The sequence below is a fragment of the Mauremys mutica genome, chromosome 13 (assembly GCF_020497125.1).
Source record: "Mauremys mutica isolate MM-2020 ecotype Southern chromosome 13, ASM2049712v1, whole genome shotgun sequence".
NCBI classification, from domain to species: domain Eukaryota; kingdom Metazoa; phylum Chordata; order Testudines; family Geoemydidae; genus Mauremys; species Mauremys mutica.
This window is the reverse complement of record NC_059084.1, coordinates 53,078,817-53,150,205: the sequence shown is the minus strand read 5'-3', so window position 1 is coordinate 53,150,205 and position 71,389 is coordinate 53,078,817. Positions and strand designations below refer to the sequence as shown.

At 48.7% G+C, this 71,389-nt stretch overlaps 7 gene segments (V, D, J or C); all 7 read left to right on the top strand.

The window, feature by feature from the left end:
• Positions 1–14,029: 14,029 nt before the first annotated feature.
• LOC123348545 lies at positions 14,030–15,788 on the top strand. The segment is given in 2 exon segments: positions 14,030–14,236; positions 14,540–15,788. Coding segments are annotated over 2 exon segments (336 nt in total).
• A 1,340-nt stretch (positions 15,789–17,128) lies between these two features.
• On the top strand, positions 17,129–18,316 carry LOC123348582. The segment is given in 2 exon segments: positions 17,129–17,243; positions 17,741–18,316. Coding segments are annotated over 2 exon segments (354 nt in total).
• A 17,424-nt stretch (positions 18,317–35,740) lies between these two features.
• LOC123347739 lies at positions 35,741–36,302 on the top strand. The segment is given in 2 exon segments: positions 35,741–35,792; positions 36,007–36,302. Coding segments are annotated over 2 exon segments (348 nt in total).
• Positions 36,303–37,262: 960 nt separating this feature from the next.
• LOC123347738 lies at positions 37,263–37,824 on the top strand. The segment is given in 2 exon segments: positions 37,263–37,314; positions 37,529–37,824. Coding segments are annotated over 2 exon segments (348 nt in total).
• Positions 37,825–47,176: 9,352 nt separating this feature from the next.
• Positions 47,177–47,964, top strand: LOC123347737. The segment is given in 2 exon segments: positions 47,177–47,251; positions 47,672–47,964. Coding segments are annotated over 2 exon segments (333 nt in total).
• Positions 47,965–48,418: 454 nt separating this feature from the next.
• LOC123348662 lies at positions 48,419–49,849 on the top strand. The segment is given in 2 exon segments: positions 48,419–48,683; positions 49,326–49,849. Coding segments are annotated over 2 exon segments (351 nt in total).
• A 729-nt stretch (positions 49,850–50,578) lies between these two features.
• Positions 50,579–51,124, top strand: LOC123347736. The segment is given in 2 exon segments: positions 50,579–50,624; positions 50,781–51,124. Coding segments are annotated over 2 exon segments (390 nt in total).
• The last annotated feature ends 20,265 nt before the right edge of the window (positions 51,125–71,389 follow it).

Below are 71,389 nucleotides of genomic sequence, written 5' to 3'. Positions count from 1 at the left end.
CTCCTCACGGTCTTCTCTTCTCTTGACTAAAGAAACCCATTTTTTTTCAATCTTGCCTCACACGTCATGTTTTTCTAGCCCTTTAAACGTTTTTGTTGTTCTTCTCTGGACTTTCTTCAAATCGTCCACATCCTTCCTGAAGTGTGGTGCCCAGCACTGGACACGACACTCCAGTTGAGGCCCTGCAGTAGAGTGGAATAATTAATTCTCCTGTCTTGCTTACAACACACCTACTGATACATCCCAGACTGATGTGGGTGTGGGTTTTTTTTTGCAACAGTATAGCGCTGTCGACTCATTGCTTTAGCCTGTGATCCATTACGACCCATAGGTCCCTTTCTGCAGTACTCCTTTGTCAAGGCTGATTCCCCACTCTGGACATTGAGTGCAGAAGGTGGGGGCCCACAAATATCTTAAAAAATAACGACCACTCCAGGCTTGTATTAAACTCCCAAGGTTCCAGATCCCCTGGCCTTGGGTCCAATCGCTGCCACCACCATCCAAATGCAAACCCCCAGTGAGAGCCCAGGAAGGCACACTTGGGAATTCCTTCCTGTGGGGTAACCTCAAGCTCTTTCAACCCTCCTCCGGGGAAGATCCCGCAGAGAAAAGGAAACCAGCTGTTGCCCCCAGCTGAAGCTAGAACCCTTTGTTCCTCTTAGCAGCTAACTGAATAACATGCACAGGGACCTCTTTACCTTCTAAGACACAGGAATCCAATCATGTTCATAAAAAGATAATTTTTATTTTTTTTAAAAAGGAAGAAAATGTGGAAAATCAGGCTGTTGCTAGATATTAGAAGAGCAACTGAAAAGGATTAAACACCAGGAATGGCTTCTCTGGGGTCCAGCTTAAAGGTTATAAAAGAAAACAAAAGTATCTCTGTTTAGTACAGGGGAATCCACAATCCCAAAATAAAGAGACAAACCTGATCATGTCTAACTAAACATTTCCCATCCTACTTATTTCCAAATGAGTAATTCTAGGTATGAATTCTGAGGAATTTTCATACCTGGCCCAAGCTTCTTACAGTATTCCTGATGGCTCTGGCTCTCCAGCGGAAAGAACAAAACAAACATACCACAGAGAGGATTATTTTTTCAAATATGAAAGTTTCTAGTCTTCCCGTTGGCTTTTTTTGGCCAGGTGCCAACTCACTTCCTCTTACCAAAGCATTTCAGTGAGACGTCTTAACCGTTGAAAGGTAAGGCAAGTAGAATATCACTACTAAGAATGACATTTATAGCTAACTGAGTAGCTAGGTGTCCATAAAAGGGTGCTCCCCCCATCCCTCATTTACCACATCCTTCCCCAGTAGTCATTTCCCAGTCTGTATGTGTGCAACTGATTGTTCCTTCCTAAGTGGAGTACTTTGCATTTCTCCTTATTGAATTTCACCCTATTTACTTCTGACCATTTCTCCAGTTTGATCAGATCATTTTGAATTTGAATCTTATTCTCTAAAGCACTCGCAACCGCTCCCAGATTGGTGTAATCCACAAACTTTATAAGTGTGCTCTCTGTGTCAGTGTTCTTCCTTGCAAGGCCCTCAAGCCAGCAGTGGCTACCGTCTACCCTCAGTGCGGCTCCATAACTTCCTTCTAGGAGAGAGGGCCTCTCTCCCCCCGAACTCCCTGCTGCCTGCCAGCAGGGAAAGAGAGAGACCCTTTCACCGGAGCTGTCTGCAGCTGGCAGGGAGAGGGCTGGGGGGAGTCCTCTGGCCCCAGGCCCAGGGCAGACTGCCTGCAACCCAAACTCTTAATCCCTGGCCCCAGCACAAATCATGCACCCTCAACCAGAGCCCTCACCACCCCATCCCAATTGGCTGCCCCAGCCCTGAGCCCCTCTGCACCCGAACCTCTCATCCCCAGTCCCACGCCACAGCCCTCACGCACATCCCACACATTGGCTCTCATACTGAAGGGTTTTTTGTTTTTTGCCAAAGTGCCCCCAACTTCAAAAATAGTGACGAGCACTGACCTATTCTATTATCTAAATCATTGATGAAGATATTGAAAAGAAGGGGACACAGAACTGATCCCTGCAGGACCCCACTTGTTATGCCCTTCCAGCAGGGCTGGCTTTAGCAAGTGAGGGCCCAATTCGAACAGTTTCAATGGGGTCCCAGCAGGGATGACTGAAAAAAAAACATAAAAAACACGTGGGGCTTGTACTCACCGGGCAGCGCTCCTAGTCTTCGGAGGCGGATCCTTCACTCGCTCCCGGTCTTTGAGGTCACTGAAGGACCTGCCGCTGAAGTGCTGCTGAAGACCTGGAGTGAGTGAAGGACCCGGAACGCCTCCGTGTGAGTAAAAATTAAAAAGGAGTCTCTAGCCAGGGAAGGGATTCTCGGCCACTTCTCCCCCCCCCCCCCCCCGTGGCTCTGCCACTGGGCGCTGGGCCCTCTTAGGCACGAGGCCTGATTCACGGGAATTGGTGGAATTGGCCTAAAGCCGGCCCTGCCTTCCAGCATGACTGTCAAACACTGATAACTACTCTCTGGACAGGGTTTTCCAACCAGTTACCTACTTACCTTATAGTATCTCCATCTATGCTCTATTGCTCTCCTTCGTTAACCAGAAGGTCTTGCAAGACAGTAGCCAAAGCCTTATGAAAGTCAAGATATCTTGATACATCTACCAGTTCCCCTCATCCACAATACTTGTATTCCCACTAAAGAAAGCTATTGGGCTATAAAATAAATCAGTTTAAATCAGCTTAAATCAGCTTCCAAAGGCCATATAGGGGTTTGATGAGTTAAAACAGACAGACAAATTTTGTACTAAAAAGTGACGAAAATGTTATATCAATGTATACAGATTTAAATATTATAAATTACCAATTTATGGGAATGCCGTTTAATATTAAGAAAAAATGCCATTCTGTATTGAGGCTATCGGATTTGGACAGCCAGATCCCATTAATTTTAAAACATCTGCATTTCGTGGGCAGCTTTGAAAATCTCCTCTTGAGTCTTTCTAAAAATGATTGAGAAAAAATACAGCGATAGAGCGAGAAATAATTATACATTGCAGAGCGGCCCTTTGAGAGCCTCAGTGGACAGCAGACACAGCTGTGCTAATTTTAATAGTCAATTCTACTGTTTTTGCAGGACTAAGTACCGAGAAGAACAGTGTCACCCAAAGACAAGGACAGCTGACAGGGGTACAAAGTGACTCTGTCACACTGGGCTGTACTTTCTCGACTGAAGATGCAGGTTATGACATATACTGTTACAAACAGGACAGCAGCGGCCAGACGAAGTACCTCTTCCGAAGGTCTGCTGGAACCGAGCACAACGGGGCTGGGAGCCGGTTCTCACTGGATTTCAGACGAGCTGAGAAATACGTGGGTCTGAGAATGGCGGAGTTAGAACTGAGCGATTCGGCGATGTGTTTCTGTGCTATAGCTGAGAGGGCCTTAGGTTACCACTGCGGGTGGGTTAATAGAGGGGCTTTTACAAAATCCAGTGCTCAGTTTTCTCTTGACTCGGAGACAAAACTCGTGCAGATAGAAATCAGTGTAAAGAGACACCACAAGCCACAAGCAGGGGTTTGAATCAAACGGTGCAGGTGTGACGGAAACCACATGGGCACTAACTGTGTGGAAATGTTACCCTTTTCCAGGAACAGTCCCCCACCTCCCCCAAATACCCAGAACCTCATGAGCCAGATGTCAGTACCTGTCACACCGCAATTCCCATGAATAGCTCCGTCTGCTTTTGGGCCAGACCCCAGCAGGTAGGAATCAGACCTCGCTCCAGTAGTGTAAACGGGGCAAAGTATCAGCTGGTGTAAATCAAGGTTGCTCCTTTAGATTCAATGGGCCAGACCCCAACTGGCATAAATCAGCTGTCTCGCCATTGGAGTCAATGGCCCAGATCCCCAGGTCGTGAGTCAACGGGCTTAATTTTGCTTCACTCTGGAGAAAGATCCCGGCGCACAATGTTTCTCTGGGGTGTCAGCAGGGGGATCCTGACCAGATCTGTGGAAATGGGATCCATGTACAGTTCCTTTTTTGTTTTTTTGTTTTTGGTGTTAGCTTTTTTAAAAAGTAAAACCCTGCTGGACCTTGTGATTCTTGCTGAGCTCTGGTCTCCGAAGATGAGACACAAAGTTGCTCCTACTGAGCTGCAAAAGAGATCTGGAGGCCAGAAATGTGTCACGTGACAGGAACAAGCCAACGCCACAGCGGGTAGGGTAAACGCTACCGGAAACAGCCTTCAACTGGGGTCTGTACGAGAGGACGAAATGGCCTTGCCACAAATTTAATTTCTCTGATTTGCTTCTGTGAGAGAAACTTCACCATAAGATTCTATCCAGGTTCCTGTATTCGTGCATCATTGTGGTGGCTTGAGCCCCTGAAGATCTAGAAACAATATATTTAACCATGAAGGCTCCAGAAATCCTGCTTTGGACAGCAACAGCATTTCTATCTTTGAGTAAGTGTCCACTAAAAGGAGAAACGAATGTCAGACCTTCTATTACCTAATGGGTTTGAACAGGGGGGAACTGGAAGCCAGGATTCCTGGGTTCTGTTCACAGCCCAGGGAGGAGAGCAGAGGTTTAGTGGGTTAAAAGAGGGCGTCTGAGCTTCTCGCTTCTAATCCCACTTCTGGGAGAGGAGTAGAGTCTAGCGGCTGAGAGCAGTTAGACTGAGCATCAGGACTCCGGGGTCTTATACCGAGCTCTGAGTGGGGATCAAAGTCTCGTGGTTAGAGCATAGACGATTAGGGCTCAAGACTCCTGGGTTCTCTTCCCAACTTCATTGCTCCCTTGCTAGAAGCAGGGTAAAACAATCCTGTTTTCTCGGCCTGAGTTGGTCTCTTTGTACGAGATGCGCATAAAGAACCTTTCCATTTCTGGGAGGCCCTGAGTCCTAAAGGGTCTCTGTTCTCCTCACACAAGACTGGCTGTCGATGTGCAATAGTTTTACATGCTTAATTAGGGTGAACTTTTTCTCTTTCCTTCCCTGCAGGTTTCAGCCAGGGACAAGGCAGTGTCACGCAAACACAAGGGCAGCTGGAAAAGTTGGGGGGCCAGACTGTCACCCTGGAGTGTACTTTCTCCACTGGGTACCAGTATTATTACTTATTTTGGTACAGACAGCAACAATCAGGGACAGTGGATTTCCTCTTCCGAATAGATTATAGCAACGATGAAAAGAATGGAGCCGGGAGAAGGTTTTCTGCACAATTCAGGAAATCCTCAAAATTCTTCAGTTTAACCATTAAAGAGCTAGAGCCAATGGACTCGGCGATGTATTTCTGTGCTCTGTGGGAAGACACTGTGAGACGTTTAATAGGGAGCCCTGTACAAAAACCCACCTCCTGGGCTTTCTCACCATGAGAAACACAACTGCAGAGTAGCATCCCCAGGCCCAGACAGATGGTTAAACCTGATGATGGGGCTGGTATAAACCACATGACCTGACACCTTTGAAGCCCTCTGGGCCTAATTCACCGTTGTGTTACGCCAGATTAATGTCAGTTTACCCACAGTGAGTCTGCTCCTCAGCTGCGGTGAATCACTGTGGAGGAGATGGAGTCAACTGGACCAGGTTCACCGTTGGTCTCAATCAGCTGTACTTCCATTGGGGCTGGATTCCCCTCGCTGGAGTAAACCAGCATGGGGCCAATGGGACAGATACACAAAGGCAGAACACACAGAAGCATGCAGACACACACATGCAAACACAGAGACAGACACACACAAAAAATCCACACCCACAAAACCAGCACTCAGCACACAGAACTTGTCTTCCCACGATGTCTTTAGGTTCGCCTCTCACCGAGTAGCAACAAGAAGCACAATAAACATGAAAATAAAAGAATTCGATCTTCCAGGAAGTGCAGTAGAAGGAATTTCTCACACGAGTTCTCACCTGCGCTTCAGTTGCAGAACTCAGCCCGTTTCCTGTATCTGTTACGCATTTCCCGAACCCCTCCCTCTTCTGCTAGGCCGGTCTCGCAATAACCTCTCCTTTAAATTCTTCTCACAGCGACCTCTCAGCTTGTCCGGCTCCCGCTGTCTGAGCACCATGGAGACGCGTTTCATTCTCAGCCTTTGGGTCTTTAGCCAACTAGGTAACCGGGCTCTGGGTTTTTGGAAAACGTGTCATGGAATTCGGCTCCCAGCTCCCATCCTACCCAGAACCCGAACTCTGATCCTAACCCTGACCCAGATCCAAACGCCCCTGATATCTTTAACCTTATTTTTTTGCGGCTAACTTTAATTTGCTTGAAATTGGGCGGATAAACCCCTTGGGCTCTTTTCAAATTCCCAGCCAGACGTGCCAATGCACCTGGATGTCCTTGAATGTGAGTATCTTGTTGTAGGTGCGGTGCTGGGTGACTGGATCCGGTCCACGGAACCCGAGGTGTCCAGGTCAGAAGGAGAAACCGTGACCATCAGCTGTTCTTATGAAACCAGCTACACTTCCGGTGTCTATCTCTACTGGTACCGTCAGTACCCGAACCGAGCCCCGCAGTACATCCTCCAGAGAGGAGCAAAAGGAAGCACGTTCAGTGATTCCGCAAGTTTCGCCCAGGAGAGGTTTTCTTCCCAGGCTGGTGACACCTCCACAGTTCTGAACATCACAGCCCTGGAGCTGGCAGACACAGCGGTGTATCTCTGCGCCCTGCGTCTGGCACAGTGACAGAGCCTCACAGCAGAGCTGTACAAAAACTCCCAGCCCTGCTGCAGGGGATGATACAGGCATTAAAACGGGCAGCAGCGCCTTGAAACAGTCTGAGTACTGACGCTGCTTAAAGATACATCTCCCCATAACAGTTACATGTTATTTAAAGAGCTGATTTAAACATCGCCCTTGGATAAGATAATGGGCCTGATATTTAATTAGGAAGCTATAAATACCGTTTTACTTAGTTTAGGAAATGATCTATATCGGTGTGGTGTGTGTGTGTGGGAATCATTTGTAGTAAAACAAGGGCTAAAGGTGAGTACAAATGTAGACGAAGTGACCTATTGTTGAAAATACAAATTGAGATTAAATGAGAATGAAAACATCCCTTTACACATGGACAATATACCTTTAAATTGCTCATTTATGGTGAAATGGGGGTAAAATACGCGAGTTAAAATACGGGTGAAATAGAAATACCTGGTTTTGAGTGGTGGGGTTAAGCTGCAGTTATCAGCTATCCCGGAGTCAAATCGATGCTCCTGTTGTAGAGACATTTGCATTTTGGGTAGATTTGAGCTAAGACCACTGCATTTCCTGAAACTCCTCCCTCTTCCTCTCCAACGGTTTCTAATGAATTTTCCACAGTTGTAGCTGCCCTTACAGACGTGAAATTTACACACCTCTAAGGCAGTAGCAGTATCTGAGTGTTTGAAATTTGGTAACTAGAGAAGATACTATGGGGACGTGTTGTATTCTCAACATTTGGATATTCAATCTCCAAGAAGCAGCAAAGAATCCTGTGGCACCTTATAGACTAACAGATGTTTTGCAGCATGAGCTTTCGTGGGTGAATACCCACTTCTTCGGATGCAAGCAGTGGAAATTTCCAGGGGCAGGTGTGTATATATAAGCAAGCAAGAAGCAAGCTAGAGATAATGAGGTTAGATCAATCAGGGAGGATGGGGCCCTGTTCCAGCAGCTGAGGTGTGAAAACCAAGGGAGGAGAAACTGGTTCTGTAATTGGCAAGCCATTCACAGTCTTTGTTTAGTCCTAAACTGATGGTGTTAAATTTGCAGATGAACTGGAGCTCAGCAGTTTCTCTTTGGAGTCTGGTCCTAAAGTTTTTTTCCTGTAGGATGGCCACCTTAAAATCTGCTATTGTGTGGCCAGGGAGGTTGAAGTGTTCTACAGGTTTTTGTATATTGCCATTCCTAATGTCTGATTTGTGTCCATTTATCCTTTTCCTTAGAGACTGTCCAGTTTGGCCGATGTACATAGCAGAGGGGCATTGCTGGCATATGATGGCATATATTACATTGGTGGACGTGCAGGTGAATGAACCGGTGATGGTGTGGCTGATCTGGTTAGGTCCTGTGATGGTGTTGCTGGTGTAGATATGTGGGCAGAGTTGGCATCGAGGTTTGTTGCATGGATTGGTTTCTGAGCTAGAGTTACTATGGTGCGGTGTGCAGTTGCTGGTGAGAATATGCTTCAGGTTGGCAGGTTGTCTGTGGGCGAGGACTGGCCTGCCACCCAAGGCCTGTGAAAGTGTGGGATCATTGTCCAGGATGGGTTGTAGATCCCTGATGATGCATTGGAGGGGTTTGAGCTGGGGACTGTATGTGATGGCCAGTGGAGTCCTGTTGGTTTCTTTCTTGGGCTTGTCTTGCAGTAGGAGGCTTCTGGGTACACAATCTCCAAGGTAAATGGACTGGGATTTCAAATAAGCCTAAGGGAGCTAGATGCTTAATTCCCATTGCACCATAAACCTAACCCTATAATTTACCCTTTCTCTTGACTGTAACTAAAACGCGAATGCTACAGCCTGACCCTCACCATAACCCTGAACCTTTATTCACACCCTTGCCTTAATCCTAACGTTAAACCCTCACGTTAAACCTTCCCCTGCTCATAACAGTAATTCCTATGGAGTCAGGCACCTAAAATCTCTTTGAAATTCACCGAAAGTGCAATGCGGTTGGAATCATTTCCATATGTCAACTGCAGGTGAAATGTTGCCCTTGAATGTGTTTGTCTTGTTGCAGGTGATGCGCTGGGAGACTCGGTTCAGCCCAAGGAATCCGAAGTGTCTGGATCAGTTGGCGAATCTGTGACACTCAGCTGTTCTTATGCCACCAGGATAACTATATCTATCTCCATTGGTACCGACAGTAGCGGAATCAAGCCCCGCAGTACATTCTCCAGCGAGGCGCGAAGTCCTACAGCGGCCGCAGCCTCACTGCGGGTTTCGCCCAGGAGAGGTTTTCTTCCCAAGCTACTGACAGCTCCGCGGTTCTGAACATCACAGCCCCGGAGCCGGCGGACAGAGCCCTGTATCACTGCGCCCTGCACTGGGCACAGTGACAGAGCCACATCGGGGAGCAGAACAAAACCCCTCCCAGCCGGGCTGCAGCTGATGTTAGGCACACCATAGGCATTTCTTTTCAGGAATGCACAGGATTCAAACCATGCCTTCCATGCCTCCGAGGAATATGGTAAAAAGGACTGTGAACGCAGCTGCATGTGCTGTAGAGGATGAAAATTTATTGTCATTTGGAATTCTTGTAGGTTCTCTTCCTTTTAATTTCCAGCGGGGGGTGAGGAAATGGCTGTAGAAGAACAGGCCAAACAAAGGAAAATAATTTCAAGAACGTTGTCCGAAACATTCAGAGGAGACTAAGGCAGTTAGATGACTAGCTCCCCTTGCTCCTTGGAAAAATCTCAGCTTTCATTAAACTAAACAACAAAAAAAGCGATGCAGTCATATGACCCCTTCCCAGTAACTACAGAGCACCACAAGATTTTATCCTCATAATCACCCCTGGGAAATGGAAAAATATTTGTGATGAAGTGGGGGGTTTTCTTGGGGTTTTCTGTGTTTTCTAGTGGTTTGCATGCACAGGGGATGGGACTCAGTGTCCCTGGGTGTTACTGGTTTAACAAGGTGAGGAGAGAGGGAGTTTGTTGTTACAGAGGACCGGAGAGGGACTCAGGACCCCGGCCGATGGCCTGGAGGATGGAGATCCCAGCAACTGGTGACCTGGTGACCCGGAGACCCGGCTCAGGAGACACAACCGGTTCTGGCCAGTGGGAGAACAATGGGATGCAGAGAGAGGACCCCGGTGACCCGACCAGCCGGTTCCAGCCAGAGGAGAGCTGAGAGGAGAGGAGACCCAGGCCTTCCTGTTTACGACCCTGTTTACCTTGAGAGAAGACAATGGACAGAGGTGGAGCTTGGGGCCGGGGATATCAGAGGCCCAGCTGGGAAGCAGCGGGGCTCGGGGCTGGCGAGGGGAAGCAGGCAGAGCCCACCTGGCTGCAGGGGAGACTGGGATGTGCTGTGTTCAACTCTCAATAAACCCTCCTGTTTTACGCTGGCTGAGAGTCGCTCTGGGCTAGAGAACAGGGGGCATCAACCCCTTCAGGGATGAGGAGGTCCCGGGGGGTCCAGAGCGAGTGGACTCCCTGAGGGGGCCACGGCAGAGACAGACGTGCTAAGGCTCAGAGAGGTGCGGCTCCAGGAGGTGGAGGGGCCTGACCCCGAGAGAGAGCAGCCCCCCAAGAAGGGCTGTTGCACTTAAAGGGGCACCCTCCATGGACCGCATGGGGCCATCAATGGGCACCATCTGTGAGTCCGTGACAATATTACAATCTCCATTTTACATGGAGGTAAACTGAGGCCCAGAGACATTCAGTATCTTGTCCCAGGGCAAACTGGGAGTCGGTGGCAGAGGTAGGAACCAAAGACAGGTGTCTTCAGTCCCAGACCAGAAACTGATTCACAAACACTCCTTCCCTGAACCACCCGGCAATTTCAATTGCAGACAAACCTGAACACAGCTTGTTTCCATGTCTGTTACGAGCCCCCCCAAACTCCTCCCTCTTCCACTCGGTTGGTTTCTGATTAACCTTCCCCAGGGCCAGTGCAAGGATGTTTCCTGCCCTAGGCAAAACTTCCACCTTGCACCCTCCTTCGAGCCCCCACCCTGAGGCACACACACCCCTGCAGCAGCTCCCCCCCTCTGCCCTGAGGCACCACCCCGGCCCCAGCTCACCCCTGCTCCGCCTCCACTCCAAGCAGGCCTTCGCTGCTTCACTTCTCCCGCCTCCCAGGCTTGCGGTGCCTAACCGGGTTGGCGCCGCAAGCCTGGGAGGCGGGAGAAGTGAAGCAGCCATGGTGTGCTGGGGAGGAGGTGGGGCAGGGGTGAGCTGGGGCGGAGAGTTCCGCTGCATGCTGCCCCCCCACCCTTACTTGCTGCAGACGGCCCTCCCCACACACCCCTGCCCCAGCTCCCTCCACCTAAATGCCAGTGGTGACCGAGGCGGCCAAATATCTGGCCACTGCGGTCGCTGCTGAAGAAAATGCCACCCCCCAAATCCTAGAGCCCCAGGCAACCGCCTAGGTCACCTGAATGGTTGCGCCGGCCCTGACCTTCCCCAGTCAGAGCTGCCTTCAGGGGACGTGAAGATTAGATTCATTTTGTCGCAGCAGGAATATCTGGGAGGTAGAAATTTGGTGGCTGTACAGAAGAAGACACCATGGAGATGCGGGTTAGTCTCCGGTTTTGGATAGTGAATCTCCTAGGTAACCGGACTCGAATTTTCGGAGGATTCTTCGGGAATTAGACACTCATTGCGCATTAAACCAGAATCATAATCTTAAATGTCCTAGCATAGATTTCCCTAACCTTAGCCTTTCCCCTAAATCCTAAGGCTTTTCTTCATTCTCTTCCCTAACCCTACCCTTAATTTCTTTGGAATTAGGTGCATAATTCCCTTACATTTTTTTGAAATTCACTCCTTAAACTGCAATGGGTTTCCATGGGGCAAGTGCAATTGAAAGTGTGTCCCTGAGCTTGATTGTCTTGTTGCGGGTGCTGCGCTGGGCGACTTGGTCTGATCCAAGGTACTCGAAGTGTCTGGGTCTGTAGGAGAGACTGTGACACTCAGCTGTTCCTACAATACCAGTGACACTGCTGGTGTCTCTCTCTTTTGGTACCGCCGGTTTCCTAACCGAGCCCCTAAGTACATTCTCAAAGAGCTAATTTAAACATCACCCTTGGATAATATAATGGGCAAGATGTTTAATTAGGAAACTATTGACAGGTGTTTGCCTAGCTTAGGAGATGGCCTGTTTCCATGGGGGGGGGGGGGGGCGTCGGGAATCATCTGTAGCAAAATAGGGGTTAAAATGTTGGGTAAAAATAGAGACAAACCGAATTACTATTTTAAATACAAATTGAGATAAAATGTGAACTGAAAATTTCATTGACAAACGGACAATGGACAGTTAAAATTCTCTTTACGTTAACAGTCTACTGTCCGTTTGGTGAAATGGGGGTAAAATATTCAAGTTAAAATATGGGGAAATAGTTAGAAATACCCACTTATGAGTGGCGGGGTCCAGCTGCAGTTACCAATTCGCCAGGGGTCACATCAATACTCCTGTTGTAGAGCCATTTGCATTTTGGGTAGATTTGTTTGGAAACTATTTAATTGCAAAACACTTTCCCCAAGAATATATGTGAGAACCGTGAACTCTAAAATCATGTGGTACGTGGTAAAGTCATGACAAAGCACCGCCATCTGCTGGTTGGAAATATAAACACAGGTTGTCATTGGAAACCCTTCCACGCGCTGTGTCTTCGGTTTCACTCAGGCTGCCGGCAAAGGCAGCAGAGGAAAGACGAAAATGATTTTAAATAATTCTTTCAGGAGTTCTGGCTGGGCATTTCAAAGGAGGTTAATGGAGTTGGGCGCCTCATTCCATTACATTTGTTGTGATAATCCCAGACGTTATTGCCTGTAAACATATTCATGCCGCATCCCACTGATACCTGGGTGCATCTGAAGAAGTGAGGTTTTTTACCCAGGAAAGCTTATGCCCAAATAAATCTGTTAGTCTTTAAGGTGCCACCGGACTCCTTGTTGTTTTTGTGGGTGCATCAAGAAATCTTAACAGTCTCTATATGAGTTAGAAAAAAACCCTCCCTTTTTTACAGCTAGGGAAACTGAGGCTTGGAGGAGGAGGATTACACATCGTCACACACACAGAGTCTGTGGCAGAGCTGGTCTCTGAATCCCAGAGCAGATCCTTGTCCACAAGTCCATCCCTCTCCCCTTAAGAACACCAATATCTTAGCTGCAGGCTGACCTGAACCCACTGTGTTTTTTGGATCTGTGCTGAGTTTCCCCAAACTCCCTCCTTTCTTCGCCGGTTTCTAATGAATTTTACACAGTTGTAGCTGCCCTTACAGACGTGAATTTTATATTTATCTGAGGCAGTGGCAGTAGCTGGGAGTTTGAAACTTGGTCGGTATAGATAGAAGATACTATGGAGACGTATTTTATTCTCAGCATTTGGATAGTTCTCCTAGGGAACTGGGCTGGGATTTCAAAGAGGCCTAAGGAAACTAGACACTCAATTCCCATTGAACCGTAAACCTAACCCCACACTTAACCCTTACCCAAGACTGTAACCAAAATGCGAATGGTACAATCACCACAACGCTAAACCCTCACCCTGCCCTAGGGGGTGTAGAAGTACAGCCCCCCCCAGCCCAGTCTCTTCCCTACAGAACCTACAGTCTAAGGGTGACTGCCCCTCTCTGCCACTGAGCTGCTATATGAACTTGGGCAAGTCCTTTCTACTCTCTGTGCATGTTTCCCTCCCATCCGCTTGTCTGCCTTTCCCTGCTGCACAGGCAATGTCTTAGGGGCAGGGAGCCTCTGTGGCGATCTGTTTTTAAAGCACCTGTCACGCTGCCTAGGGAGGCCCCTGCTGGAGTAATCACAGTGCGGCACCAGCCTGTTCTGGAGATGGGACGCCAGGGCCAATGGATCGGCCAAGCCATTCTCGGCTGGGATACACCTGAGGGTAAAACCAGGCCTCGCCCCATATTCCTCACCCGCTGCTGCCCCCTAGCGGCCATTCCACTCCAACCACCTTCAGCTGCATCAATCCGCGATTCATTGAAATCCTGTTTTCATTCGCTTCCCCTCATCTTTTTATTTTTTTAAATCCCTGATACATTTCTGTGCCTGCTAGTGAGACAGGCTGGCGCATCGCCGTGTTACCCACTTCGGCCAGTGGCTTATAACCATCTTTTTTTGCTTCCTTGATGTCGGTGTGCGCCCGCTACATAAATATTGCTTAACCCAGGAGAGCAAAGCATAGAGGGAAACCCATGAATTATAGGGATAGAGCCTTAATTGGTAGAAACCGGACCAGCTGCCCCGGATTTAAATGCTGCTCCGCTGATTTACATCAGCTACGGATCTGCCCATGGTCTCCAGTGGAACTGTGGCCAGTTTGCTCCGGCTGGGGAACCGGCCCAATGACTCTGATGGAACCCAATTAATCTGCACCGGTGGAGGACCAGGCCCAGTGCTCTCAGAAGGAAAACCCTTTCCCTCCCCCACCCACTTGAACAGGGTAAATGTACCGAGTTGCTTCCAGCCTGAAGGCCACCCCTGGAGGCTGAGCGGTGTCACAGCTTCACCTCATCCAGGTTCAGCTGCAGCCACTTCATTCTGCGGCTGAGTCCCTGACAATGAGCCTGGGCGCTTTGCTGCTGGTGCTGGCTCCAGGTATTCGAGGCTCTGCTCTGAGCAGGGCGTCACGGGTTGGGATTTCCAGGCAGTTGGGGAATGGCTTTTCTGAAAGAAAGGCGCTCCGATACCACGGGGATGGGCGCCCGTGGGTAGACAGATGGACAGTGCGGAGGGGAGGATGGGCAGAGGGAAGGGTGGATGGATGGACAGGCAGACATTACAGAGGGAAAGGTGGGTTTTCGTTCGCTTGTTTTCTCCTTTGTCTGCACAGAGGTGCATGTATTTTCCTGTCACTGCTGAGCAAGAAAACCTGGACTAAAACCAACCTCCTCCCCCCAGGTGCGTTGGCCCAATACACGGTGACCCAGGAGCCGTCCCAGGTCGCTGCCAATGAAGGAGAACCCATCCAGCTCAACTGCTCCTACACGGGCACCGAGGACAGCGTGCATTGGTACCGCCAGCCCCATGGGGGCCATCCGCGGTTCCTGGCGCTCCTGTCCTCTAGCGGCAGAGACACCCGAGAGAATTTCACCATGAGCCTGGACACCAAAACCAAAAGCAGCTTCTTGTACCTGAACAGCAGCCGCCTGGCAGACTCTGCTGTGTATCTGTGCGCGCTGGAGCACAGTGCCAGGTGAGCACAGGCAGCCCGTCACAAAACCCTGGGTGGGGGCAGGGCACACGGACCCGAGAGAGGAGACAAGCAGAAGTTAGAATAGAGCAGAGGATATGAGCACAGAAGAGAAGAAAGGAAAGTAGAACAGAGTCGGCGAGAGGCTATAAGTATAGAATGGAACTGAAGAGAACACACGGGAACGGACCGGAACAGGAGCGATGTGAACAGAATAAAGGGGAGAGAAGAGAACAGGGGTCAGTAATTTAAGGAAGAAACTTGAAGAATCATCTGAAAAATTATAGACATTTTCACCTTTTCGCCTTCCCCAATTGCCTGGATCTGGTGGTTTTATATAAAAAAAATAGCTTCCTTGCCCCACAACACTAGCAGATGGGGAAGCATTCCCTGGGGAGACAACATGGGAACTCAGTCATTCCAATGCGATTTTCTCTGTTGTTCGGGTCAGACACTGTCAGACTGGTAACATGCACACAGACATTCTCACATACAGCCACACACAGGACACACTCGCACAAGTACTCTCTCTCTCTCTCTCTCTCTCTCTCACACACACACACATTCTCACATACAACCACTCTCTAGATTCTAACACAAAGCCAGAAACCTACTCACTGAAATCACACACACACGCATAGTCTCTGACATATATCCCCCCTTCATACACACTCAGAAATATAGATAGCTATGCATACACACCATGACACACACACACTTAATCTCAGAGGTAAACAGCTCCATTCACACTCGAGATGATAATATCCTCGATTGGACCATCTTCTGTTGGGGACACAAGTTTTCCAGCTACAGAGAGCTCTTCCTCCGCTGGGAATCGTCTCTCTCTCACCAACAGAAGTTGGTCCATTAAAAGATATGACCTCACCCACCTTGGCACCAACACAGCTACAACAACGCGGCACGCTCCTAGATAAACAGCCTGGCCCCCAGAGTGAATCCCACACTCAGAGAATGTCCTGTGTCAGACTTAGATCTCTCGGCAAAGGGACCCAGTCCTGCCTTTCATTGCAGGGTCTGACAGACCCCACAGCACCCATGGACTTGCTTCTGCTCACTGCACTGCTGCGAGGTATCGCACCCTTTAGTTCTCTGAGCTTTGCTGTTCTCTCTCGCACACTGACACACCTTCCCTCTCACCCTCAGGCAGGATTTAAGAGCTTGGCGTCCCTTGGTATTTTACAAGCAAAGAACTGAGTTTACCCCAGTCCCATCTCTTCGTGTCAGCTCTACTGAGCACAACAGACACGTGCTGTTTGTAAAACTCCATCCGTTTCCTGCTGGCTCATCTCCAGCCCTCCACTGTAAGGGGACTTCCAGCCAAACGCCCGCCCCTCCCTGGGCGTGACCTCCGCTGGCCTCCCTCGCCCTGTTTCCCCCACACCAGGTCCCAGGCGGTTCCCCGCAGCTCATGATGTTAAGGATCACGGGTGGCTGGGAACAGGGAGATTCCTTCACCGGGTCCTTGGAAACCACCCAGCGGTGCAGCTCGCTCAGCTTCCCCAGCAGCCAGCCTGGGCCCTCAGCCGTGTACTTGCACTAGTACAAAACCCACTGCAGCCTGTCAGGGAGGTGGGTGTGCGCGTGCGTGCAAAGACTTGTAGAGCCCTCGGGCCTGTGTGGGAAACGATTTTACTCTCAGCGCTCGCATGCCACGGAGATGAGTGTCAGCACAACAGACAGTGCAGCAAGAGGGAGGGATGGACAAAGCAGCGGGCAGGGCAGGGCCGCCCAGAAGGGGGGGCACGTGGGGCAATTTGCCTCAGGCCCCGGGCCCCGCAGGGGCCCCCACGAGAGTTTTTCGGGGCCCAGTGTCCTGTCTCCGGACAGTGGCCAGTGCCAGGTGCCCCAGAGGGAATGAACAGAACAGGGAATCAGCAAGTGACCCATCCCCTGTCACAGGTTACATTTCAGGGGAGGGAAAAGGCTCCTCTTCAGCAGTTTGCGCCATCGCTATAATAAGCCCTGTGGCCGGGTCTGTCTGTAGTCCCGTGGGCCATTCACATGGCGCTGTAAAGCCGTGTAGCCCCAGCAAGGATGCGAATTTGAAAGAGGCCCCCGCTCTTCCCCACAACCCATCTGTGTCTGGAAGCCAGGCTCCGCCCACCCACAGCACTTGCTCAGAGCAGATCTGCAAAGTGACCCCCTGGGACTCATTTCCCGGCTGTGTTAGGCTACCCGGAGCTGCCACCTGTGGGTACCAAAGAGGCTCCTAGTTCAGGAGGCGGAGCTGGTAAATTTGCCCCAGAGGGAGAAGTAAATCTACCTGCGAGGGGGCTGAACCTTTCGTACTGAACGGGGAACACCCGGCGATACAGCTTCTTTGCTGAGGGACAATGGGGAGACCCTGGCAGCTGTTCCCACGCCTGCTGCTACTGCTGGTGAACATTCCCTGTAAGTCTGGGGGCAGGAAACGCCACAGAAGACGCTGAACGTGATGGTGGATATAAGAGCACAAGGACTAATTCCCTGACTCTCTCTTTGCTTTGCTAGCCAGGCACCGTTCTCTGTACTGGGTGGGGATACAGAACTCCTAAATTCAATTCCCAGCTCTGGCCCTCTGGAATTCCTTCCTCTTTCTGTGCCTCAATTTCCCCTCCCACCCTTTGCTTGGCTATTTAATCTGTAAACTCTTTGGAGTAAGGGCTGTCTCTTATTATTGTGCCCTTGGGAATCTCGCAGCCAGCAATAATCTAGGGCTAACCCCCTAACCCCAACCCCTAACACCAAATTATGGCTATCTAGGAATACAGCAATGTAGGAAAATAGCAGTGGTGGACCAGATGCAAAGCCCCTGGAAATGAAGAGAAACTCCCCTGGGCTTCGCATCCGGCCAGTGTGTGAACTGGCCCTTTCATCTATGGGGTGTTTCTTTTCTCTTCTGCCCACAGGGGGGAGCTGCCAGGCCGAGGTGCACCAGAACCTGTCTGAGGTCACTCGGGAAGGGCAGAACGGCAGCATCTCTTGCCACTACACGATGAGTAATTTCAGGAGTGTGCAGTGGTTCAGGCAGCTGCCCGGAGGCCAGCCTGTCTCCCTGCTGATTCTGGTGTCCGATGAGAAACAAACCAAGGAGCCCAACCTCACCGCGGAGCTCGACAAGGGGAAGCGGCTGAGTTCCCTGCACATCAGAGAATCACAGCTGGGAGACGCAGCCACCTACTTCTGCGCCGTGGCGACACAGTGACACAGGAGCACTGGCAGCCTGTGCAAAAACTCCCCAGCTAGAGGGTAACTGTCAGGCTGGCTGGCGGCACAACACCACCACCTACTTCTTACACAGTGCATCTCTGAGCGGGCTTCGCCTTCCATTACAGGGCTCTGGAACACAAGGCTGAGACAGCGGCAGAGTGTTTGTGCATAGCTGGCACTGCCCGTTCCCATGAAGCCCAGCTCTGGGGATCACCCCTTTGTCCAGGGGGAGGCAAGTTAGACTATTAAACCCAGCGAAAAGGGACCTATTTAACACAGACACAAAATATACCAACAATGACAACCACAGGGGGGTTCACTTCAGTGTGTACGTCTCTGGCCAGGAGGGGGCAGCATTTCTAACGAAGAGGAAGGAGATTGAAGTTAATAAAGTTGCACCTGTCTATTGTCTCTGTGCCCGGCAGAGGGCAGCTTTTCCCCTAAGACACCAGAGGCAAAGGGTTACTCCAGGGCATGGTTCTGGTTTTTTGAGACTAGGGGTTTGTCCCTGATTGGCTGGGCTCATTAATGTGTCTGATCCCTCCAGCAAAGAGGGCTGCAGACAGATTCTGCATTGCTGTCCCGGAGGCAGGGAAAAGCACCATCCCTTGGCCTCAGTGCGCTGAGGGATAACCCGGAGCAGCAATGAAGAGGCAGCTGACACCCTTGTCAGTGATACTGTCCATTCAGTTCTACTGTAAGTCTAGGGGCAGTTTGTCTGTCTAGTCTGTGAGTGTCTCAGGGTGGGGGCTTTTCCCCATGGTGTCCGTGCAGTGCCCGGAGTAACAGGGATCTCAGTTCCTGGGGGTCTCTGCGGAGTCCGGCACAATGCCCCTCCCCCAGCTCACTTCAGTTCTGTTGTATGTTTGTGGAGGTTTTGTCTGTTGAGCTCGGGGGGACAGGAACTGTCTTTTATTCGGTGTCTGTACAACGCCTGGCACAAAGGGCTCTGATCTCAGCTGGGTCTCCAGGTGCTATAATAATAACTCATAGAGTTTAAAGACGGCAAGGATCTAATCTGACCTCCTGTGCACCGAACAGGCCACAGAGTTGCACTGAGTTACTCCAGTATTGAGATAATAATAATGTGGGGATGAGGAAGGTCTGGTGCTTTTTTAGCCACTAGACTGTCACTCAGGAGACGTGATCTCGTTTCCAGGCTACGCCACAGACTTTGTGACTTTAGGCAAGTGACTTAGGCTTGGATTTTGGAAGGAGACCAACAGAGTCAGGTGCCCGAATCCCATTAAAACTGCAATATGCGTTGAGTGCTTGGCTCCTATGAAAACACCCTCCCTAATCACTGGGTGCCTCAGTTCCCCAGAGCAGTTCTAGTCCCTGACGACCCAAGAGGCCTCTCCATTCCCCAGGAGATGCTGTGCTGAACATCACAGGAACGGAGCAGGCACTCAGCTGCTGCTTATCAGGGTAGGTTTGTTGACTTTGATGGAGCCACATACATTTACACCAAGGCCCACAGTATTAAGAGATTCTGATTTATTTTGGCTGAAGAAGAAACAGTGATAAGGAGCAACCAGTGGGGAAGATGAGGGGCTGATGAGAACAGAACAAGCTCATCTGTTGCTTCTCCATTTGCCTTTGTCTACAGGGGTGAGCTGCCAAATTAAAGTGGATCAGAGTCCTCCATCTCTGACCAGATCCCAAGGGGAGATCTCCATTCTGACCTGCAGCTACTCAGTGTAGTAAGTGCAGGCCCTGATAAAGGCCCAGTATGAGGCCTGAGGCCTGAACTAAAGTAATGGTCAAGACTTTGCTAACATAAAGCAAAGTTAAGCTGTGAGCCAGAGGTAGGCCCTGCTCACAGAAGCTGGCACGAAAAGGGCTGATGCTGCATAAACATATATTCACCTAGCATAAACACAGCACTAGAACACACTCTACTGAAACATTCCATAGATAACAAAAGGACAGGCCGACCCATCCCAATGACAGGGGCAAAAGGGTAAAATGATGGATAGAGTTGTTTTGATCGAACCAACATGTACAAGGTGAGAGGCGGCACCTAAATACGTACAGGGGTTGTACCGTGCTACGTAGAAAGGTTGCACCTCAATACGTCAGGTGTGATGTGTAACTTGTTTGTATCTGTGTATAAGAATGCATCCCTGGGGCGGTGTCTTTGTCCGGCCGAAGGGGGAGTGGAAAGTCCCGCCACTGAGCCGGGTCCATTGCCAAGAGGCACTTTCTCGTAGTATGCCCTGAATTAGGCTAAGAAACCTACAGGGAACTGCCATTGTGTCCGAGGTCGCAATAAACCTAGTCGACGTGACTTTGCATCTTACTGGACTCTGTGGTTATTGGGGGTTCTCGTCGGGTCTGCTGTGTCAGCTATCTGCGCAGAGCTGGGGCAGCACACAGAGGGAACTCACACACGCAGCGGAGTGATATCAACATTGGAGAGAGCAGAGCACCACACCGGTACAACTCTGACAACACTCAAGAACAGTGTCCTACGTACAGTGGAACAGGCAGTTTCCTGGGGAAAGTCCTGCCTTCCTGCTGAGCCTGTATGAGGATGGGAATGTTACCCAGGGGCCAAATTTCATAGCGGAGCTCTTGAAAGGGGAGAGACGGAGCCATCTACACATCGACGGCTCTCAGCTCGCCGACTCAGCCGGCTATTTCTGTGCTGTGGAGACACAGTGAAACAAAGTGGCCGCCCTCCTGTCCAAAAACTGTAACTGCTATGGGGCAGTGTTGCGCCTTGAAAGCCGTGTATTGGAGAGGAAGGTAATTGCATGGGTCTCTGCAGTGAGTCTGTGTTTTGTCTGGGAGGGAAGGGCCTTGCTGCTGGTAGGAGAAATGCAAGTAGATTAAGAAAGCTCCAGGAGAGGACGGAGGAGCCTGCAGGTGATAAATACATGAGGAGCCAGGAACCCTTCTAGGTCCTGGGTCACAGAAATGAAGGGCAGCGCAAGGAAGAGGTGTCCTGGGTCTCTACTCGTGATCCTGGTCATTCGTCTTTACTGTAAGTCCCGCGGCAGTTTAAACCCCTTGATAATAACGGGAGCCAAGATTCTCAGAAGTGACGAGTGATTCCGGGTGCCCCCGTTTCATAGATTTTAAGGTAGAAGGGAACATTGTGATCATTTAGTCTGACGCCCTGCGCCCCAGGCAACTTCTCCAGTGATTCCTGCATTGGGCCCCTGCTCTGTGTCGAGCTGGAGAAAGACATCGAGTCTTGATCTAAAGACTCGAAACTGGAGAATCCACCCACTTCCCTAGGTAAGTTGCTCCAATGGCTAATCACCATTACAGAGGTGGCACCTTATTTCTAGCCTGAATTTCTCTAGCTTCAGCTCCCTCCATCGGCTCTTGTCATGCCTTTGTCTGCTATATTAAAGAGCCAGTTACTCAGAAATCTCCTTCCCACCTAGATGCAGAGAGACTGGGATAAAGTTACCTTTGAAGAATTATTACAAGAATGGCTTAAATCATTCCTGTAGTCACACGCTAGAGCATTGCCCTATAACTGATGTTCCCGAGCTGAAATCAGATGTCACTAGTATTTGTATTACCCCAGTGCCCAGGAGCCCGAGCCATGAACCAGGAGCCCGCTGAGCAAGGCTCTGTCCAGACACGGTCCCTTTTCCAGAGACTTTATAGGCTAATTAGACTACACCACAGATGGCATTGAAATCCCATGCGCACGTCATTCCTGGCATCACAGTCTTAAAGTCACTTCAAATCATCCCTGTCACTCTTTTCTGGCTGGCTGGGGACACAGCCTCTCATAATCAGACTCTTTACGGTGTCTCGCGTTGGGCACCCAAGAATCATGAGTCACTTTTGTAAATCTTAACCCAGGGGAGGTGATGAATGCCAGAATAATATGAAAATGATGTGTTCTTCTGTTCTCCTGGGATTTAGGGATGATGGAGGGACCTGATTCATTGATCATTCTGTTTATAAATGTAAATTTCCCTTTCCCACTAGGTGTAAGTTGCCAGGTTAATGTGGCGCAGAGCCCGCTGTTCCTGAGTGGCTCTGAAGGACAGGACTCCAGCCTGACCTGCAGTTACTCCGGCACCAGGCAGAGCGCAGCAAGCCCCGTGGCCCGAGAGCACCAGGCAGAGCCCAGTAACCCCACGACCCGCTTCCCCAGCAGAGTGCAGCAAGCCCCACAGCCCCGCTCCCCCAGCCAGAGCACCAGGCAGAGCATGGCAAGCCCGCGGCCCTGCTCCCCAGACCAGAGTGCTGGCCAGAGTGTGGCAAGCCCATGCCCCCGCTCCCCAGGCTGGAGCACCAGCTGGAGTGTGGCAATCTGAAGTACCACTGAAGGCTCGGAGCTCCACCCAGTGAGTACAAGCCCCACAAATCGGGCCCCGCACTTGCTAAAGCCGGCCCAGTGTGCAGGCAGAGCTCTGAACCAGCAGAAGAAATGCTGACATCTATGCCAAAATGGGAGAGGGCATGGGGGGGAAAGGCTACATCAGGGGCACACGGCAGTGCCATGTGAAAATAAAGGAGCTCAGGCAAGTGTACCAGAAGACAAGGGAGGTGACCAGTCACTCTGGTGTGGAGCCACAGACATGCCGCTCCTATTAGCAGCTGCATGTGATTCTAGGTGGAAATCCCACCAGTACACCAACACTGTCCGTGGATACCTCCCAGGGGACCCAGACGGCCATGGGCAACAATGAGGAGGACATTGTTGATGAGGAAGAGGAGTAGGAGGAGAATGTGCAGCATGCAAGCCGAGGCTCCATTCTCCCCGTCCCCGACAGTCAGGACCTTTTCCTAACTCTGGAGCCAGTCCCCTCCCAGGATCCACTGCTGGCTGGACTGTGATGGTGGGGAAGGCACCTCTGATGAGTGCACACTTGTATAACAGTACAGGGGTTAAATGCAATTGTGGTTAATGTTTAATCTGAGGTAAACAATTGGGATACAGGGGCAGCCAGTGCAGCCATGCAAAGGGTGCTCCCCAGGAAAGCCTGTTTATGTGCCAAGGGTTTCCACACTAAAAAATTTCCCTGGGGGTGCCAGGTGTTCCCTCACACCGCCTACCCATTCGTGTGTGCTCACCATGCCTGGCTGCAAACCGAAATCTGCTGCCCAGCGCTCTGCCGTGTGTTGTACCTTACCGGCAGGATCCCCTTTTAAAACACAAAATTGGCCAAGTACCTCAGGGAATGTACCACTGTGAATTGTTTCATTCATTGCAATAGTTAACCTTTTGTTTTCAACAATGGATGCTTTTCCTTGAAGCTGCAACATTTTTTCTGGGTCCTTCCTCCACTCCAGCACAAAGGCTGTCCCAGATTAGAAGGTGACGGAGAGGGGAAGACATGTTCTGTGATCTGATGTGTTCCTCTGAGGCTGACAGGGCCAAGCTCCATGCATGGAGGCTCACACTCTCAGAGAGCACACGCACTGACCCAGAGGGCAGAAAAGCAGGCAGGGAACAGGAGTGTGACATGCAAGAGGAGATGTTGTCAGGGCTGGTGCAACCACTAGGCAAACTAGGCCTCGAGCGCCACGGGGTCGGGGGCATCAAAAGGCGGAGTCCTGGATCGGCAGAGAGGAGCTGCCTTCTGGAGAACTGGAGAGCCAGAGCGTCGGCTTGTGGGGGCAGCGAGCCCCAGCCATGGAGGAGCCGGCGTGGCGCAGTGGGGGGGAGGGGGGGCAGCAGTCCTGCAAAGGTGGCGGCACCACTAGCGGGGAGCAGGTGCGCCCCTCACCCCTTCTGCCCGGGCTGTTGCCTGGTGCCCCCCACCAGGGGGCTCCGGCAGGCTACAGCAGATGCATGTGGGCGGCAGCCCCCATGTGTCCCCCAGCTCCCCCCTCACTGCACTCGGGCTCTGCGGCTCCCAGGCATGTGAGCCGCGGCCGGGGCATGGGGCCCTGAGACTGCTCCGGGAGGGGCAGCGGTGGCAATGGCTCACACTCCTGGGAGCCAAGGAGCCTGAGCGTGGCGAGCGGGGAGCTGGGGGTGCACGGGGGCCATCGCCTGCAGCATGCATTTGCTGCAGGAGCCCCCCCCTGGGGGGGCACCAGGCTGGAGCCCGGGCAGGCAGCCCCCCTGCTCCCTCCTCACCGCACATGGGTTCTGCAGCTCCCAGGCGTAGGAGAAGGACGGTTGTAGGTGGGAAACAGCAGCGCGGCCTCTCCTGCCCCATGGTAGGCTACACTCCCTGGCTGCCCCTGCTGCTGTGGAGGGTGCCACTGCCATGGGCTTGGGCCACCCAGCTCCCCCCGAGTGGGCCCGGTTCCTGCTGCTCTCGGCCAGCAGCTGCAGGGCCCCAGCCAAGCCCAGCTCCTTTCATCTCCTTCGTGGCGGCGCCCCCCCGCCCATGTCCTCCTGGGTGGCTGCGGGGGCAGCAGCCAGGGAGCCTGAGAGGAGGAGTGGCCCCTGGGCAAGCGGGGGGAGACTCTGAGGTGATGAGGCTGCTGGCGCGGCCTGAGCACTGGAGTCTGACAGGTACCTGCCCCTGCCCCATCCCGGCACCGCCTGCCCCCCAGCCCAGTGAGTGTTACATGTCCCACCAGCCTCAGTGCCCTGCCCCACACTGTCAGCCACCCCAAGCTCACCGTGACACCAGCACCCCTTGGCATAGGGCCCCCTGATCTTCACAAACAGCTGTCACCACAGGCCTGACAAACTCACTCACCCCACACGTGTCTTACAGGGCACTTAACCACAAAGAGGAATGTGGAAGGGATCAACACGAGGCTGGTAACTTGTCAAGAGTGAGAATCTTTGTGAGATGTGTGCATGTGTAATACTGAAGGAATAATGTATTTACCGTAAAAGTGCTTTATAGACTTGGAGTAGAAATTAGTCACCAGGGATAATGGCCCTTTGGGGCAAGGAGGATTTGTCACCCTGCCTAACCTGGCTCAGTTGTTTAGCTTTGCACAACAGGAAGACTTTGAATGGGACACCATCAGAGGCAATGGCAAACAACTGAAACACCTTAAAGGTAAAAAAGAAATATTGCAAAGCCCTCACTCGTTCTGACAGGCTGTTTATAATGCTAAGTTTACTAGGTTTTGGAGGTTGTGGGAGGCAGGGGGCGCAAGGTGGAAGTTTCACCTAGGGTACAAAATATCCTTGCACTAGTCCTGGATGTTGTGGCTTATCAGGGAGCAAACAGACATATTGAAACATCTGGCTGAGCTGCAGGAAAGGCAGCTAGACCCATAGACGCTGACTCCATGGGTGCTCCAGCCCTGGAGCACCCACAGGGAAAAATTGGTGGGTGCTCTGCACCCACTGGCAGCTCCCCCTGCCCCTCCCCCCCCGCAACAGCTCATCTCTGCCTTCACTCTGCCTCCTCCCCTGAGCAGGCCACTGCATCCTGCTTCTCCTCCCTCCCAGCGCTTGCACCACGAAACAGCTGTTTTGTGTGGCAAGACTGGGAAGGAGGGGGAATGTGGCATGCTTGGGAAAGGAGGCAGGGCCGGGGCAGGGATTTGGGGGGGGGTCGCATAGGGGCAGGGAGGAGTGGAGTTAGGGAGAGGACTTTGGGGCAGGGGTGGAGTAGGGACGGGAGCGTGAGCACCCATCGGTGCAAAAAAAAGTTGGTGTCTGTGACTAGAGTCCCGCTGCAGGCAATGATGCCCTCCTCACCAACGTCCATATTCTCCTCTCCCAGACATTCTAGAATGTGGGGGTGGGGGAAAGAGTACCTTTATCCCTTGAACTCAACTCCAGAGGATGGTTCATGGAGCAGAAAGCTCTCATTCCCACAGCTGTGATTGCTAGACAGTGCAATTGTAATAAGCTGTGTCCTTGCCCCTTCCTCCCTGTGTTACCAGGCCCTTACCTGGTTATCATTGCTATTCGGTGCTGTCTCTGTTCAGGGTTTGTTAGCATAATAAAAATGCATGAACTGAGGACAAGAGGCTGTTTATTCACTGTGCGCACAGTGGTTGGTGGAGGTTTGGTACAGGGCAGCACATGCAAAAAAGGGGGCAGGTTGGTAAGGAACAACACACAGAACTGTTACATCAGTGTTGGATCATTCATGAAACTGGTTTTCAAAGCCTCTTAGAGACACAGTGCACCTCGATGTGCTCTTCTTATCGCCCTGGTGTTTGGCTGCTCATAATTGGCAGCCAGGAGATCTGCCTCAACCGTCCACCCCACCAGAAACTTTTCCTCCTTACTTCCACAGATATTATGTAGAATACAGCAAGCAGCAACAACAATGGGAATATTGTTTTCGCTGAGGTCTAACCCAGTGAGTAAACTGCACTAGTAAACCCCTTTAGATGTCCAAAGGCACATTCTACCACCATTCTGCACTTGCTTAGCCTATGGTTGAACTGCTCCTTACTGCTGTCCAGGCTGCCTGTGTATGGCTTCATGAGCTACGAGAGCAAGGGGTAGGCTGGGTCTCCAAGGATAACTATTGGCATTTCAACATTCCCGATGGTAATTTTCTTGTCTGGGAAGAAAGTTCCTTCTTGCAGCTTTCTGAAGAGACCAGAGCTCCTAAAGATGTGCGCGTCATGTACCTTTCCCGACCATTCCACATTGATGTTGGTGAAATGGCCTCTATGATCCACTAGCGCTTGCAACACCATTGATAAGCACCCCTTCCAGTTTATGTATTCTTTGGCAAGGTGGTCTGGTGCCAAGATTGGGATGTGAGTTCCATCTATCACCCCATGACACTTAGGGAACCCCATTGTGGCAAAGCCATCCTCTATGCCCTGCACATTTCTCAGAGTCACTACGCTTCTTAGCAAGTGAATTGACTGCCCTGGCTATTTGGATCACAGCAGCTTCCATGGCAGATCTACCCACTCCAAACTGATTCCTGACTAACCGGTAGCAATCTGGCATTGCAAGTTTCCACAGGGCTATTGCCACTCACTTCTCAACTGTCAGAGAAGGTCTCATTTTGGCATTTCTGCACTTCAGGGCTGGGGAAAGCAATTCACAAAGTTCCATGAAAGTGGCCTTAGTATTTGAAAGTTATGCAAGGACTGCTGCTCATCCCATACCCGCATAACTATGCAGTCCCACCAGTTTGTGCTTGTTTCCCAGGCCCAGAAGTGGCGTTCCACTGTGTCAACAAGCACGTCTGCCATTGCTAGTATGTGCGAATTGTTCCATTCCATGGCTTCCAGCACAGCTGTTTGCATGGCATCACATTCTTCCACACAGCGGCTCCTGGCTAGGCCCTGTCAATACTGCAGGATGATGCGTTAGGTGTTTGTGATGCTCACAACAACAACGTACAGCTGAGCGGGGTCCATGGTTTCTGTGCTATGGCATCTGCATGCGTAACCCAGGCTTAGGTGCAAAAATGTTTGCCATTGCTTTCAGGGAGGGAGGTACGAGCCAAGTGCCTTTGGTTTAAGGCTTGGGGCATTCATGTTTTTTTTGTGTGAGGTGGGAGCTTTCCCAATACTCTCCATTGTTGTTTTATTATTTTTAATGAAGCTTTAAAACTTGATATAGAATACGGAAACACTATTTGGTTTTGGTGCATTATTTAGCTTTGGCTTTGTTTTGTTTAACCGGTTACTGATGTTTTTCTGCTCTGTTCATTTGGCCGTTAGGTGTGTGAGCGGAACTGAACTTCTCGTTCGTAATTCCTCAGGGTGGAAGCCATGTGTGCGATGAAGCTCTGAGGTTGTCCTGAGATTTTTTACAGTCCCGCCCCCCCGTAGCGGACAATATAATAGAAGTAGAAAAATTTGGCTTAGACTGTAATTTTCTCTGCTTTCTGTGTAATTTTCTTTTCTGTTTAAGTGTCAGCAGACAAATGGGTGGGTCTCTGGGTAGACCCCCAAAGGGGTTTGGATTATGTGTTAAGTAAATGGCCATGTATTTTTGCCCAGGTGGCAAGCCTTACTAGGGAGGACTTGGGTAGTCTTGTGAGTAGAAATGTTTTGGGGACAAGACCAGAAGGGTGAGGGCTAGTTGTGAAGCCCACCCTCCTAGCTAAACTGGTAGTGGAGCAAATTGGTGCAAAATGGAAGGGACGGCTCAGCAAGAAAAAAGGATCGGGCCCAGGCGAGCAGGCAACAGACAGAGTGATTGGACAACAGGTTGGAAACTTTTGAGGGTGTAGTGGAATAAAGGAGTAAGTGAATATAAGCATGAGAATTTCAAATATGCAGAAGTATATTTGGAATGGTGATTTGAATTGGTAAAGTGGCTGTTGGAAGGGAAAAGCAAGTGAGGACAGTTTTTTGGTGTCTTTGAAATGTTTGTAAATAAATTCAGGCAAATAAATTTATTGGATTGTAATAATTTGGCTGTGACCAATTTTGTTAAATCAGTTGAAGACTGTATACAGTACTATGTAATGATAATTTTATTAGGCTCTACAGGCACTATAAGTGGTGATGTTTTCTTTCAGTGTTTTTCTTTTCAGTGTGTAATTCAGTGTGTTTAAAAGCAGGAGTTACAATAGGAAAGCAAGCTGGAAAGCATCTGTGATAATGCAAATTAACTAACTGATAAGGTGGAGGCCGCTGAAACCAAGGCTGTCTAAGAAACACATACGAGAAAATATGGGGTAATTCCTCTGTTTTGCCTAGAATCAACAAGAGTATTTGTATATTTTAAGTATTTAATTGCCCAGACGGGGTGGACCTCTGTTTTTGTCTTTCAGATAATCAAAGAAAACTAATGCCAGCTGCACAGCATTCAACGTACCTTGATTTACTGGCACAGTAGAAGATTATGTTGTGTGTTCTATGTCTGGTCTTGTTGTGTTTTTTTTTTGTGGCCAGAATTGTTGTGTTTAATATTTTCATGAGATGGTTGATTTGATATCAAGCGGAAATGTTGGATTGAGATGCAGATACTTGTTTTGTTCAATTTGGAATACAAAGTGTTTGGTTACATCAGAAAATGTGATATACTAAAGTCTAATACATTTTCTTAAGTAAGAGAAAGAAACTACATTGGCCAAATCTTTTAATTGAGAATTGTTGTTAAAATTTGCATACTGACAGTCTTTGGAAGCGAGGACATGAAAAGTTAACCCACTCCCCATATTGTACAAGGGATCCTTCTGGCTACCTCAGACTTTTAGCCAGAGGGCTGGGGATGGTGGATAGCTATTGGACTAGAAGTTATATTAAGTGAACTTCTCAAAGTGGGTGTGCTTGTCCTGGCTTGTTCTTCCAAAGTTCTGTAATAAGGTTATTTTAGTGAAAGGGTATATGTGGCATACATTGAATGATAATACTTCTGTACTGTATAACAGTACTGTTTATGTGTTCATGGTATGAAAAAGGTGTATAATTGAAGAGTAAAAGTTTTCTTTGTAGGTTAAATGAAAAAAAAAAAAATAAAAACAAAAAAGCCAAGAAGAGAATGGCTAACATGCGCTGGCCCCAGTCAAGGACACCGCTTGGCTGCCTACCAAGAGAAGGGGGGGGGAACGCTGGGACAGTGGAACGCCGGAACGGGACTTACAAAAAAATGAACTGCCCAAGATTTGTGCTGAGACACACTTAAAGTGGCCAGATGCCCTTCCTTTGGCACTGATGTGTATGAGAGCCATTCCCAATTGAACGACTGGACTCAGCCCTCATGAAATTTGACAGGACACCCAATGCTGACTACCAACTGCACCCCCACTAACCCCAGCTCAGATGGACATTCATTTGCTGGATAACATAATGCTTAAATATTGTCAGGCACTAATGAAATGTGTTAAGTCTTTTTATACACAGGTGATGGAAGCACTACCAAAGGATCCTGTGCAACCTTGCCACTCGTTGGAACCAGGAGCCTGGGTCTACATAAAGATCCATCAGCGAAAGACTGCCTTGGCTCCATGCTGGAAAGGCCCTTTCCAAGTCCTGCTGACTACCGACACCGCTGTGAAGTGCCACAGACTGACCGCTTGGACTGCTTGGACCCAGGATTCTCGCTGCAAAAAAAGACCCCTCCACATCAGAAGAATTTTCCTATTGATGATTAGCCTATTCTTTCTTCTAGTTCTACTGTGCTTCTGGACAGCTTCTGGACAACCTCTCCCTTGTCCACTGACAGACCAACTGTGCCTTTAGACTTTTCTAGAAAAAGCACAGCTATTACAGGGTGATATGTGCTGGAAACCTCTCCCCTGTAGGATGCTAAACCTTGATTGTTTTGGGAAGGCAGAAGACGCACTCACTCCACTGACATTGCCAAAGTCCAGGAATTCCTGACTAAAAGGACATTGAGAACTGACCCTGGTGAAGAAACACAGAATTACATACTGGCAGGGAAGAAATTTGTGGGACCCATGCTTGGGACTGTGGTATTAATTGGATTTTGGGGTTTATTCTACAGGCTGCGCCCTGTGTTCTGGATAAAATCCTTCAGTATGTATTGCCCTCCCTAATTGGATTTTAACTGACATTGCCCTTATCCAGTTTTCTACATACCCAGATTGCTCACAAGGGCTGCCATTAGATTAGCACAACAAAAGGCCTGGGTTATTTCCTCTGGACAAGAAGGGAATTGACCAGATCCCTGTGGGCTGGGGCCAATAGTGTAGTAGTCATTTGGACTATTCTTAAAGGCCAAGAACATGATAAGAAATTGGGGCAACTAGAATAAGGCCACTAGTCTTATTTTTGAAGCTCAGCTATCTTAAGTACAGGCTGGAGTTGGTGAGTTTTACATGTCATTTCCACCCTTAGTTTTATGACCCAGAAGTTACTGACAGAGATGGTATTGAATATCACTGAGGCTGGGAAGGCATTGCAGTGGGATCTGGACCAGACTTGGCCCACTGCCCTTACAGACACGTCAGGAGTACCATCTGATCTGTGGTCATGAAGACATACTTGGACACTTTCTGGATGGAAGTGTGAACATTCACAGTGCTCCTTCCAAGCATATGGACCAGTTAGGGGGTGTGGGCTCCCACATACCGAATCCTGCTGGGTCCATGGGGAGGATGCATGTGGAACTGAATTATTTACCGAGACATCTGGGAAATTAGACCACCTGGTATACCTACCTGATTTATAGACAGTACCCCTAGAATAACACCTGACAAGATATACATATTGATCTTACCACTGCTGCAGGCGATTATATCATTTACTGGCCTGCAGATAGAATGCAGATAGAATGCAGATAGAATGTTGCAAGTAGCTCTTAGATTTTAGGTATATTTTGGTTGGACTAGAATAATGCCTGATCGGTTTCATAAATTTGCTTTCATTGTTACCTAAGGTTCAAAGAATCTCTGAATTGCAAGGGCAAATTCACTTGCTTTAGAATATATTTTAAGCTGAAAAGGATACCTTTCATACAGCTTATAGAGTGTTTACTTTATGTACTAGGTATGTTGTTTTATGCTTTGTGATTAGAATTGTACAACAGCCCCGTTGTATTGTTCCTCTGGGACTGTTATTGTTTGTCGTGTTGTTAGTTAGTTTAGGATTATGTTATTGTTGTTGTTTTTGAAAAAAAAAAACATAATTATAGTTATAATACCTTTTCATGTTCATGCTAATCATGCATTGTCATTACGTCCCATGACGGTTGACAGGTTTGCTGTAGAATCTGAAGTCCATGGTTTCATGCGAATTGAGATTTGAAATTGTTTGTTGTACTAGAAGTACAAAAGGGGGGGAGTGTGGAAGCCAGTAAATAATTAACAAGGATTTGAAGAGATCTTAATGAATGTTAGTTAGCAAGAGTCAGGCCATACTGTAACCTTAATGACGTAAGACTTGTAGGAGCAAAGATAGTGCGAGGCGACAGGACAGGAACTGTGTACAAAGTTATTACGACCTTGCAATCACTAACCAAAATGCAGGCTTGCTTTTTCTAGGATTGAGACAAATAAGATAAGCCTTTTTGCTATGTATAAACAAAATGTAGTTGTTGCTTTTTACTGTCTGTATTATTGTTAGAAATTGTCTGTAAAAGGTATAAAGGCTTGCTGTGATTGTTTACCAGTTGAGAGACCTGTCCAGGACTGGGGTGACCCTGTGTCCTATGGCACTCTCTCCCTCCATGGTAATTACTGGAGAAATTAAAGAATTTGATTTTGCTGCACCCAAACAATAAAAGCGAGAACTTAGTTTTTCTTCGACAATCTAATACAAGAACTAGGGGTCACCAAATGAAATTAATAGGCAACAGGTTTAAAACAAATAAAAGGAAGTTCTTCTTCATGCAGCGCACAGTCAATCTGTGGAACTCCTTACCTGAGGAGGTTGTGAAGGCTAGGATTATAACGGCGTTTAAAAGAGAACTGGATAAATTCATGAAGGTTAAGTCCATTAATGGCTATTTGCCAGGATGGTTAAGGAGCTGCCAAGTGGAGGTGCATCAGAATGCAGCGGTGGGCACTCTGGAAGCACAGAGCAGCAGGATCTCCTGCTGATACCAGGCTCTGGTCCTGTCCAGTTTGCATTGGTTCAGACAGCTCCCAGGGCAGAGCCCTGCCTTCCTCCTGATGCTGTATCAGGATGAGAACACCGCACAGAGCAGGAATTTCACAGCACAGCTCTTTCCAGACAAGAAGCTGAGCTACTTGCATATCAGCAACTCCACGCTCAGAGATGAAGCCAGCTCCTCCTGTGCAGTGGAGACACAGTGACACAGGGTGGTTCCCAGGCTATGCAAAAGCTCTGCAGCTGGGCTCCAGCCACATTTATTAACAAGGGGGCTTGCAAGCTGCTTCTCCACAGCCTCACCTGGATGTTGTCCTTTGTACTAGATGTCTGTGCTCTGCAGGGGATCAGACCAGATGATCATAAAAGTACATTTATTAGGGAATTCTGGAAAAGGCTCCCCATTTGACTCAACTTTCCTGTGATAATGAGAAAGACATTCACAGTTGTAGCCACCCCTGCTTTCCCCTTAAATAAAGACAAATGAACACAACCTCATCCAAGCAGAGCTGTGTGTGACCCAAAACAGGAGAAGATGTAGAAACTTCCTCAAGTTCCATGAGGAATTTGTGATGTGGAGTAGATAGGAACTGAACCTGAGTTCCCAGTGCAAAGCTGTGGCACAAGAGGGCTAATGTGGTCCTTAGATGTATAAACAGGGGAGTAGTGAGTAAAAGTAGAGGTGATTTTACCTCTGTAAACCACATTGATGACAAGAATGCTGGAATACAGTGGCCAGTTCTGATGTCCACATTTTAAAAGGGTTGAAAAATTGGAGAGGGTGCTGAAAAGAGCCACAGAAAATTACTCAAAGTCTGGAGAAAATGCCTAACAGTATGAGACAATCTCAATCAGCTCAATCTGTTTAGTTTAGTCAAAAAGATCAAGTGATGACTTGTTTATGGTGTATAAATATCTTCCTGGGGAGAACACTCCTGGGTCTAAATGGGCTGTTTAATCTAGTGGAGAAAGCACAACAAGAACCAATATGTCTGGAAGCTGAAGCCAGCCAAATTCAAATTAAGCATTTAAAAAAAACCTCTCTCTTTTCATTCTTTAAACCAAGATTGGCTGCCTTTCTTTCATAGGGTTACTGGCCTAGTGGGAAGGGAGAAGCTGTAGACATGATAGACCTTGATTTTAGTAAAGTGTTTGAGACAATCTCACATCATTCTTATAAGCAAACTAGGGAACCATTGTCTACATGAAACTATTATAAGGTGGGTGCAAAACTGGTTGAAAGATGGTACTCAAAAGAGTAGTTCTTTGTTAAACTGGGAGGGCATATCTAGTGGGGTCCCACCAGGGTCAGTCCTGGGCCCAGTAATAGTCAATATTTCATTAATGACTTGGATAATGGGATGGAGAGTAGACTTATACAATTTGCAGATGACACCAAGGGTTTGGAAACACTCTGGAGGACAGGATTAGAATTAAAAATGACCTTGACAGAATAGAGACTGGTCTGAAATCAACAAGATGAAAGTCAATAAAGACCAGTGCAACGTTCTTCACTTAGGAAGGGGGAAAAAGTCAAAAGCACAACTACAAAATGGGGAATATCTAGCTAGGTGGTTGTAATGCTGAAAAAGAGCTGGGGCTTTATAGGGGATCACAAACTGAATATGATTCAATAATGGGATGCAGTTGTGAAAAAGGCTAATATGATTCTTCCCAACAGGTGTCTCGGAAGTTGAAGTCCCCCATCACCACCAAGTCCTGTGCTTTGGATGATTTTGTTAATTGTTTCAAAAAAGCCTCATCCACCTTTTCTTCCTGTTTAGGTGGCCTGTAGTAGACCCCTGCCATGACATCACCCTTGTTTTTTACCGCTTTTATCCTTACCCAGAGGTTTTCAACATGTCTCTCCTATTTCCGTCTCAACCTCAGCCCAAGTGTGTACATTTTTGATATATAAGGCAACACCTCCTCCCTTCCTTCCCTGCCTGTCCTTCCTGAGCAAACTGTACCCTTCCATACCAATATTCAGTCATGTGTATTATCCCACCAAGTCTCTGTGATGTCAACTATGTCATAGTTCTGTTTACTAATAGCATTTCACATTCTTCCTGCTTATTCCCCATACTTCTCTCATGAGTGTACAAACTTCTAAGATACTGATTTGATTTTCCCCCATGTTCTATAATGCTTAGTCCTGCCATGAGTGCAAGAGACTGAACTACATGGCCTCTCGAGGTCCCTTCCAGTCCTATGATTCTATGATGTATTAGAAGCAGTGTCATTATCCTATTTTGGTTGGCATTGGTGAGGCTTCATCTGGAGTCCTGTGTCCAGTTGTGGGTGCTGCACTTTTAGAAAGATGTGGACAAACTGGAGCGAGTCCAGACGAAAGCAGCAAAAATGATAAAAAGTTTAGAAAACCTGATCTATGAGGATTTTTTTTAAATGGATCTGGTTAGTCTTAAGAAAAGAAGACTGAGGGGGATGAGGATGGACTTAACAGTCTTCAGATATGTTAGGGGCTGTTATGAAGAGAACGGTGTTCAAGTGATGTCCATGTCCATGGTAGCTGGGACAAGTGATGGGCTAAATCTGCAGGCAGGGAATTTTAGGTTGCATATTAGGAAAACCTTTCCAACTATAAAGGGTAGATCAGCTCTGCAATAGGCTTCCAAGGGAGGTTGTGGAATCCCCTTTATTGGAGATTTATAAGGACAGGTTGGACGAACACCTGTCAGGGATGGTCTAGGTTTACTCCGTCCTGCCTCAGGGGAAAGAACTAGGTGAATTCTTGAGGTCCATTACAGCCCCTCTATGATTCTGTGATCCTTTGAAGCTACTTTAAGGAAACACAAGTTTTGGGCTCAAATCATGGGTAACAGGATAAAATTTAATGGCCAGTTGCCAGACTAAAGGACTCTTGTAGACTTAAACTTTATGAATAAGAATCAATTGGACAGTATTAATAGGACTTGTGCTCCTGAATCCCCTAGGTACTTTGGAGAAATCTCTCCCTACATCATATTAGATTGATGATTGAAAGGAGTCATTTCTTCACGGAGCCTGCTTAGGGGATTTGGACACCCAGTTCTGGTAGAGGTCAATGTGAATTGGGCACCTGATTCCCCTTTGAAAAGAACTGAATATTTCTTCACCCGCTTATACACTTGGCCACACGGGGGCAGCTTTCACAAGGTGAAGGGCACTAAGACGGAGTTCTAGGCAGTGACACACGGCTGAGATGGGAGAGAAGGGGCTGGTCGCTGATTGGCTGGACACACGACGGGGGAGAAGAACGTGTCCGATCCCTCCAGCACAGGAGACCCAACACACGGGCCGGCCCCAGGGGAGAACCCAGCAGCGTCCCGCGCCCTGGGCTGTCAGAGAGCGCAGGGATGGGGAGACTATGGGGGCTGTCCTGGGTGATCCAGCTAATGCACGTGTGGGGTAAGGGCTGGGGAGACAGACCCGCTGGTTACTGGCAGGGAGCTGGGGCTGGATTTCATTGACTGTGTGGTGGGGGAGAAGGGAGTGAAATGGGGAGATCGGTCGGTCTCTGCCCCACAGCCTGTCTCTCGTCCCACCCTGTCCCGCGATTGCTGGGGGCAGGTGGCTCGGGGCAGTAGCTGACTCGGTTCCCCCGTGTCTCTGTTATTCCCAGTGGCCAGCGGGCAGCTCTCAGTGGAGCAGAGCCCGGAATGGCGGGGTGTCTCCGAGGGGCAGAATGGCACCGTGACCTGCACTTACTCCAGCGCCATCACCCGTTTACACTGGTACCGGCAGGCTCCCGGGGAGCGGCCCCTTTTCCTGCTGATGCTGCACGGCAAGGGGAGCGAGACACAAGAACCGAATTTCACTGCGGATCACGATCCGGGGCAGAAGCGGAGCTCCCTGCACATCCGCGGCTGCCAGCTGGGGGACACCGCCCGCTACCTCTGCGCCGTGGAGACACAGTGACACAGGGCGCAGCGCAGCCTGTCCAATAACTCTGGGTGTTACCCGGGAGGGGCTGCGGGGCGCTGGGGGCGCAGGGTGGGGTGGGACAGAGCCCCATGGGGAGACGGGGAAAGGGATTTACAGCCCTGGGGAGTGGTGGGGCTGGTCTTTTGGTGAAGGGATCGCGGTAGGTCTCGTGACCCCAGGGGATCAGTTTCCCGCTCTCTATCCCCCACCCTAGCTCTCTGGCTATAGATGGATCTGTCCCTCCACACACGGGATTTTCTTTCTACCCGCCTGGGCATCTTTGAATACAATGTTCTTTCTTTCTTAACTCTGCGTGACCTTGAGCAAGCTACTGAGACGAGCTTTTCCCAAGGAGCTTCAGGAAGTCGGGTTCCCCCAGCACACTACGGAATGGACCAGTTAGTTCAAATGTATACGGTGGTGGCTGATACAGCCATGACCAGGTTGGGTCTCATTGTGCCAGGTGCTGTACAGACAAGGTCGCAGAGGAAGACAGTGGCAGAGCCAGGAAACGAGGAAGTGATTTTCAGAGCATCCAATGGGAATTAGGTGCCTAAATAATATGAGATTTGGGTGCCTAACTCCCTTAGGATCGTTTGAGAACGGTGGAGCAAGTGGTATATTTCCATTGGGATCTCCACTAAATTCCACTGTGAGGGGAAATCACTCCACGGAAAGGAGTTGCTGTCACGCTGGAGGAGAGTCCAAGAGGGTGCGTTATTGCGAGCTGAGGTACGGATTTGGCCACTAGGGGGCAGCGTTTAGCAGTGGAAGGTTGTGCACAGTGACACACGGCTGAGATGGGAGAGAAGGGGCTGGTCGCTGATTGGCTGGGCACACGACGGGGGAGAAGAACGTGTCCGATCCCTCCAGCACAGGAGACCCAACACACGGGCCGGCCCCAGGGGAGAACCCAGCAGCGTCCCGCGCCCTGGGCTGTCAGGGAGCGCAGGGATGGGGAGGCCGCGGGGGCTGTCCTGGGTGATCCAGCTAATGCACGTGTGGGGTAAGGGCTGGGGAGACAGACCCGCTGGTTACTGGCAGGGAGCTGGGGCTGGATTTCATTGACTGTGTGGTGGGGGAGAAGGGAGTGAAATGGGGAGATCGGTCGGTCTCTGCCCCACAGCCTGTCTCTCGTCCCACCCTGTCCCGCGATTGCTGGGGGCAGGTGGCTCGGGGCAGTAGCTGACTCGGTTCCCCCGTGTCTCTGTTATTCCCAGTGGCCAGCGGGCAGCTCTCAGTGGAGCAGAGCCCGGAATGGCGGGGTGTCTCCGAGGGGCAGAATGGCACCGTGACCTGCACTTACTCCAGCGCCATCACCCGTTTACACTGGTACCGGCAGGCTCCCGGGGAGCGGCCCCTTTTCCTGCTGATGCTGCACGGCAAGGGGAGCGAGACACAAGAACCGAATTTCACTGCGGATCACGATCCGGGGCAGAAGCGGAGCTCCCTGCACATCCGCGGCTGCCAGCTGGGGGACACCGCCCGCTACCTGTGCGCCGTGGAGACACAGTGACACAGGGCGCAGCGCAGCCTGTCCAATTACTCTGGGTGTTACCCGGGAGGGGCTGCGGGGCGCTGGGGGCGCTCAGGGTGGGGTGGGACAGAGCCCCATGGGCAGACGGGGACAGGCGTTTATAGCCCTGCTGAGGGGGAGGCTCCCTGGTTAGGGCGATGGGAGGGGACCGAGGTAACGTGGTTTCGGTTCCCAGCTCTGCCAGAGGCGGTTTGAGCTGGGCCATGAAGGCAGCATTGCCCCAGGGAGCGGTACATGCCCGAGTCCTCCCCGCTCGTGTCCGGGCCCGGGTCTGGCGTGGCAGGAGACTTCTCTTGGCTGCAGTGTCCACTCCCAAGTGGGTGTTCTGTGGCCTCGGGGCGCCAGCCCAGTTATTCAACAGCTCGCCCCCCTTTCTGGGCTAACAAACGGGGCAACTTAAAGTCCAAAGCAAGTGTCCAAATAGCTTTTCCTACCCCTGCCTGGGTCCACTGAAATCCTCTGCTTCTGGGCCCCTGCTTCCTCTTCTCTCTATTCTTGCCCAGCATAATGTCCTGCTGCGTCCCTGCGCCAGGGACTCCAGCAGTTCCTTCGCCAGGGACTCCTCGCTTCTTTCAGGCCCTGTCTCAGGGACCCCCTCTCTCCCCACAGGAACCTGCCCTACCGTCTGTGGGTGACAGCCTGGCAACCACATGCTCTTCCCACAGAGGGCCACCCCTCACACCTCCCTCCAGGACCGTCTCTCCTTTAACGAGCGCCCTGCCCTAGTTAAATGGCGCTCTGCCTGCTTCACCGCCACAACTGGGGGTCGGGGGCAGCCCTTCTAATTAACACCCAGCAGGGGTCACTAACGCTTGCTCATCAGTGAGCTGGTACCCGAAGCTAGTTTGCTGCGAAGGGCTGGGCAGCCTTTGACGCTGCCCAGTCCCCGCTGAAACTTTCTTATTATTGCTAAATTGGGTCTGGTGGTGCCAGGGCCACCCGGGGGGGGGAAGAGGGGCAATTTGCCCCAGGCCCTGGGTCCCACCAGGGCCCCCACGAGAGTTTTTCGGGGCCCCTGGAGCGGGGTCCTTCACTCGCTCCGGGGGGGCCGGAAAACTCTTGCAGGGCCCGGGCCCCCGGAGCTTCTTCCGGTCCCGGTCTTCGGCGGCGGCTGGTCCTTCCGCTCCGGGGCGGAAGGACCCCCCCCCCCCGCCGGCGAATTACCGCCGAAGTGGGACCCGCCGCCGAAATGCAGCCGGGTCTTCGGTGGTAATTCAGCGGTGGGGGGCCCTTCCGTTCTGGGACCCGCCGCCAAAGTGCCCCGAAGACCCGCCGCGGGGGACCCCGCCGCTGAATTACCGCTGAAGACCGGGCTGCACTTCGGTAGCGGGTCCCGCTTCGGCGGCAGGGGGCCCCCGCCGCGGGTCTTTGGGACACTTCGGCGGCGGGTCCCGGAACGGAAGGGCCCCCCTGCCGGCGAATTACCTCCGAAGCGAGGTCCCCCCGCCGCCGAAGACCCCAGGTCCCCGGAATCCTCTAGGCGGCCCTGGGTGGTGCTAGGTGCTGTACAAAGAAGCGACTCATGCAAGGTCACTTAGGAGGCCAGAGCCAAGATTGTCAGAGCATTTTATAGGTGTTAGGTGCTTAACTCCCATAGGCACCTTTGAAAAAATCCTACCCTAATCTCGCTGGGTTTCAGTTCCCCACCTATATAAAAGAGGTAACTAATAATACTTGTTCTGTCTTTTCTAGTTAGATTGTAAGTTTCTTAGAGCAGGGACTGTCTCTATATATCCGGGCAGTGCCCAGCAAAATAAGGCTCTGATCTCAATTGGGCTTCTAGGTGCTACTATAATATCAAAAGACAATAAATGGCACCAACCAGGAGCTCTGAATGTATAATTCATTTGCATATATGCTACGTGACCAAACGCCTGACCAAATTCTAGTAGAAATAAGGCAAACATTTTTAACAGTGAGGGTAGTTAACCATAGCAACAACCTGCCTGGGGGTGTGAGGGATTCTCTATCCCTTGAAGTCTTTGAATCGAATTTGGATGGGATACCTGATAATTCATGGGACGGTGTGAGTGACTCAGGGCTGGCCTCAGTGCCCCAGCAGGCTGCTAGGGGGCGCTGTGCTGCAGGCAGCAGGGTGGGGGCTCTTTATGGGGCTGTCTTCCCTAAGAGCTAGTGCTGACTCCAATGTGGCACTAGGGGGCGCTGTTCTCCAGGGAGGAGGTTGAGGCGCTCAGGCGGGAGCTGTCCTCCCCCTTTTTAGCCAGTTCTGATTGCAATCTGCCAGTGGGGTGGTGGTATCACTCAGTCAGTGGTTAACTCTGCCAGGAAGTTTGGCTCTGCTGCCAATCTACAATCAATCAGAAATACTATTTGATTTTCTGCAGCAGAGCTGTCACAGACACGTCAGAACCAGTTTCTCCTCCCTTGGTTTTCACTCAACTGATAGAACAGGGCCTCATCCTCCCTGATTGAGCTAACCTCGTTATCTCTAGCTTGCTTCTTGCTTGCATATATAAACCTGCCCCTGGAAATTTCCACTACTTGCATCCGAAGAAGTGGGTATTCACCCACGAAAGCTCATGCTGCAAAAACATCTGTTAGTCTATAAGGTGCCACAGGATTCTTTGCTGCTTCTACAGACACGTCGGTTGTCCTGTCGAGGGCCATGCAGCAGCCTGAGAGGTAACAAGACTTGTGGTGCAGAAGAAGAGAGACAGTGTGATACTGGGGCAGGAGGAAAATCTTTTTATTATGAAGGAACAAAACCTATTATGGGCTGTGACCGCTTTGGTATTACCTGGTAAATAGAGACTCTGTAATTGGAATCTTCTCAACTCAGAGCCAGAACAGAAGTGAGGGTTGGGGAGTCTTGGTGAACTGGGCAGGGATTTTCAAAGTGAGGGTTTGGGTACCTGGTTCTCTTAGGCTCCTTTGAAAAAATCTCAGTCTGAAGCTTTGAGAAACCTTGAATGAAGGGGATGGATCACTTGATGATTCCCTGTTCTGTTCATTCCCTCTGGGGCACCTGGCACTGGCCACTGTGGGAAGGCAGGATACTGGGCTAGATGAACCTTTGGTCTGACCCAGTATGGCCATTCTTATGTATCAGGAAAATATAACGATGCTGCCCAGTCCTTGGGCCATTCTTCCTATGGGTAAAAAGTTTCAGTGGAAATCACTGGGCATCTGAGTAAAACTGATGGTGGGGTTGGAATAGTAATAAATAATAATAGTATATAATAGTATAATAATAATAATAATAAGTAATAAATAATTAACAATTAATATATATTTACCAATTAGTAATTATCAGCAAGAGCCAATGATTTCCACCTAGGAGTAGGTGCTGTGCAAAGAAAAATAAGTGTCAGTGCTTGATCCAAGATGACGATGAAGCTTGTTGCCATCTTCAGGATAATCAATGAGGGATGCTCTCCATAAATAGATTCAAGGGCAACATTCTAAGACTAATGTCTCCTTCACCCCCTCTTTGCAACAGGCTCCAGCATGGAAGATGCTGTAATGCAGACCCAGCCGGCAGCATCAGGTGTGGAGAGTGGGTCTGTGACCTTGGATTGCGCTTATGAAACTGAAGCAAGCTATTATTGGAAACTGTGTGTTTTACAACAGATTGATGTATGAATAGATGATACACATGGAAGGATAGATAGATATGGATAGATAGGAGTATTAAGAAATTAGTGGGAGGCAACAGCAGAAAGAAAGGTAAATAGATACACAGATAGACATGGAGAGAGACATAACAACAGCCATACTGGGCCAGATCAAAGGTCAGTGTCCTGTATTCCAACAGTGGCCAGTGCCAGGTGCCCCAGAGGGAATGAACAGAACAGGGAATCATCCAGTGATCCATCCCCTGTCGCCCAATCCCAGCTTCTGTGAATAGACAGACATTTGTTAGGTACTTTAACACTATAATAATATATGGAGCTATACCTATCTCATAGAACGGGAAGGGACCCTGAAAGGTCCTTGAGTGCAGCCCCTGCCTTCACTAGCAGGACCAAGGACTGGTTTTGCCCCAGGTCCCTAGAGTGGCCCCCTCAAGGATTGAACTCAGAATTTAGCAGGCTAATGCTCAATCCACAGAGCTATCCCTCTGATAGACATGGTGCTAATGCTGTCACTTTATTTCCCTGCAGTCTCCTGCTGTGAGGCCCAGTTGGTTTAGGGACCTGAGTCACTGGTTGTTCAGGAAGGAGACATCTCCACCGTGACCTGTACTTACATCAGTGCTGACCAAACCTACCAGTGGTACCAGCAGCTCCCCCGGAGAGGGTTGGGCCTCCAGTGACTGTCAATGCTAGGGAGAAAGCCACTAACAGGAGGTCTTGGGCGAGCACCTGGAGAATTTGAAAAGCAGCTCTTGGCCCAGCTCGGAGACTCAGACCCCTACTTCTGTGGGGTGGAGGTACAGCGACCCAAGCTGGGGTCAGTGTAAAAACCCCCATCCTCTGCAAAGCAGCTTGGTGGGGGAGATACAGGCAGAGAGGTCCCCAGCTGGTGTGAATGCATCATAGCTCAGCTGGAGTCAGTGGCCCAGATCCCAAGAACTCACAAGCCATATGGGAAAGAGAGAGACAGGCTGAAAGTGAAAAACGAGTCACAGGGAGGGGTTTTTCCCCAAGGTTACACAGCCGGGGACAGAACCTAGCAGCCCTGAACCCCATTCCAGCGGGCTATCCACCAGACCACACTGCTTATCAAATACACTGACTTTATTGGCATCACTGTGGGTTTACACTGACGTAACCAGATACAGGGCTGGGAATCCCTAGTGCTGTTCTTTCCCACTTGACACTCCTTAAAACACATGGCCACAAAATTTAAAAAACAACAGGTTAATCCTGGAGGGAATTTTTCTTTAGGAAATGGAATTTTACAGGGAAAAGTCCCTTCTCTGGACCACATGGCATCATCCAGCATTTGCAGCAATGGAAAAATCCACCGGCAGCAAAGGGAGAAACGTTCCCAGCTTTTGGAACGAGCAGCTCACTTGGGAAAGAGATGGTGGGCAAGTTTTCTGCTGGCCCTGGGTCTCTCTGCGGTTCGGGCTGTTGTCCTCCAGAAGGCGCCGCAGCAGAAGCAGCATTTCTCTCTATAGACTGGGCACTGGTTTATTCCAGCCACTGGTCTCCCAAGGTCTAGTTCTCCTCCCAGCCCCCTCATACGCGGTGAGGCCTGTGGGGGGCTCAGCCAGGGGCACTGGAGCAATGTGCACAGTGGGGGGGCTGGGAACCATTGAACCAAACTGTGAACCTGGATATGATGGAAACCACGTCAAGCCGGGGGGGTGCGGCAGCCCCCCCCCCCAGCACCCTTAGTTCCGGCACCTACGGGCTCAGCTGCAGGGCAGGTATTGAGGGGAGAGAAGGGGAGCTTCATACTTGGCCGCAGGAGTCACTCACACCCCCAGCTGTGACATCACTGTCTGATGTCTAATCTTCACCATTCAGACAAGGGTTCTCCCCTCCCTCTGCCCAGGGCTGCAGGTGGAGGACAGGAGCTGCCGCCTGCGTGACTCTCTCCCAGGCTGGCTGGAGGGAAAAGCGGCAGTGCCCTGCAGAAGAGACGAGCTGCTGAGGCGATGGCCACGGTCCGAGACTCAGCCATTGTGCTGATTTTGCTTTTCAGTGAGTAAGATTCCAAATCCCATTTCTGAAAGATTCTTCACGTGTCTCCCCCTTCATTACTGGCACTGAGAGATTAAACAGACCTTCCCCCTCCTCCTCCTCTGCAAGAAGGGGTGCTCTCAGGCAGGGATTTAGGTGCCCAAATCCCACTGGAATTGAATTTCAATGGAAATAAATAAAGAGGAGGGTGATCTGTTGTTCTCCATGTCCACGGAGGGTGGGACAAGAAGCAAGTGGCTTAGTTTGCAGGAAGGGAGAGTTAGATTGGATGTTAGGAAAAACTTTCTAGCCATAAGGAGAGTTAAACTCTGGACACGTTAAGCAGGGAGGTTGTGGAATCCCCATCGTTGGAGGGTTTGAAGATCAGGTTAGACAAAAACCCATCAGGGATGGTCTCATGGCCTCAGCATGGAGGGAAGCACTACACGACCTCTTGAGGTCAGCCTGACATTTCCATGATTCCATTAAATCCCCTTGGCTCTCTTAAAAATCCCAGAACCAAGAACTTGACCTCTCTTTTCCCCTCTCCTTGTGCCTTGGAAGATGCTGTAACTCAGACCCAGCCTTCAGTGTCAAGGGCCGAGCGCGAGTCCGTTTCCCTCGACTGCACTTATGAAACTGCTGCTAGCAGCTATTATTTGTATTGGTACAAACAGCCCCCTGGGGAAAGCCTTATTTTGCTTTCTTGGCAACATTCTGGAGGAACAAAGAGGAATGAGGCAGGGGAGAGATTCTCCGTCAATTTGGAGAAGTCCAAAAGCTCCGTCAGTTTGAGGATCACAGCTCTGGAATTGGGGGACGCGGCCATATACTTCTGCGCTTTCAGTAGAGACACTGTGATGAAATTCATAGGGAGCCCTGAACAAAAACCTGACACCTCTCCGCTACTGTAAGAAACTGACTCCTGCAGGTGAAGTTAGGAGGAGAGCACGGGCAGGAAACGGATGGGTGTGGGGGTAGAGGGCTATGAAGTGGGGTGAGACCTGCCACAGCTGGCTTCCTGGAGATGAAAACCTCTTCCTGATTTCTGGGGAAAAGCAGCACCAGAATGATACTCAGAAATTTGCTCCAAAGAGGAGATGGAACGAGACAAAGGCAGAATAATACCCCAAATTTAGATTAGAAAGTGCACATTAAACACTGACACAACTGACTCCCACAACTGGGGGGAGGGATAACTCAGTGGTTTGAGTACTGGCCTGCTAAACCCAAGGTTGTGAGCTCAATTCCCTAAATGGGCCATTTAGGGAACTAGGCTAAAAATCTGTCTGGAGATTGGTCCTGCTTTGAGCAGGGGGTTGGAATAAATGACCATGTGAGGTCCCTTTCAATCCTGATACTCTATGACCCAGGGACACGGTGGATTCTCCATAATTTGAAATCTTTAAATCAAAACTGGGAATCTCTCCTCTAGGTCAGACACAAGATATGGGCTGGGTCCAGGTATCCCAGAGTATCCTTCTCTAGCCTGTGTTAAAGCAGGAGGTCAGATTAAATGATCACAACTATCTCTTCTCACTTCAGGATCTATCAATCTATTAATATCTCACTGGGGGCCGGCAAAGTCTGGGATGGGTTCCTTGGGGACTTAGGGACCCTGAGTCTATTCAAAACCAATGGTTGCTGGGCATTTAACTCACCTAGGCACCTTTAAGAAACTCCTAGTTGAAATTCCATCCTGGGTTGACACTTAACCCTCACTTCTGGACCGAACTGGCACTTAGGGCTCTGCACAGGGGCAAACATCATGGTATGGTCAGAAGAGCTCAGTTATTCCTGGAAAGAGAGCTCCCAGATTTATACTGAGGCATTCTCAAAAGGGCCTAGAGAATTTAGATGATCAACTTCCTTTGAAATCAATAGGATTGGGGCATCTAATTCCCTTAGGCTGCTTTGGAAATGTGGATGCTGAATCTGCTTTGATTTTAATGGGAATCGGGCATCTTTTTCTCTTAGGCTAGTTTCAAACTCTCAGCCTGCATGTTCAAGTCACAGGAACTACAAACTGCATTGAAAGTAGATGGTTCCCCATCACCTAAAACCGAGAGCGAAGTAACAGAACTTCCTCAAGCCCTGCTGGGTTGATCTGAAAAGAAAATGTAATAAAAATGTGCCAGACCCTGTTCTGAAAGCAAACAGGCTTGTTATCATGTGCTGCCATCTGGTGGCCACTGAATTTCACTTTGACAGCTGCAGGAATTAATGGGAAATGGTGCAAGAGTTTTCCACCCTTTCCACCAGTTTTACTACCAAATATAAAGGCACATCCTTATTTCATCCTGGACATTGAAATGTCATTTAGACATATAACTACTTATGTGTTTCACGGACACAGACACAAACACAAAATCTCGGTCACACACACTCACAAAGTTACTCTCTCTCTCTCTCTCTTTCATACACACACACATTTTTACATAAATGAATTCACAATTCACGTGCACAAACAAGTCACGCACACCCATAATAACATATATACCAAAGTTGCTCCTACATACATCAAACACCCACACAATCACTCACACACAACCTTCAACTGCTCTCACTCACACACCATAAAGTGACGCACACTCACACATTAGCACACATCCCAAACTCACATGCGGATCAAACACAAATGCACTCAACAAGTTCTCTCTCTCTCTCTCTCTCTCTCTCTCTCTCTCTCTCTCTCTCTCTCTCACACACACACACACACACACACACACACACACACTCGTTTATCTGCAGCAACCTGGTCATTTCTGGCCTTCTTGATATCATAAATATTTGAAAATCTGCCCCCTTGTTTCCTCTGACTCATAATAACGGTTGCTAGACTCCTTAACTTCACAAAAACTCCAGAAATGTGCAATTGCAAGGCTAGGAGGCCAAATATAACTGAAATTCAACATGACATGGGTTCCTAAATCCCTTTGGTTCCTTTGAAAATCCCAGGCTAAATCCAGTCATGTCTGTGTGGTGCTGAGATACTGCAGGGGTTGGGTCGGGGGGCGGGATGGGACAAAGGCGCTTTTAATAATATTTTCAAGGGAGCCCAAGAGAATTAGGTGGTCAGCTCCCACTGGAATGCAAGGGAAATTGGGCTAAGAATTTCCTCAGAAATCTCTGACCATTCCAGCCTAACACTGCCTGCATTGGGTATTTCTCTGGCCATATTACCACAGTGTCTGCGCACCTCACAGTCATCAGTTTATTGACCCACACAACACCCATGCGAGGTGGGAAAGTGCTGTTACCCCCGTTTTATGGATGGGGATCTGAGGAATAGAGGGGCAGATTTTTAAAGGGCTTTAGGTGCCTGGTGGGATTTTTCACAAGTGTCTCGGTGTCAAACACCCCTTTAAAATCAATGGGAGTTAGGGGACCTGGGTGTGTTTGAAAACCCCACTGGGCCACCCTTTAAAAACGTGGCCCTGAGTGACTTGCCGAAAGCGACCCAGAATATCTGTGGGGGAGGTGCTATAGCTACTGGTCTCTCCTGCCGCATCTTGGCTGCTGCTGCTCAGATTCCACCAAGGAATCGCCTCATGCCGGGTGCCTTTGTCTACGCTGGGGCTGTACAGCTCCGAGAACGCAGTTGAGCTTCTGCAGGAGCAAGCGGCGGCAGTCACAGGATCCTAGGCTGGTGTGTGTGTCACATGATGTGTCTGAGAAGAAAAATAAAAGCAGGCAGAGATGAGCCAGGCACTCACTGCATCTCAGTGCCCGGTTGCCACAGGTGTCAGAAATTCACCTCGCCCCGAGAATCATGAGACTGCAAGTCTCCTGGGTCTTTCTTCCTTTGTACTGTAAGTTTCTGCTCAGAACACGCTGGGCTCTTCTAAGCCAGCGGCTTCGCTTGTACGACATTAAACTAGGAACGACTGGAGACGTATCTGATTCAGTTCACGGCTCTGTTTGATTCAGAGTTACAGCACCTATATATGGGAAAGAGGGTGCTACCAATGGGACCCAACTCTGTCGCGGATCTATTTAAAGAGTCATATCGCCCTGGGGTTCTTTGTTAGCATTTCTCACCTCTTTTCAAGACCGGGGAAGATTCTAGGTAGCGGGAGATGGGGTGCATGGGACAATGGCTGGACGGAAGGGTGCTTCAGAGGGAAGGATGGGGAGACAGCACATAGGGAAGAATGGTCAGATAGGTAGACAGGCAAAGTAACACACTCTCGCCTACATTTCAACTGTCCTTTTGTTTTGTTTCCCTCCAGTCTCCTGCTCCGAAGCCCAGGTGGATCAGAGCCCCGAGTCGCTGGTTACTGGGGAAGGGAAGGTCTCCACCATGTCCTGCTCCTTCACCAGCAAGTACCAAACCTTCTACTGGTACCAGCAGCTCCCTGGGCGAGGCCTGACCTACCTGCTGTCCGTCAGCCCTCAGGAGAACGCTACCGAGCAGCGCTTCGTCGGGCAGCCCCTGGAAGATGGGAAACGCAGCTCCCTGCACATCACCGACTCCCAGCTGGGGGACTCAGGCAGCTACCTCTGTGCCGTGAGAGCACAGTGACACAGGCAGAGCTGGGCTCAGGGCAAAAACCCTCATCCTGTGACAGGCAGCTGGGCCGAGGAGCTGCAGGGACAGATCCCCAGCCGGTGTAAAGTGACTGTTGTTCCAGTGGAGTCACTGAATCAACCCCCAGCTGGTGCAAATCAGCAATATCTTCATTTACGTCACTGGGTCAGATCCTCATCTGGTGCGAATCAGACGCTCTCTATTGTAGCTAATGGGGCAGATCCTCAGGGGGTGTAAACCAGCTGTAACTCCACTGCTGTCAAGGGGTGAAGCGGTGCCTGGGTCTCTATCATTCCTACCATCTTCTACCTGGGATCCCCCTGAAGCAGAGAATTTCTTCCCCTCCCGCTTCTGTGGCAGGGCAGCAGATGGCGCTAGAGTGCTCACCCCCCCCCCGCGAACCCTGGTTAATTCCCACCGCCTGAGGTCGGGGCCGGAGCCAGCCCAGCCCAGCCCGCAGAGCTGCTGTTCCGCCCCGGGGCAGAGACCGAAACAGCAGCTTCTGTGGGCGGAGAATCCTTCCCCTGAGAAGCGGTAACCCGAGGGGAGGGAGAACTCTCGCTTCCGCTGGTCTCCTCTCCCGCAGAGCTTCCCCGGATTGACTCTGCCTCGGTAGATTCCCCTGCTGCCAGGGAGAGAAGAAGCGGAGCTCGCCATGGGCTCCGAGAGTGGAGCTGCTCCGTGGCGCCTTCTCCTCGCCCTGGCTTTGCTCGGTGAGTGAAACCGATATTTTCTCGCTCTGCAGGGTAAAAAGATGCGGACCCTTAGATGTCAGTGGGGGGGAGGGGCAAGTCCTCTTATCTATCCCCATCCGCCCCCTCTGTCTATCCATCTATGAGCTAACGCACCCGTAAGGACAGAGGGGTCTGCAGATATCTCAGCCTCTGTTCTGTTTGAACAGTAATATTGATTTGTTAGCATTTCTTGTCCTGCTTTTTTTAAGATTCCGGGAGAGTACAGAGATAAATAAATAAATGCGGATGGAAGGATCTATATCAATCGGTATCGATATATAGACATGTAGATATAGATACTGGGAGTAGAGTGATGGGGGGGAGGGATAGCTCAGTGGTTTGAGCATTGGCCTGCTAAACCCAGGGTTGTGAGTTCAATCCTTGAAGAGACTACTTAGGGATCTGGGGCAAAAACTGGTCCTGCTAGTGACAGCAGGGGGCTGGACTTGATGACCCTTCAACATTCCTTCCAGTTCTAGGAGATTGGTATACCTCCAATTATTAATTAATTTTTAATGATGGATGGAGGCTGCAGAGGGAAGGCTGGATAGATACATCCACAGATAAACAGGCAACTCGCATGTTATTCATGTTAACTGCTATTATTTTGTTTCCCTCCAGTCTCCTGCTGCGAAGCCCAAGTGGTTCAGAGCCCCGAGTCGCTGGTCACTGGGGAAGGGAAGGTCTCCACCATGTCCTGCTCCTTCACCAGCGCTTACCAAACCTTCCAGTGGTACCAGCAGCTGCCTGGGCAAGGGCCGACCCACCTGCTGACCGCGAGCTCTAATCAGAATGTCTCTGTGAGGCGGTTCATAGGCGAGCACCTGGAAAGTGGGAAACGCAGCTCCCTGCACATCACCGACTCCCAGCTGGGGGACTCAGGCAGCTACCTGTGTGCGGTGGGAGCACAGTGATGCAGGCAGAGCTGGGCTCAGGGCAAAAACCCTCGTCCCCTGACAGGCAGGTTGGCGGAGGAGATGCAGGGGCAGATCCCCAGATGGTTTAAAGCAGCTCAACTCCATTAAAGCCAAGGGAACAGATCCTCAGCTGTTATAAATGGGCACCGCTTTAGTGGAGTCAATGGGCCATATCGCGAGGACACGGAGATTGGAGCCCAGGTCTGCAGATCCTGGGACAACTGTGTGAAGAGCAGCGTAAATACGGAGTCACTCCACATGTGTTCATTGTGGTGACTAGATCACTACCAAACCGAGAAAATTTAATTTTCTTTCCTTTGTTTCCTACATTTTCTATAGCAAAGTTTATTATTAAACATAAGGAGAGGGAAACCATCTTCCTTTACGGAAACCGAATACAAAAATTCCCTTGCGTGAAAGCTGTAAGATAATCCACGTTTCGTAGCAACAATAAACGAACAAAACTAACCTAGCCCCTCCCCCCACTCTCCTTCCTTTAGAAACCGCGACTCCTCTATGGAAGCCAGAACTTCTGCTCCCCCGGACCCCTGTGCAGTTCACACCAGAGCCCGACAGAGGGCGCTGCGGCACCGACAGGAACGCTCCAGAATCGAGACCACTTTCTGGTGTTTCTAGACACCTAGTTCTCGCTCCATCTCCTCCCCACGCCGCCCCCTCCCGGGCCCTGCCAGACTTTTTAGCAGCGCAGCGGAAAGGCAGCTGCCAACCAAGCACAGAGAGATTTGATGCTTGACGCCAAGAGTCACAATTTAATTCGGAGCCGAAGCAGCGTTCCCGGATTCCTTCAGCCCTCAGAAGACAGAGCTCGGCTTCCCTCTGCGGGGAAAGGGCCTAATTCGTTTCTCCTGACACGGCTGGGGGCAAGGGTGCCTGAGTGGAGAGGAAACGGAGCCGCTCCGTGCAGAAGCGCAGAGACACCGAATCTTCATTGAGAAAATGCTTAAAACCCTGGTCTCCACGCTCGTGCTGATCCTTGTTTCCAGTGAGTCAGATTCTCATGTGGCATTTCTGGGCATTAATTAATTTTTTACCTGTGTCCGGGTGTCCTTCTCCATGACACTTCACGCTGCTGCTGCTGCTAGTTTCCCTGTCTATGTCTGGGGGATTTTCATGCTCTGTTGTTATTTTTTCCTCCCAGGCGGAGCGGTGGACGCGAAGGTTTCTCAGCCTGCTGCGCTGACTTTGCTGGCGGGGGGCAGGGCTGACCTCCCCTGTAACCACAGTGTCGCTGCCTATGACAGAGTTATTTGGTACTATCAGAGCCCCGGAGCTGCCCCTCGAGCTGTGATCTCTGGCTACAAGTCCGCGGATACATCGGGGTGGTTTGAACTGTCCATTGACCCCTCCCGCCGGTCCGCCCCGCTGCGCATCACCAAGGTGGCGGTGGAGGACTCGGGGGTGTATTACTGCGCCCTGAGAGACACAGCGAGAGGTAATGCAGCGGCCATGACCGGGATGCTCTGCAGTGCAGAGTTAAAGTGAAGGAGCTGTGGAATGTCTACCACAAAGTGTGGGAGACAAACCACCACTCCGGTGCTGCCCCCATGACCTGCCGTTTCTACAAAGAGCTGGACACAATACTTGGTGGCGCCCCACCTCCACTCCAAAGACCACCGTGGACACTTCAGAGGCAGTAGCAGGACAGAGTTCAACAAGGCAGGAGGAGAAAAGTGGGAGCGAGGGTGCTGAGGAGGAGGGGGACAGCACAGCTTCCCAAGATGCATGCAGCCAGGAGCTGTTTTCAAGCCAGGAGGAAGGTAGCCAGTTGCAGCAGACTGTGCTTGGGCAAAAACAAACAGCACAGTTGGTGTCCGGTAAGTGGCTTTTATTTGAGAAGGAAGTTATTTGGTGAAGGCTCATGGGGGAGGAGGGTTAGGGCTGCATGCATGCCTAGATGCAGTATAGGCTGTTTATGTGCTTTCTCACATGGTGGTAATCAGCCTCAGTGAGTTCTTCAAAGGTCTCATCCAGAAGCTGGGCAATGCACTTGCGCAGCTTCCTTGGCAGAGCTACTGTGCTCTTTGTCCCAGTAAGGCTAACATGTCTGTGCCACTGTGCCGTGATGGGTGGGGGGACCATTGCTGCACACAGGCAAGCTGCATGTGGGCCAGGGCGGAAGCCACATTGTAGTAGAAGATCCTCCCTTGCTTCCCAGGTCACCCTCAGCAGTGAGGTATCTTCCTGGATGAACCCATCCTGTGGAAAATGTGGGGACAGTGTTCAGTCTAGGGACCCCCTTCAGGTGTTGGCTCTCCCCAAGTCACAGAAACCCAGAGGACAGTACAGCAGTGAAACAATCAATCCCCCTTGACCCTGTACTTACTCACCATTTTGGGGCTCCTGTGGGTTATGTGCGCTCGTTTGGGATAGGCAATTTCTGCTATTCCGTACACTGTGCTTATCTTTAAATACAGCTGAATCATTGCACTGTCTAGTGTGAACAATGCTGCCTCTGTTAAGTGTTTCATTTTAGCTTTACAGATGCAACCTTGAGATCCCAGCCGTCCTTGTTATCAACGGCCAAAAGACTCCAAAGAATCAGGAAGCATCCGCAAAGAGGCAAAGAGGAGATGCTGCATAAAGTCATGCAGCAGTCCCTGAATGAAAATCAAAAAGTGCAGGAGTGGTGGGAGACTGAAAGGAGGCTCTGCACCAGCAGAATGCAGATTGCCGTCACCAAAGCACAGAGCAGCTGCTAAGCATCATGGAGTGTCAAGCGGTCTCGATACAGGCACTCAAAGCAATGCAGGCAGAGTACATCCACGCCCCCCTCCCCAGCAGCCCTTGTCCCAAATCTCTTTCCCTGGTGCCCCCATGTCACTGCCAACCCACTTTCCTCAACTTCCCAGTTCTTATCACCACCAACTGCCTCCAGTACCTGTAGCTTCACCATCCAGCCCTGCAAACTACGACCCTTCCCCACTGCACTCAACCCCCATCACCATGTATTTTAACCAGCCTGAAGAGCAGCAGTCATTGCACAGCACTCCAGACAGGAAGGCTGAGTATGATAACAGGACATGAACAAATCTCTGATTCTCCCGTTCCCCACCCCACCCCCTTTCCTCATCCCACACAGCACAGATGTGTCATGCCCTTTCTGTTTCCCAAGCAGCTGTGCTTCTTTTCAATAAATGAATTTTATTTTCAATAAATGAATTTTTTGGCTTTGAAAACATTCTTTCTTATCACATTAAGTAAAAGATACCAGGGCCGCCCGGGGGGGGGGCAAGAGGGGCAATTTGCCCCAGGCCCCGGGCCCCACAGGGGCCCCCACGAGAGTTTTTGGGGCCCTGGAGCGGGGTCCTTCACTTGCTCCGGGGGGGCCAGAAAACTCTCATGGGGCAGGGCGCAGGAGCTTCTTCCGCTCCCGGTCTTTGCCGGCGGGGGGGTCCTTCCGCTCTGGGGCAGAAGGACCCCCCACTGGTGAATTACCGCCGAAGCGGGACCCGCTGCCGACGTGCCGCCCGGTCTTTGGTGGTAATTCGGGGGCGGGGGACCCTTCCATTCCGGGACCCGCCGGCGAAGTGCCTCGAAGACCCGCGGTGGGGGCCCCCTGCCGCTGAATTACCGCCAAAGACTGAGCTGAAATTCGGTGGTGGGTCCCGCTTCGGTGGTAATTTGGCGGTGGGGGGGGCCCCCGCTGCAGGTCTTCAGGGCACTTCGCCGGCGGGTCCCAGAATGGAAGGGCCCCCCCGCGCTGCCGAAGACCCCAGGCCCCCGGAATCGTCTGGGCAGCCCTGAAAGATACTGTAGCCCAGGAAAGCAACAGGCACAGCAAGTGGGTGTATCATATGTAGCAAACACAGATTCCTACTAACAGTGGAAGCAGTGCACTTCACTCCCGTGCAGGGCACCAGACATTACTGGTGGCTTTCAGCCTCAAATTGCTCCCTCAAAGCATCCCTAATCCTTGCAGCCCCGTGCTGGGCCCCTCTAATAACCCTGCACACTGGACACGATTCATTTAGGACTGAATAGAGACTGAGAGTGGACAGGTCACTACAAAGCTAAATAAATTTGTTAGTCCCTAAGGTGCCACAAGTACTCCTCGTTTTTACAAAAAATAATTTTCCCTTGATAAATACTCACCCCTTCTTGTCAACGGTTTGAAATGGGCCACCTTGTTTACATTGGCCTCATTAGCACTACAACAGCGATTCCCACCCCTTCTTGTCAACTGCTGAGAATAGCCCACTTCCAGCTTCATTGAATTGGCTCGTTAGCACTGACCCCCCCCCCTTGGTAAGGCAACGCCCACCTTTTCCTGTGCTGTGTATTTATACCTCCACAGCATACATCCGATGACGTGAGTTTTAGCCCATGAAAGCTTATGTCCAAATAAATGTGTTAGTCTCTAAGGTACCAAAAGGAATCCTTGTTTTTGCGGATACAGACAGACATGGCTATCCCTCTGAAATCCCTTCCCCATCGGCAGGTATTTTGCCACGTGGGGGCGGTGTTGTGCCAGAGAAATAATTCCAGAAACAACTTTCTTCTCTCTGAATAACTCTGAACTTTCCTGACATCAACCCACCCACCTCTGCCCTGCCAACGCCCCCATCTCTGACAGCCCGATTCAGAAACCTCTTCCTAGCAGAGAGAGCCAGATCGAGAGGGAGACAAAAGCTCTTTCTCTTCCCTGCAGATGCCGGATACAGAGGCAAATTAATTCTGCCTGACGTTGGCACTTGGCACCACGATTCTTTTTGTCCCAGACCCTTTGAATCCTAGGGATGCGTTTGTCTTGGGTCTCAACTGTTTTCATCGTGTCTGTTCTAAGTGAGTGAGATTTCCTTCCTCAGCCTGCTCACCTGTGATGGATCCAGGCGATAACTCCCGTCTCTCTGGCTGGACGTGTCTCTAAATATGTGGTTATTATAACTGCCTGCATCTGTTAAGGTTCCCATGGATCTGAGTGTAGCTGCTGTCTTTCTGTCATCACGCGGTGTGTCTGTTATATCTTCCTGTATTTGTTATGTGCCATTAGCGCTTTATAAGGTGCCATCCCCTGGCCCCGATTCTTCTCTAAGCTTTCAGACACAAAGACAGGTCAGTTTTTATTGGTCCAGGGAACTATCATTGCTTTGTTGCAGAATCATAAAACCCAACGAGACCTTGACCTTGGTCCGAAGCTATTCTAATCTTGTCTCTTTTAAAGTGAATCGTTTTTCTTTAATCCTTTAAATCTTCCAGGGTCTAAGATCGAGTGGGCTCTTATTATAGCTGAGTGTCTACGTTGTATGAAGGCACATTGTGTTCCTGTTGTGTTTATATTATGCTGGAGTGATGGCATTATGGTTATGTATTAGATTTATACAATTGCCCAGTGTGCATTATGTTATATACATTAGGATACATATAGATTTAATGAAAACATAATATAACACTAGGCTATAGTAAGGACTGGATAGATAAAATATGTTACACATTATCTCTCTAGTCCCTACTATAGCTTAGTGTATATGTTTATATTAAATCTATATTTATCTGACAGATGACTCTCATCTGAATGTTCATAGTATGTTTTTACTATATATGTTTCTACTATATCTGAGTGCAAATATTTTTTTTATTCTAAATGTACATTGTGTTTCTATTTTGTGTGTGTGGATCTGTCATATTTCTATTAAATCTGATTGTAAATCTTATGGTTTGGGGTGTATCTGACTGCAATTGTGGTAATGATGCTGTTACATCTGTGTGTGTCATGTTTCCATTATATCTGGGAGTCAATACGTTGTACCCGTTATCTCTGACTGTATATTATCCTCTCTCCCTACCACCACAGAAGAGACCTATGGAGTCTCCGTGAGCCAGACTGAAGGGACCCGTATCATCTCCCAAGAGCACCCGGTGCTTCTGAATTGCAGCTACGAGACGTCTTTCACTGCTTTCCCCTTCTGGTACGTGCAGTACCCCACTGGGCCGCCCCGGTTCTTCCTGCGGGGCACGGGAAGGGAAGACGGGGATATGGGGATAGCGAAAGGGTTCAGCGCTACACACGATGAACAGAAAAAAACCTTCCACCTGTGGAAACGGTCCAGCGAACTGAGCGATTCCGCCACTTATTACTGCGCCGCGAGCGACACAGTGACACGGACCGGCAGGGGACCTGCGCAAAAACCGCGCCGGGTCTGTGCGGAGCAGCGGGGATGGGGGCTCTGGGGCAGAAGGGAGGGGAAGTCTGCAAGCACTGAACTTGGAACAGAACTCCCCCCCCCCTCTCGTTAGGTCTCTTCCTTCTTTGCCCTAATCCGGAGTTGCACCATCTCAGGAAAGATGGTGAATGCCATGAATCATCCATTAAAATAAAATCGGAAAAGACCGGAAAACATCCACCCTGTCCTGAACAACTCCGGTGAAAGCTGACTTCCGCCTGTTCTTGAAGGAAAGTGCCGCTTGTGCAGGGAAAGCCCCTGGTGGGCCGGCCGGTTTGTTTACCTGCCCCATCCGCAGGTCTGATCACGGCTCCCACTGGCTGCAGTTTGCTGCTCCAGGCCAATGGGAGCTGCTGGAAGCGGTGGCCAGTAAGTCCCTCTGTCTGTGCCGCTTCCTGCAGCTGCCAGTGGCCCGGAGCAGCGATCCGCGGCCAGTCGGAGCCACGATCCGATGGGACAGGTAAACAAACTGGCCTGGCCTGCCAGGGTCTTCCGCTACTCAAGCGGTGACCCCAGTTTGAGAATCCCGGTGTTACTGCGTACATACAGGTGGTTACTCTTCCCTTTGTATTGATGACAATGTGTAACAGTATGAAACCTCAGCGGGTGGAAGCCTGTGTGGTTCCCTTTATCTCAATGAAGCTATGGCTCTTTAGGCCATTTGGGGATAGGGTACATTAAATACCAAACCTTGTGGTGCCTATTTGTCATTATTTCTCCCCTCTGTCTGCATTAATGGTTTGTAAATTGAGGTTTAACGTCACAATCCCCCCCCCCCCGCCGCCCCAATTTTAAATGAAATGAGGGAATGGGAACAGCTGGTTTAAATGCGCATGGCAGAGTCAAGGGACCTGCAGCAATCCACACTAGCTGAGGATTTAGCCCGTAAACGTGGCAATTCTGGAAGGGACCCGGGGTCACCTGTGATTATGATAACACGTAGGCGCCCCCTGCTGTGCCAGGCAAATACAGAACAAACACAGGCGGTGTCTTCCCTGACTCCACTTACACTGCAAGTGGAAGCGGAGACAACATGTGGGTGCAGAGAAACAGAGGGAGGAACACAAAGGAAACACAGAAAGGACATTGGGTAACACGACAGGCTGCGGTCTCAGCACAACAGCTGCTGCCTAACCCGGCTCAGCATCACACCAGGCAGGTTTTACAGCTGGCTAGTATGGCTGGGGTGTTGTAAAAGAAACCGTGTTAGCGGCTGAGCAAGTTCCCCCGCGGAAGTGCCGCAAGAGGGCCCTGTTGTACCAGCCCCTCCCCCAAGTGCGGAGCTGTCATTTCACAGCCTGCTGCTTCACGTGGTCTCGGATTCCCGGCAATTCCCCCGCCCCAGCTCTCAGACACCCCGCAGAAGCCAGGGAGCCTAGTTCACGGGCAGTACCAGGCTGCTGTGTGGTTAGCACCGTAGGCACCCCGCAGAGGAGAGCTGCACCGCAAAGAAAGCGGTGGCTCTATATTCTACAGACATCTTTCCCCACTTCTCCTCACGGCTGGGGAAGGCAAGGGAGCAGCTTCTCTCTGCAGCTCGGGAACAAGGTTCTAGCTCATCTGAGCCCCTGAAGATGTTCCTCACCTGGGTCTCAGTTGTTGCAATATTTTCCACTCTCGGTGAGTAAAATCTCAGGTCTATTGGGCCAGATCCTTAGCTGCTGTGAATTGTCACAACTCCGTGGAAAACAGTGTGGAGTTACAAGAAGATGCGGAGTTAGCCCTAATTTCGTGTTTATAAATCGCCAGTTTATAAATCTTAGCCCCGTCGCCTCCGTTTTTCGAAGCTTGGAAGGTAGATAAACATCCCAGGGCTGCTTCTTTAGGTTTAATAGCTCTCCATTTATGCTCAGTTTGAAGGCTTTTTACTTCTGGTTAAACAGATGCCAACAGCATGAGGGGACATCGAAGGTTTAATAATCATAAGGAAATTTGGGGATAGAACAAGCAATATCCTCAATAAGGTTCAGTTGAGAAGTATATATTAATCGTATTATATTGGAGATATGTTGTGCTGTATTCTATTCTACAAAGGAGACTAAGGGATTTGGTGCCAAGCTGTGATAGAACTGGCTTTTGAGTGCCCAACGCCTTTAAGATCCTCAGAAAATCCCATCCACAATCAACCATTTTTTTCATTCACAGAACAGACCTATGGAAATTCGGTGACACAAACTGAAGGCACCATTGCGGTCCGTGAAGGAAAACCGGTGCTTCTGAATTGCACCTATAAAACATCTGGCTCTCCAGTGCCCTTCTGGTACGTGCAGTATCCACACGAAGCCCCTCGCCTCTTGCTGGCAGAGTATGAAGCAACAGACGAGGAGGAGAGAAAGCGCAGGAGAGGCTTTTCTGCTAAACACGAGAGAAACCCAATATCCTTCCATCTAAATAAAAACTCCAGCGAAGTCAGCGACTCTGCTCTCTATTTCTGTGCCTTGGGTGACACAGTGACTGAAACCCACAGGGAAGCTGCACAAAAACCCACTGAGTGGCTGATCTGATAAGTGCTTGTTTGCCAGACGGAAGACCAGCCTCTCAGCTGATGTGTGTCGCTGTCACTTCATTGGCAGGAGTGGGTCAGTTGCCCATTTAAGACACGGCACCCATCAAATCCCTCTCCTTCCACATGAGAGGATTAGGATTGCAACTGGTGGTTTGACTTTAGCAGAATGGTTGGCATTGTATTATCTCCCGAAGGGCTACAGCAGCATCAACCAATGACCAACCAGCTTTCACAAAGCACAATACAGTATTCAGCCCAAAAGCACTACAGAGAAAACCTATAATAAAAACAATAAAATGCCTGCATGGAGAAACTTGATGTAGGCTCACCCATCTTCCACATGGAGATCCCTCAGATACCTTCAGTAGGGTTTTGCCTTCTTGGTTAAAGTCTCATGTCAAGTAATGTTTCACAAATGGAAAATTAAAGAGTCACCCAGAACAGGCCGTGGAACATACAATATTCCTGGGGGAATTTTGCACCACTGCACACGTGCAGAATTTATGTGTCCCGCAGAATTCCTCTCTCTCATAGAAAATACATTCTGCCCCAGAAGTGCTGCAATTTTGCCTTTTGCTCACCAGAGGCAACTGTAGTACCAGAAGAGTCAGCAGCATGAACGCAGAATTTTTTGGTGCAGAATTTATTTTTTTGGTGCAGAATTCCCCCAGGAGTAAATATAATAACTCAATGCCCAATTCACAAATAGGAAGGAGGCATCCCAGCCATACACCCTGCTAGTCCAGACGCAGTTATCTGGCTTCACCATCTAAATGTCAAATTATAGTTGTTGCTCTACATTTACATCAGCCATACCAAGAAGAGGATGGATCAAGTGAGGGCCAACCCTTGAATTAATTCAGGTTGACACGTCACTCTGTTTGGGGCCTCTGTTCCCCAAGCCTCCTGAAACAGGTAAAACCAGACATTGCCCCTTTCCCCAGGGGGACAAAATTTCAAAGGCTGGGGGTGTTGAGACTGAGTATTAATTATTCTGCACTGACGCCAGATTTCTCAGGAAACTCGCCTAGTGACCCAGAAACACAAAGAGACACAGAAGACTTAAATGAACCAAGTGTCTGTGAAAATTCTAGGAGCCCATGGCCTCTGGCACAGCTCAACAGAAGAGTCTTGGAGGGTTTTGCAGGCTCCAAGATCTCACTTTTATCCCACTTGGTTCCTCCGCGCCCCCTCCCATCAGAAAAGAAAGAGGAAGTGGTTCTAAATCCCTTTCCATAAGATCAGGCAGGTTTTGCAGATGGGAGAAAAGCTTCTTAGCTGGGTCGCAAACTTTCCTCTCTTCCCACAAGGTAGCGCTCTTTCACCAACTCACGGTTCATGCCGAGGTGTCAGACAGCATCTTCCTCAACTGGGCCTCTGATTCCCCTGAAATCGCTCCTCCCCCTTCCTTACAAACACCGTGTCTAAGCCGGGGACCCTACATTAAAGGCAACAGCAGGCTGCTGTGTGGTTACCACCCTAGTGTCATTCAGCAGAGGAGACCAGCTCCAGTAAGACAGGAGGTGGGTATATATTAAGGCATCTCCCAGAGGAGCCATTCCTTCCCACCTCCTCTTCACTGCTGGAGAAGGCAAGGAAGAAACTTAATTTCTGGGTGTGTTGGAGAAGGTTCTACCCCACTTCATCCCCTGAAAATGTTCTTCCTCCGGGTCTCGGTTATTGCGATACTTCCCATTCTAGGTGAGTCAGAGTTGAGCAATATTACAGATCTATTTCTCCAGATCCTCAGTGGGTGTAAAGCAGTTTAGCTTAATAGAAAATCACTAGCATTTATAGGCTTTACATCAACTATGCATTTTCTTCCCTACCTCACCATGTTTTATAACTCTTCCCTCTCCTCCTTTACCTGGGAAGTTTGAAAGGGAAAACAAGATATGCTCCTGCAGAGTATAAAACAACCTGTAGTTGAGGGGAGTTTTGTTTTCCAAGGTGGCTGGTTTTTTTTAACTAAAAAAAAATTAATGAAATTTTGATTATTTTTTTCAGGTTCATAGAATTTTTCACAGGAATGAGACAACCACCCAACCCTCCAAAAGCAAACACAAACTACATACAACGCTAAAAACAAACAACCCCTCGCCCCAAATAGGTCTGGCAGTAACGTATTTTACACCCACTATCATCTGTCCCTAAATCTCTGTCAATGGCAGTGATTAATAACCGGATGTTTCCTAAGAACTCCAATTTTACTGCATTTCAAGAGGATTTAGGTACCTAAATCTTTTAGGATCCTTTGCAAATCCTAACCATCTTTTATATTTAAGGTGCGAATGGCAATTCTGTCACACAGACCGAAAGCAGCGTGACTTTATGCGAAGGGGAACCGGTGCTTCTGAATTGTACCTATCAGACCACCGGCTACCCAACTCTCTTCTGGTACGTGCAGTATGGCAGCCAAGCACCCAGGCTATTTCTGAGAGATGGTTCCGCTGACCCGGAGGAAGGTAATAGGAAAGACTTTTCTGCTCATCACAAGGATCGAACCTATCACCTCCACAAACTTGCCTCCCAAGTGAGCGATTCCGGTGTCTATTACTGCGCCATGAGCCCCACAGAGAGTCATATGCACTCACTGGCAGCACAAAAACCAATTCACAGTGTTTGCCAACAACTCCTCTCAGAAACACAGGCGTTCCCTGGCTGGATCAGACCAGGTTAAAAACAGTGTCCTCGTAATGGAAATGGCCAAAGACTGAAACAAGGGAAAGCACAAAAAAATCTTGAATTGGGATAATCGGACTCTATGGAATATCTCTCCCTAACTCCTATTGGCTAGAGGGTGGTAAATACCCTAAAGCAGGCAGATGTGTAGCCAACCCAGACGTCTAGAAACCTTTTAAATGTAACCAGGGATATTCTCATTACCGTTAGATAATGAGATAATATTGCCTGGACGGGGCACTGATCTGGGGCTCAGGAGACTGAATTCCTGGCTCGGCCAGTTGCACAAGTCACCTCACCTCCTTCTGTCTCAGTTCCCACCTCTGTAAAATAGGAATAAAATTACAACCCACTTATGTAAAGCACGTTGAGATCTAAAGATGAAAAGACTATAGAAGAACTAAGCATCACCATCACCGAGATGGGGATATAAAAATTAGAAGAGGAACAAGGACTAGAATAACGTAGAAAACAATAATCCTTTTTGAATTATGTTAAAGTCTTGACACCAATTACATCTTGTAGCAATGAATTCCACAGGCAAAATGATGGCCACGTTACGGTATTTCCATGATATAAGGTAAGTTGTCTTGGCAGAATTCGGTTTCTATATATCATTTAAAATCTGACTGTCATAAACAGACAGTTAAGGGTTAATGCCTCTTTTACCTGTAAAGGATTAAGAAGTTGACCTAGCCTCGTTGGCACCTGACCAGAGGAACCAATGGGGGGACAAGATGTTTCAAGAGAAAGGAGGGAAGTTTTCCTTTGTCTCAGTGTTAGTTTCAGTTTTGTGCCTGAGTGAAAAGACCCAGGAGTCAAACAGGGTAGTGAGTATTAAAGAAGGAATAAATTAGTTTATGTTTATTTTCTTTTGTGACTTGTCTTGTGCATTAGAGGGATAATCAAATTGGGTCTTCTTTTGTGTAACTAAGGTTTTGCCCAGGGGAACATCCTTGTGTTTTGAATCTGTTTGTCTGTGAGAGTAGCTTGTATGCTAATCTCTCAGAGGTATTTCTTTTACCCTTTTTCTTTAATTAAAAGTCTTCTTTTTAAGAACCTGATTGATTTTTCCTTGTTTTAAGATCCAAGGGGTTTGGATTGGTGTTCACCAGGAGTGGTGGAGGAGTCTCTCAAGATTACCCAGGGAAGACATACAGTACTTGGGAGGGAGAGATTTTTGGGGGGAAGACAGAGTTTCCCAAATGACTCATAAACAGCTGTTTGAAGATGTGGGTGGTGGCAGCAGACTGATCTACTCTGGTAGTTAAGCTTAGGGGTTCTCATGCAGGTCCCCACATCTGTACCCTAAAGTTCAGAGTGGAGGTGAAACCTATGACACTGACAATGAACAAATTCTTAAAAATAAACATTGATATTGTGTGTATATATATTTACAGTTTATTTTTAAGCATTCTTCATTGTCAGCTTAAATTTTCACTGATTCAGGAAATTCGTGGGGGATGGGATGGGGTGGTCAGACAACTGGTGGGTCAGACAATAATGATTTAATGACAGTAGAGGAGAAGATTCAGAAAGTTAAATCTTTAGAAACATTGAAACACAAAAATTGTGATCACATGCCAAAATATTCACAATAAATATCCTTAAATAAAACTCTAATGAGTTCTCAAGAAGCATCTTTTCTTACTTTTCTTACTTACTTCTTACTCTCTGTACATTTCAACCATCATGGATGGAATTATTTTTAGTTGGTTTGTGTGCCGGTGGTATCAACATTTACCCATAAAAATCTAATTCTTCCAACCCTGTAGATAACCCTTATAAATGTCTCCCCCATTCTTTGATATATCCTAATATTAAGGGATCAAACCCTCAGCTAGTGCAACTCAGTGCGGCGCCCCGGGAATCAGTGGGGAAGACATCCCCCATCCATTCTCTCACTCATTTGCTCACTTGGTGGCAGCGTTGCATCCGCAAAAATACATCCTATCAATGGAGCACATTGCATTTCAGCCACTATCCATTTCTGAACCCTGCCTTCTACAGTCCCCACCTCCTCCTGCAGCTCAGAGACTGTGAGAAAGAATTCAAGGGAAAGTGCTCATAAGAAAGAGACACTTGCATACGCTTGCAGAATGAGCATCTCGAGAGATGCAATATAGGTGTTAAAGGCATCACCACAAACACAAGAGTTTCACGTTACCCTTGTTTTTTTCTGGTAAAGGAAGAAGTCGCAGCTTCCTTTTTGTGCATAGGATCAGGGGACGGGGATTATTAAAACACCAAATGATTACAATGAAAATGTCTCTTACTTTCTCTCTGCTGATTGAATTTTTGTTGTTTAAAGTGAGTATGGTTTCATTCCAGGGCATTAACTATTTTGTTTTCATTTTATAATTGGTGGTTCTATTCTCTTTTCTTTTAATCTATTCGAGTCTATTTCTTACACCTGTCAACCTGTCAACCTGCCAATGGCCAAATGGGAAACTCTGAGAGCTGGGAAAGACCAAAGTGGAGGTGTGTGTGGGGGGGGGTCCGAAATAAAATTATTTACTAGGCAAAATGAAAAAAAAATAGATGGGATTTCTTTTGAGTAAATGGTTCTTTATTTCGGATTTAAATACATTTCAACAATAGAAAGAAGCTGGGCACCCTGTTTTTTGAGGGGAAGGTAAGTAATTGTGGAAGTAAACTGAGTGAGGTCTTTGCGAATGGGGTACACTTGAAAGGATATTTTGTTATGATAATGTCGTGTTTGGCTGAGATTTTGAAAAGATTTTAAAGCAGTGAGGAGCCCTTCTACAGTTAAATTTGGGCTCCACCTGCCTTAACATATGAAAATTCCAGCCCTAACCAATTTTGCTTTCTTTTGCAGAAAGGACCTGTGCAAACCCAATGACGGAACCCGAACGCATCATCATGATCCATGAAGGAAAACCAGTACTTCTCCACTGCACTTATAACTCCTCTGTGGTTCAGTCTCTCTTCTGGTAGGAGCGGTATCCCCAAGAAGCCCCTCGCCTGTTGCTGACACAATATGAAGCATCGGACGAGGAAGAGAAGAGACATTGTCATAAACAGACAGTTTAGGGTTAATGCCTCTTTTACCTGTAAAGGGTTAAGAAGTTCACCTAGCCTAGCTGACACCTGACCAGAGGAACCAATGGGGGAACAAGATGTTTCAAAAGGAAGGAGGGAAGTTTCCTTTGTTTAGTCAGTTTCAGCCAGAGTGAAAAAGATCAAGGAACCAGCCTCTTATCAGAGTAGTAAGTTTAGAAAGGAATAAATAGGTTTATATTTATTTTCTTTTGTAACTTGTCTTGGTGCAATTAGGGGAATTATCAAATTGGGTATTCTTGTGTGTATTAAGGTTTTGCCCAGGGGAACATCCTGTGTCTTCAATCTATTGTCTGTGAGATTAGCTGGTATGCTGTCTCCCAGAGTTTTTTTCCCCTTTCTTTTACCTTTCTTTTCTTTAATTAAAAGCCTTCTTTTTAAGAACCTGATTGATTTATTTCCTGTTTTTTAGATCCAAGGGAACTGAATCTGGACTCACCAGGGATTGATGGGGGGAAAAAAGGGAGAGGGAAGGAGTAATTCTTCCTTGTTTTTGAGATCCAAGGGAATTGGATCTGGACTCACCAGGGAATTGGTGGAGGAGTTTCTCAAGGCTACTCAGGGAGGGGAAGGTTTTTGGGGGAAAGAGAGTGTCCCAGGTATTCAGAAAATCTGGATGGTGGCAGGAGACCAGATCTAAGCTGGTAATTAAGCTTAGAAGTGTCCATGCAGGTCCCCACAGCTGTACCCTAAAGTTCAGAGTGGGGGTGAGACCTATAACAGACGCAGGCAAAGGTTCTCTGCTAAACTGAAAAAAAACTCCAAATCCTTCTCCCTGGAGTAAAACTCCAGCGAAGTGAGCGACTCTGCTGCCTATTACTGCACCATGAGAGACACAGCGAGCAAAGCCACCTGGGGAGCTGTACAAAACCCCCACTGGCTGAGAAACACAAATGACTGAAATAGCCGAGACTTTGGGTGTCCCAGGAGCTTGAAGTGCAATGTTCTGGATCCAGAACTGGACACAGAATGCAGATCCCTATTCTTAAAAACTTTCAATAACCCTGACATGTTCTAATCCCCATTCTTTATTCTAGTCCAGGTGAGGGGTAGGATAAAAGGTTAGGGGTTAAGAGCCTAGGGTATTGCGTGTATGGCAATGAGTTAGAATTTAGGGTTACATTTATTGTTATTGGTAAGGATTAGGGATTAGGGTTATGGCTATTTAAGGTTATGGTTAAGATTCAGATTGAAACTTTAGGACTGAAGCGTGGTTAGAAGCTAGAGGGTGGAAATTGGTGTTAGGTCTATTTTAGGGTTAGTGTTTTAATTTTGGGTTTAGGATTAGTGCTAAGCAGTTAGTGCTAGCAGTAGGTTAGGGATAGGATTGTGTTTGTAGTTACCCTTTTCTCTTATGGTTACGGTTAGATAAATTGTTGTGGCAGGTTAGGATTTAGGGTTAGGACTAGGATTAGAATTAGGATTGGGTTTCCATTTAGTGTTAGGGTCAGAGTTAATTTTTTTGTGAGGGTTGGGGACAGGATTAGAGGAAATTAGGATTAGAGTTAGGAGCTGGCGTTAGGGTTAGGTAAGGGTAGTGGTACAGCTAAGGTTAGAGTTAGGTTAGGGTGAGGGTTCTGGCGATTTTTAGGTTAGGTTTAAGGTTAAGGTTTATGTTCTGTTTAGGGTTAGGATTTCAGCATTACGTTATGGCTCTGGGGGAATTAGAGTAAGGGATTGGGATAAAGATTCAGAGTTAATAGCAGGGATGGGGGATAGGTTTAGCATTAGGATTTTGAGTTAGGGTTTAAGATTATAGTTAGGGTTGAGCACTAAAGTTGATCATAGTTTTAAAGGAAACTAGGAAATGCAGGTTCATAGTGGATCAGGCTCCACTTTGTCCAGTATTTTGTCTCCAGAAGTAGCCAGTACAATATGCTTCTGTGGAGGTACAAGGGACCCTTCGCTGAATGGACATGGGACAACCTGTCCTTAGGAAAAATGTCTTTCTACCCACCCCCCCATTCAACATTATTTTATTCCCTGGAGCAGGAAGTTTACTTCCTCAGATAATATTTTAATTAATATCTCAGTTTTTATTTTGGGTAAAACAAAGTGACCCTAAAATCCCCTCTGCACTGATTAACAGATTAGCACACAGAGTGTCGCTGTTATACCTGTGAGACCTATTCCATTTGTCTGTGATACAAAGAGTCTTTCCTTTCATGACCTCTGCAGTCTCCTCCTGTAACTCTTCTTCTCAGAGATTGTCAAAGTTCGAGGGGTATTGCAGACAGACAAGGGACCAGCATACCGCTAGCACAGCTGCTAAGCCTTTGCAAAAGCAGAGATATAATCACTTTCAAAGGCATCACATCCAAAGCAAACTTTTGTCTTTGCTCTTCTGTGCATCAGGGAACGAAAAGGACACAGCTGTGGATGTGGAAAAGGACAGATTTTGCAAGATTATTAAACAAATTATTAAAACGGACATGCCATTTTCTCTTTCTCCTTCATGGTTTTGATAATTTTTTGTTTGAGTATAATTTGTTTTAAACTATTTTATTGTTTTCCATTTTATAAGTTATATTTTTGCAGGGATCAAGACAGTCTATTAAATTTTTCTTACCTTTCAATCTTTCAGTGCCTAAATATGAAACTGAAAGCTGAGAGAGATGCAACATGAAGGACATATAACATTATTCACGTGAAAAATGAAAAAGAGATGGGATTCCTTCTGTAAATGGTTATTTCTGATGTAAATAATTTAAGAATAAAAGGAATTTTTAAGGATTGGGGAGATAGGTAATTGTAGTAGTAAATTGAATGAGATCTTTGGACATGAGGAATACTTGACAAAATGTCTCATGTTATGTTTGGCTGAGAGTTTGGAAAGATTTTAAGGAAGTGAGGACCCAATCTACAGTTCAGTTTGGGACCCCAAATGCCTTAAGATATTATGAAGCCCCTGGAGAGCTGCACGCAATCCCCACTGAGTGAGAAACACAAAGGGCTGAAATAGCTGAGACTTCAGGTGACTCAGAGTGTAATCTCTATTCCTTAATATCTCTGTTTTATTCTTCACCCTGTCCCCCTTTTTTTTTATCCTAGACCTAGGTAGCATTTAGGTTACAATTAGGAGTAAGGGATTAAAGGTTACTATGATTACACCTACTGCTTAGAATGTAGGTTAAATGTATTTGTATTATTGAGGTTAAGGATTAGGGTTGGGATTAACACTTTGGGTTGGAGTGCAGTCAGGAGCTAGAGGGGTGGAGATTAGAGTTAGACCGATTAAGAGTTAGTATTTAAGATTAGGGTGTAGGATTAGTGTTAGGTTCAGGTTATGTATATAGTTAGCTATGGTTGGGGTAAATAAATCTTAGTGTTACAGTAGGGGTAGAAGTTAGTGTGCTGGTTAGGATAGGGGTTATGTTTAACTGAGACCGCCGACCAGGGCAATAACCCACTTCCTTCCCTGATGGATCAAGGGATGCACCCCACCCATATACTTATCTGCTACACTGATACTGACTTGGACTTCTTATTCATCCCATGGGTGATGTACCGGAGCCCACTTATCCACTGACACTTTAAAAACCCTTGCACCCCAATCTGGCTCTATGCCGGTTATGCTATATGTATGTATGTATGTTTTCATCCTTGCAAACGATATCTGTAACCCCCCATAACCCAAGCCTGACCTCAGATGTACAGTACCTTCCCTCTTAGTTCATGTATATTTCATTTCAAACATTCACTTTAATAAAGTATTAGGGTCAGGGTTAAATTTATAATTAGGGTTAGAAGAAAGTTATATTTAGGAGTTAGTTTTAGGATTACTGTTTCAAGTTAGGTTAGATTGAATGCTAGGGCTGAGGTTATGTTTATGATTAGGCTTAAGGTCAGGGTTTCTCAAACTGGGGTCGATGCTTGTGTAGGGAAAGCCACTAGCGGGCCGGCTGGTGTGTTTACCTGCCCGGTCCACAGGTCCGGTCGATTGTGGCTCCCACTGGCCACGTATCACTGCTCCATGCCAATGGGAGCTGCTGGCTGCGATCGGTGGGAGCCGCGATCGGTGGGACCTGCGAGCAGAGCAGGTAAACAAACCGGCCAGCCCACCAGGGGCTTTCCCTACACAAGCGAGGATCCCCGTTTGAGAAACCCTGCTCTATATTGTCTCATTAGGCACCTTATTACCTATAATAACTGAACACTAAATGACTTGCCCAAAGTGACCCAGAAAATTTGTGGCAGAACCTGGAATCAAAGCCGGACTAATTTGCATCTTTTGGGGGATAATTTTCAAAATTTGCTAACCCGCCCGTAATTCAGACATAAAACAATACCCTCATTTTCACAAATCCTCTGGAGAGAGAAACCAGATAAAATGTCCTGTGAGGGAAAGAAGATTTTCACAAGAGATGAGCGCATGATTTTCTTGTTGCTTCATTTGACATCCACTAGAGGGCGCTTCACACCTTTACACCATCCATATTTTACATTATGTTGTGTGTGTAGCAAAGTAACTTGGAACCAGAAGCTGAATGAGTTTTCCTCTTTGTGTAGCGTCGCAAGTCGAGAGGGGGGGACAAAGGTCACGGAGGAAGCAGGTTTCATCTTTAGGACATGAATATCATTTTCAAAATCACAGGGGAGGAAGAGGAGACATTCTATAACTAGCTGCAGATCTCGTAACAACACAAGGATAACCCGAAGCTGCAACATGCTCCTGTACGTGGCTGTACAGCTCTGGCTTCTACTTCCGCAGTCAGGTGAGACTAAAACCTTTCATCTGAAATAAAGGCATTTACAAAGAAAAAAATAAAGGTCTCTGAACAAAGAAATCATGGGAGAAATTTTGTTTTCCTTTGCAAGAAGACATCGAGGTTAGCATCACAAACCAAGTCATCAGTGTGCAGGGAGCAGAGAGAGAGTGAGGGGTCCAAGTCCCACGGAGTTTAAAAGTTCCAGCCACACATAGACAGATGTTTAAAGCTTTTCTTTCCCTCCACAGGTCTTGCACAAAGTGACTCCGTGGACCAGTCTCCTCCAGAAGTGAGAGTCTCAGAGGAACAAAGTGTAACTTTACACTGTAACTTCACCACCGCTGACACAAACCCGTATCTGTTTTGGTACCGGCAGTATCCGAACCAGCCTCCCCAGCATATACTGACTAAAACGAAGTTTGATGCTCCGGATGAGACGCTTGTCCAGGGAAAATTCTCAGCATCTTTGTACATGGCTAATAGGACGGTTCCCTTCCAGATTGAGGCTGTTTCTCACCAGGAGAGCGCTGTGTATTACTGTGCTCTGAGACGCACAGTGGGGGAGAACTGCATCTCCGCTCTACAAAAAGTGAGCAGGGGGCTGTTTATGGCAATATGACAGAATCGTATAAACACAGAGCTGGAAGGGACCTCGAGAGACATCTAGTCCAGCCCCCTGTGATGAGGCAGGACCAAATGTACTTGGATCATCCTGGACAGGTGTTTGTCTAATCTGTTCTTTAAAAGAAGTTGTTTTTTACCCCATCTGATAGTCTGTTAATCCTCTCGAAAACAATTTAGTTCCTGCATTTTGCCCTACAGTATATTCCTCTATTTTTTATTATCAGTGAAGATGCTTTGGATTAAAATAGTTTTTTCGATAAAAAATGTAAACCAGAAAGGACAAGTGTTAGACCGAGGGTAAAAATTTAGTTTAACTTTTAATAATATTTTGTCAGTTCTATAATTTCATATGAAAGATAGATTACGGAACTCTCTCCCAGTCTTATGCTACGTATCAGATAACAAATTTATCAAAACAAATCTGACCCTCTTAGAGAAGAGGAGAACTCTAGAAATAAACGTGTAACAGATAAACTACAATTTGTCTGTGTTTACAACATCTTATGTGGCAACAAGTCACGTGGTCCTCCGTTCACCCCTCTCCCCCAGGAAATCCAATCCACTTGAGCCCGTCTTAGTACAAGCCAACCCTACTTAAATGAATCCAAACTGGCTGAACTCTTTATCCAGCTGAACCGATCCCAACACAATCCAATCCAACCCAATCCAAAGCAGTGCACCCTAACTCAATTCAATGAAATTCAACCCCAAACCCAACTCAGGGGATTACAGCCCAAACCAACTGAATACAAATCCAGCACCCGGTTCAACTCAATCCATTCAAAAAAACAACCCCTCAGAGAAACCCAGCCCAGTCAAATCCAACTCAATGCATTTCAGACAAACAAAAGCCCAACACAAATTAAAATGGAAAATTTTCACAGCAAAACTGAAATCTTTTCAATTTAATTAATGGCAAAGGTTGCACTATTATTTCCCACTGCCACCCATCTCTCCCTCTCTCCCCAATCACAGTTGAAAACAGATCCCATGGTTTGTAACAACCCTAAAAGTTTACATCTGGACGGTTGGTGCCCAGTTCAGGAATTCCTTTCTCTGCCTCATCCCACAAAGCTCAAATACTCGGATATTCAGGGAATCCTTTGAAGTCTGTGTGCATTAACCCAGATTTTTCCTGAAATGAGCTCCGTGTACGCATTGGGGTGTAATTTATCCTCCAGGGGTCGGGGTGTTTGGCGAGTGATTCAACTTGAATATTTAAATGTTATATTTGTGGAAGTGGGGATTTTCCGAGGCACCAAAGCTAGAAGCACAATTCCTATTTGGGAGGGAAAAAAGTCAGTGAGACTCTCTCATCACTGTGCACCAGTAAACAAGAAACCTTGAGAAATTGGTCGTAGGGAGGTAGGGTCTGTGATGTTTTCTGATTAAAATATGACTATATAGATCATTGTTGCAACCTCTGTTATATATATTATTGTACAAAGGTTGTCAAGTGAGGTGTCTATGAAAAGGTTCCGATTTGATGGTTATGATTATGCTATCTGTGTGCATGTGTCATTCTGGTATATGAAGTTATAAGTATTGGCTCTATACTTGGATTTCAAATGTTTGTTCCTGGGGTAACGACCACAAGATAATATCCAGCACATCTTGGAGGGACTATTCAAATGAACTGGTTCATCAAGAAACACTTGGTTGACAATGGACCATGGGAGATGCACATCTACACTGAGTGGACTGTCATGTAAGCGTGCTGTCTGGAGTGTAGGTAATGGCTTCCTGCAATGACTGAGGGAAATTGGGCATGAACATGTAACTTGCCTATGTGATGCCAAACTCCATCTTGTTGCTGTAATTTTCCACAGTAAGAACAATGGGATGCCCTCCATATGGAAAAAGCTATAAAAGGCCTGGAAACACCTCCATTTGGTCTTCAGTCCTGCTTCTTACCGCTGGAGGAACCTTGGTACAAACTGAAGCTCTGAACAAAGGACTGAATGACCCATCCCAGCTGTGGATG